Below are 72,089 nucleotides of genomic sequence, written 5' to 3' on the forward strand. Positions count from 1 at the left end.
CGCATGATTTAACCAGCCTAGCCAAACCCTGAAAAAAATGGGCAATTGTTGTGATGACCACCGGTGGGCCCACTTATGCCCTAGCCGGAAGAACACCACACCACACTCCCCAGCGCCGTCAAACTCCAACTCAAAGTAGGGTGGCCGCGCTGTTTTGGGAGAGGCTCGAACGAGCAAGACTGTTCAGGGCAGTCTTAAAGCCATCGCAACCGTCCAACTTCGTCAGCATGGTTGGATGGATTGGATCATCCCATGAATGATCAGGGAAGCACTAACGCACACGTTGGCGGGCCCACTTCTTCTCACCCGATCGGTTTTCTCACAGCGAGGCGATGGAGCAATGAAACTATTGATCAAACCATGGCAAGTGTGATGCTTCTAAGGGTCGCAGAATTACACTAGTTTCTTAAATCGATCACAACCATCCAACTTAGCCAACCTATTTGGATGGATTAGATCGCATTTAGGACCATCAGGAAGGTGCACATGCGTTCACCGTCAGCCCGACATGGGCCCCACGTGATCGATCTCTCCAAAAGAGGATCACGGCGTGCCAAACCACTTGGCCAAAGTCACGTGTGCATGACTGTTTCAAAACCCTAATTAGGGTTTGCGGCAATGCACGTCTGTCGTAGTTCGATTGTGACCATCCATCTTCGCCAGCCTAAACGGAGGGTGTAGATATAGACTCAAGAGGTCCCAAGGATGTCAACGTGATCACCGTGGGCCCACCTTTGCGTGTGACCGGCCGACCTATGCATATTAGGGCCCGACGCCTCGAAACGCACGCCCAAAGGTGGCATGCCGCACAACTTTTAAACCTTTGTGGCAATGTATTTCTATCGCAAATCGATCACGACCACTCATCTTTGCCGGTCAAATTGAGTGGCCCAGATTGAATCTTTGTAGGACCGACAGGTATAGGCATGCACGCCGGCGGACCGTCTCCACGCATGCCTGATCGGTCCCACCAAAATTAGCGCCCATTCTTAGATTCGGTCAAGCCAAAGAGGTGATGCTGCGCACCTCTAAAAAACCCTAAAATCCATCAAAGGCAGCAAATATGTGTCGTAAATTATATTGTTCGTCCAACTTTTCCAGATTGGTCGGGCAGTTTGGATTAAAAGTAAGGCGATCAATGAAGCGCCTCAATGATTACCGTCCACCACTCTGTCACAAGGAGTGATCGACCAGATGATGGCCCGCATACGCAGCCTCCAAAGGATCACTCGAAGATGGTTGGACGTGATGTCATTTTAAGACGCTTAATCTGTGACTTACTCGATCAAGCTTTAAAACAGCGATGCTTTATGCATATCGATTGTTTTGAGCTGCTTGCATTAAAACGATGAATTACATGCATCGAGCATACACGATATTTCATGAATATCAAATCCTTAAATAACTCAGTTATTTAACTTAATATCACCGTATGTTATTTCCTGTGACGGGTCCCACGACCTGACCCACTCATTCGAGACATCAAACATGTCACAAACTGGGGGATACTTACTGGGGTATTGGTCTGGCGGTTTAAAGCGTGCGGCGTGCAACGTGCCCATTACAAGAACGTGTCAGGGAATATGGACGGTTAACGATGATAAGGAAAGTGAAGTCAATTTCTTCAATACCCAATCCCATTTGGTTGTTTTCAAAATGGTCGGTCTTAGGACTTCCCAAACAATTTCAAATCTCGGTCGAAGTTCCTCCAATGAAGATACCTCTCTTCCCAACGGTGTATCTGATGGTGTAACCGGAAGAATCCCAACATTGATCGAGTTAGCACGGGTGCAGGAGATTCCCACGAAGAACATGGACCTAATCAAAGAAACAATAAACGGCATACTCAATCTCCTCATCAAGATGACATCAGATATGAGCGTTTATCCTATCACGGAGATTTCTACACTGGGGACTGATCCTCGCAACGATCCTCCTCAAGTCAATAGTTTCACTATGAACCAGAGGCCGCTGGATCAGGAAGCGGATTCTCTAGTGGAAAGTTTATGCGAACTTTTACACCTCTGGAAGAATCAGCGGGCGGAGACGTTTGCTGCAATCAACCAGATAGCCCTGGACGTGCATTTAACTCCTTTGCGTCTAGAAGCCTCAAAAACACCAGAGATGTCTTTGAATGATGTTACATTTACGGAAGAAGACATGATGGCAGAAAAAGGTCACAACCGGGCCCTACACATTACTTCACGCATCAAGGATTCAGAGTTCAAGAGGTCCCTCCTCGACATAGGAGCGTCTTTGAATGTGATTACTATCAAGACACTCAATACGGCCAAGGTTCTCCCAAGCAAGATCGTGCGATAGCCTACCACAATGACATACTTTGAAGGAAACCAAACCAACACGTACGGGTATGTCAATCTGAATCTATCTGTAGGGCTCGTCCAATCAAAGGTAAAATTCAAAGTCATAGAAAAGGAGCCGGACTACCATATGATACTGGGGAGACCATGGATTCATGACAATCAGATCGTCCCCTCGACGTATCACCCATTCCTGAAGACTATGCTGAATAAAAAAGTCGTTCATATTCCTGCATCATTGTCTCCTTATGCACCAATATGTGGAGTAGAATTGTTTTAACCAAGAGAAGCTCCATGCGAAGAATCATACAAAGTTCATTGCATCCCACTCCCCACGTGGGCGTTAATCCAGGAGGAGGACCGACTTGCATCATCGAAGGCTGAGCCTCATGATACTCGTGGAAGCATATATATCACCAACATGCAATGAAACCTTCAGCCTTCTGTAAGTAATTTCACTGAAGCAGCAAGAGGAAAGCCACCGAGATACAACATCATGCGCCGCTAAACATCACCAAGGCTGCTGCCGCTCCACCATTAGGACGGGAGACCAGAGGATCCAGAGGAATCCTTACCAAATCACAAAGACGTGGATTCTAGGGGGAATAACCAAAGTAAGCTACACTTAGGGACTGAAGCCTCCTTCAGGTTTAGAAGTTTAAACGCAGTCACCGCCTTACCAATAAATGCAATAAATACACATCTTCCACGAGAAAATAAGCTCAGGATAATTACACATGGTGACTTTTGTCACGCTGCTTACTCACGGGAGATCCTGATACACCCAATTCCCAATCATGCGCGAAGGACATGCCTAGCGGAGACAGAGCTAAGTAACTATCCTTAAACTAAGTGTTTTATATCTATTAGGCATATTCAATAAATTTTAAATAACTTGGTGTTGAGACGTGCTAATTCCTCAACACCACTATTATGTTGCCAGGCATACTGCCTCAACACGTTTTCCTCTTAGTGTTGAGACGTGCAAATTCCTCAACACTCACCACTGTGTTGCCAGGCATACTGCCTCAACACATCCTCTTTTAGGTGTTGAGACTTGCAAATTCCTCAACACCACTATTGTGTTTTTAGGCATACTTCCTCCACACGTGTTCCTCTTAGTTTTGAGACGAGCAAACTCATCAACACTCACCACTGTATTTCCAGGCATACTATCTCAACACACCCTCTTATAGGTGTTGAGATGTGCAAATTCCTCAACACCACTATTGTGTTGCCAGGCATACTGCCTCAACACGTTTTTCTCTTAGTGTTGAGACGAGAAAACTCCTCAACACTCACCACTGTGTTGCCAAGCATACTGCCTCAACACATCCTCTTCTAGGTGTTGAGACGTGCAAATTCCTCAACACCACTATTGTGTTTCCAGGCATACTGCCTCAACACGTTTTCCTCTTAGTGTTGAGACGAGCAAACTCCTCAACACTCACCACTGTGTTTCCAGGCATACTGCCTCAACACACCCTCTTCTAGGTGTTGAGACGTGCAAATTCCTCAACACCACTATTGTGTTTCCAGGCGTACTTCCTCAACACGTTTTTCTCATAGTGTTGAGACGAGCAAACTCCTCAACACTCACCACTGTGTTGCCAGGCGTACTGCCTCAACACACCTTCTTCTAGGTGTTGAGACGTGCAAATTCCTCAACACCACTATTGTGTTGCCAGGCATACATCCTCAACACATTTTCCTCTTAGTGTTGAGATGAGTAAACTCCTCAACACTCACCACTGTGTTGCCAGGAATACTGCCTCGACACACCCTCTTCTAGGTGTTGAGACGTGCAAATTACTCAACACCACTATTGTGTTGCCAGGCATACTTCCTCAAAACGTTTTCCTCTTAGTGTTGAGACGAGAAAACTCCTCAACACTCACCACTGTGTTGCCAGGCATACTGCCTCAACACCAATATTGTGTTGCCAGGCATACTGCCTCAACACGTTTTCCTCTTAGTGTTGAGACGAGCAAACTCCTCAACACTCACCATTTTGTTGCCAGGAATACTGCCTCAACACACCCTCTTCTAGGTGTTGAGACGTGAAAATTCATCAACACCACTATTGTGTTGCCAGGCCTACTGCCTCAACACGTTTTACTCTTAGTGTTGAGATGAGCAAACTCCTAAACACTCACCACTGTGTTGCCAGGCATACTGCCTCAACACACCCTCTTCTAGGTGTTGAGACGTGCAAATTCCTCAACACCACTATTGTGTTTCCAGGCATACTGCCTCAACACGTTTTCCTCTTAGTGTTGATACGCGCAAACTCCTCAACACTCACCATTGTGTTTCCAGGAATGCTGCCTCAACACATCCTGTCTCTTAGTGTTGAGACGAGCAAACTCCTCAATACTCACAGTTGCCAGGCATACTACCTCAAGACACCCTCCTCTTGGTGTCGAGACGTGTAAATTCCTCAACACCACTATTGTGTTGCCAGGCATGCTGCCTCAACACATCCTTTGTCTTAGTGTTGAGACGAGCAAACTCCTCAACACTCACTGTTTCTAGGCGTACTGCCTCAACACACCCTCCTCTTGGTGTTGAGACGTGCAAATTCCTCAACACCAATATTGTGTTGCCAGGGATGGCCTCAACACATCTTTTTTCTTAGTGTGAGACGAGAAAACTTCGCAACACTGTGTTTCCAGGCATACTGCCTCAACACACCCTCCTCTTGGTGTTGAGACGTGCAAATTCCTCAACACCACTATTGTGTTGCCATGCATGCTGCCTCAACATATCCTTTATCTTAGTGTTGAGACGAGCAAACTCCTCAACACTCACCACTGTGTTGCCACGCATGCTGCCTCAACACATCCTTTCTCTTAGCGTTGGGACGTGCGAATTCCTCAACACTCACCACTGTGTTTCCAGGCATGCTGCCTCAACACATCCTTTCTCTTAGCGTTGGGACGTGAAAATTCCTCAACACTAACCACTGTGTTGCCAGGCATGCTGCCTCAACACATCCTTTCTCTTAGCGTTGGGACGTGCAAATTCCTTAACACTCATTAGTCGAGGCTCCACTACATCATATTAGTATTCTCGGCCTCAACATACCATAAGGGTGATTGCTTTGCATCGACGTTTCATTAAACATGTCCTTCTCAAAGGCCAAGCCGACCCATCTCTCCTAGTAATATCTAACTTTTTTTCATAAAGTTTTACCTTTATTTGTCACCATATAGTGTTTACCCCGCAATAGTGTAACCATTACGTGCTAAGAAGGGGACTTAATGTTGATGGTGGTTTTTAATTGAAGGTTAAAATTGTAAAACCAAATTTAATGCGCTGACATCCTGAAAAGGGTAAAGCCGTTTGATGATGAGTGCTGAAAACCTCTTCACTTTATTTATTCGAAGCAATTCAATAAATACACAAGATTCACCCAGAATGGTGTGTGCAACAGCAATCCCAAATATTCTGTGAATTTTATTAGCATTATTAATTAATGCATGATTTTCCTAGTATTTTCCGTGTCGTTCTCAGCCGAACTCTCTTTATTGACATGACATGACATGGCGACTGAGTGTTCACTCTCATCAGAGTAACATGAATCTCCATGCCAATATTGAGACATGCACTAAATACCCACACAGGCTGCATCACTCTCTGACAAAGACAGTTTCGAATAGACACGCTTTTAATTAAAGACAACTCGATCGAACGTATTTAATTTCCTTAAGGAAAATCTAGACTGCCCATGTCAGTCTCAGAAATGATCACGACCGCACAAGTTGGCCGCATGATTTAACCAGCCTAGCCAAACCCTGGAAAAAATGGGAAACTATTGTGATGACCACCTGGCGGGCCCACTTATGCCCTAGCCGGTCGAACACCACACTCTCCAGCGTCGTCGAACGCCAACTCAAAGTAGGGTGGCCGTGCTGTTTTGGGAGAGGCTCGAACGAGCAAGACTGTTCAGGGCAGTCTTAAAGCCATCGCAACCATCCAACTTCGCCAGCATGGTTGGACGGATTATATCATCCCATGAATGATCAGGGAAGCGCTAACGCACATGTTGGCGGGCCCACTTCTCCTTTACCCGATCGGTTTTCTCACAGCGAGGCGATGGAGCAATGAAATGATTGCTCAAACCATGGAAAGCGTGATGCTTATAAGGGTTGCGAAATTCCACTAGTGTCTTAAATCGATCACAACCATCCAACTTAGCCAGCCTATTTGGATGGCTTAGATCGCATTTAGGACAATCAGGAAGGTGCACATGCGTTCACCGTCAGCCCGACATGGGCCCCACGTGATTGATCTCTCCAAAGGAGGATCACGGCGTGGAAAACTACTTGGACAAAGTCACGTGTGCGTGACTGTTTCAAAACCCTAATTACGGTTTGCGGCAATGCACGTCTGTCGTAGTTCGATCGTGACCATCCATCTTCACCAGCCTAAACGGAGGGTGTATATATAGACTCAAGAGGTCTCAAGGATGTCAACGTGATCACCGTGGGCCCACCTTTGCGTGTGACCGGCTGGCCTATGAAGATTAGGGCCCGGCGCCACGAAACGCACGCCAAAAGGTGGCATGCCACACGGCTTTTAAACCTTTGTGACAATGTATTTATATCGCAAATCGATCACGACCACTCATCTTTGCCGGTCAAATTGAGTGTCCTAGATTGAATCTTTGTGGGACCAAGAGGTATAGGCATACACTCCGGTGGACCGTCTCCACGCATTCCTGATCGATCCCACCAAAATTAGCTCACATGCTAGATTCGGTCAAGCCAAAGAGGGGATGTTGCGCACCTCTAAAAAACCCTAAAATCCATCAACGGCAGCAAATATGTGTTGTACATCATCTCGTCCGTCCAACTTTGCCAGCTTGGTCGGGCAGCTTGGATTAAAAGTTAGGCGATCAATGAAGCGCCTCAATGATTACCGTCCACCACTCTGTCACAAGGAGTGATCGACCAGATGATGGCTCTCCTATGCGGCCTCCAAACGATCACTCGAAGATGGTTGGACGTGCTGTTATTTTAAGACGCTTAATCCGTGACTTACTCGACCAAGCTTTAAAACAACGATGTTTTATGCATATCGATTGTTTTGAGCTGATTGCTTTAAAACGATGCATTACATGCATCGAGCATACACGATATTTCATGAATATAAAATCCTTAAATAACTAAGTCATTTAACCTAATAGCACCGTATGTTATTTCCTGCGGCGGGTCCCACGACCTGACCCACTCATTCGAGACATCAAACATGTCACAAATTGGGGGATACTTACTTGGGTATTGGTCTGGCGGTTTACAGCGTGCGGCGTGCAATGCGCCCATTACAAGAACGTGTCAGGGAAGATGGACGGTTAACGATGATGAGGAAAGTGGGCAGAGGCGTGATCGTGTGACAATCACTGATGAGCACGAAAGTGCGACACATTTTCACCCATAAATACATTAGCTGGGACTCATTTTATCACCAATAAACTTATTTGTAGGTGTTTTTGTGAAATAAGCTCTTTTGGAGAAAGTTGCACGAAAAGTGGTTTTTGTACCCCGGAGGACACGTGTTATTCGGACTCTCACCGTTGGATAAGGGGCACCTCAATTACTTGGGTGAGTCTATTAAATCTTAACAGGGTTGGTATGATTGATGGAATTCATAAACTTTGGCGGGGTTTGCTAGAATCATGGATCTGAAGCAACACAGTTTTGGCGGGAAATTTGTTCTTCACGGACCAGAATTAGGGTATGAGAATTCGAAGCTTTGTAGTGAGATTTAATGGCTATACTTGTTTGGGATAACTACATTAGGTGAAACATGGCCGGTAAGGGTCTTAGAATCAATCCAGGTTGGCTGGATAGTTGGATCCAAAGAAAACAGGGTTCACGGGTTTGACTGTATCTGCGTGTATTTGTGGAAGTGATTTGGCTGAAATTTAATCGGATTTTTGATCGGAATTGGTTGCAGAATGACCTGTTTCATTCAAACAGGGAAGGTATGTGTGTTGGAATTGATCAAATATGGTTGCAACTGGAGATTGGTTGAAACAGTGAAAGAATATTCTCGAGAGATATTTTTGGTATTTTGTTGAGATATTCTTGGTGGTAGCATGTGGATGGATGCAGTTCAATTCATTCAAGAGTCGTGTATCAAAGTAATTGGAACATGTCAATACCAGCAGAGCGCGTGAGGAGATAAAAAAAAAGGAAGAAAATACCCGTACCTTGCATGGAGAATAATCAAAAATATTTTGCATTTACTCGAGAGATTTGGAGTCGCTATGGGTATAAATAAGTTGATGGGAATCCTAGAAGGATATAGAGTGATTGGGGGAGGCTACAGAGTCGAGAGAATTGCTGCAGATTTCTCTGCAGCAGCAGCAGAAAAACAGTGAAGAACGAAGAACATTGACCCACACAAGCAGTCGTTTATGCTACATTGAATACGACAGTCGCAAGACAGTCTTTATATGCTACAGTGGTAACGACCCACAGCCGAGGGTCATAGTTCTCTGGTTTGTAACAAATATAACTGTTACCAACCCGATTTTGATTCATCATTTGTAAACACCCTTTGAGCAATAATAATGATTTTTGAGCGTGTTTCCAACAACATGATGAGCTAGACCCCATCACTGGGACAACGGAGGAAGCCGGACTTCATACTTGGGTGAATTTGTTTTATTTTCTATTTGACTTTTGCACTTAATTAAAATAGAATTATGATTTGAAAAAATTAGTTATTATTTTATTAGATGGGGCATGCTTGCTTATATGTTTGATGTCCCATGCTTACGATTTATAATTAATGTTTGGAGAATTTACCTAGGCAAGAATAAGAGTCGATGTTGTTTTATTTGTCGAGCGATAATTGTTTGAGAATGAACAATTGAACCTATTTATATGAGTTTGGCCGAATCCTAGACCCAGTAATTCTCTATTTTATTCCTTTAAAATTAATCTTAACAAGTCTTAGAGTTCGAATCTTTACTACTACAACAACCACAATCAAAAATATTATCATTTTGGCGCTGCCGACGCAGATTTGTTTTTAGATTAATTTTTAGGTTTATTTTTTATTATTATTATTATTTGTACAGTATTTTCATTTTATTTTAGATTATTTTTTTTCCTTTTTATATGTTTCTTTTTGTATTTCTTTTCAGGGAGTTTTTGAGGATGATGACTTCTTCCGAGGAGACGTCACCTAAGATGACATTGGCAGAATATAAGCGTAGAAATTCAAATCAGCATGCATCCTCATCTGAGATGACGCTTGGTGAATACATGCAGAGGCAACGGTATGGAGTTTTTGATCCACATGTGGTAAGTGAAGAATCTCCTTTAGAGATATACGAGAAGTATTATAAACACACACCACCTAGTTTGGAACAAAGATTGAGAGTTCTTGAATGTCAAAGATTATTTGCTGATGATGATGATGAATCATGTAGTGACTCTCTGTCCCATACTGAATATATAGATGACCCTGTGAATGATTGTGTAGATGATTCGTCTAATTTATTAGAAGAACCTATCTCGCAAGATCTTTCACCCAACTTAGAGGTTGTTTCTAGTTCCCTAGACTTCCAAAAGTTACCTAATTTAGGGTTAGAATTATGTGCTTCAAAAATTTTGTTGGAATACTTTGCATCCAAATACCCAGAGGACGTCCCTGTTTCTAATACCGTGCATGAGCCAATTGACAATTTCCCAGTCCCAATAGTATCCCCATATTTTGTTCTTTACGCACTTCCTTGTGCAGTAAAAACTTGGTTTAGGGGTAAATCTTTGTTTTTGATAGTTTCAGTGTCTCCGCATCGTTATAACATAAGTGTGAAGCTGTCATTTACAAATGTTGTATTTTGGGTCGATCCCCAAATTTTCAGGTTGTTAATTTTTAGGGATCCTTTTTTGTACATTCTAGTAGGTGTATTTTATTTTATTTTTATTTTTATATTTTCGTTTACTTTTTTTTTCATCTTATGGATTTCCCATCTTAAATTTTGCATTGGATGACTCAATTACATTGAGGACAATGTAATGTTTAAGTGTGGGAGAGTGATTAACGTTTTACTTTTCTTTTTCAGGAATTTCCTTGCATGTTATGACCAGCTGTGTAGCAGGTCTCCAAAAAAAAAATGATCAGCTGTGTAGCGGGTCTATATAAAAAAAATGATTGTTAGGGTTATGACCAGCTGTGTAGCGGGTCTTTTCTTTGTTCTTGCATTATATGACCAGCTGTGTAGCGGGTCTTAAAAAAAAATTATGACCAGTTGTATAGCGGGTCTCTCTATGTCTCTTATTATATGACCAGTTGTGTAGCGGGTCAGTTTTCTGTTTTGCTCGAGGACTAGCAAAATGTAAGTGTGGGGGAATTTGATGAGCACGAAAGTGCGACACATTTTCACCCATAAATACATTAGCTAGGACTCATTTTATCACTAATAAACTTGTTTGTAGGTGTTTTTGTGAAATAAGCTCTTTTGGAGAAAGTTGCTCGAAAAAGTGGTTTTTGTACCCCGGAGGACACGTGTTATTCGGACTTTCACCGTTGGTTAAGGGGCACCTCAATTACTAAGGGGCGCCCAAGGTTACCCCAAAAGGCATCTGCTATTCGCACCCCAGTTCAGGATAGGGGCACTTCATCTTCAACAATTCAAATTTTGAGTTTTGGCGGGAAATTTTGAACTTCACAGAACAGAATTAAGGTTTGTGTTTGTGGTGTGAATAATGAGATTCAATCGCTGAAACTTCTTGGGTGAGTCTGTTAAAGCTTAACAGGGTTGGTATGACTGATGGAATTCATAAACTTTGGATTGGTTTGCTAGAATCGTGGATCTGAAGCAACACAGTTTTGGCGGGAAAGTTGTTCTTCACGGACCTGAATTAGGGTATGAGAATTCGAAGCTTTGTAGTGAGATTTAATGGCTATACTTGTTTGGGATAACTCCATTAGGTGAAACATGGCCGGTAATGGTCTTAGAATCAATCCAGGTTGGATGGATAGTTGGATCCAAAGAAAACAGGGTTCACGGGTTTGATTGTATCTGCGTGTATTTGTGGAAGTGATTTGGCTGAAATTTAATCGGATTTTTTGGTCGGAATTGGTTGCAGAATGACCTGTTTCATTCAAACAGGGAAGGTATGTGTGTTGGAATTGATCAAATATGGCTGCAACTGGAGATTGGTTGAAACAGTGAAAGAATATTCTCGAGAGATATTTTTGGTATTTTGTTGAGATATTCTTGGTGGTAGCATGTGGCTGGATGCAGTTCAATTCATTCAAGAGTCGTGTATCAAAGTAATTGATACATGTCAATACCAGCAGAGCGCGTGAGGAGATAAAAAAAGGAAGAAAATACCCGTACCTTTCATGGAGAATAATCCAAAATATTTTGCATTTACTCGAGAGATTTGGAGTCGCTATGGGTATAAATAAGTTGCTGGGTATCCTAGAAGGATATAGAGTGATTGGGGGAGGCTACAGAGTCGAGAGAATTGCTGCAGATAAAAACAGTGAAGAACGAAGAACATTGACCCACACAAGCAGTCGTTTATGCTACATTGAATACGACAGTCGCAAGACAGTCTTATATGCTACAATGGTAACGACCCACAGCCGAGGGTCGTAGTTCTCTGGTTTGTAACAATTATAATTGTTACAAACCCGGTTTTGAATTATTTCTCCCTTTTCATCATTTGTGAACACCCTTTGAGAAATAATAATGATTTTTGAGCGTGTTTCCAACAACATGATGAGCTAGACCCCATCACTGGGACAACAGAGGAAGCCGGACTTCATACTTGGGTGAATTTGTTTTATTTTCTATTTGAATTTTGCACTTAATTAAAATAGAATTTTGGTTTGAAAAAATTAGTTATTATTTTATTAGATGGGTCATGCTTGCTTAGATATTTGATGTCCCATGCTTACGATTTATAATTAATGTTTAGAGAATCTACCTTGGCAAGAATAAGAGTCGATGTTGTTTTATTTGTCGAGCGATAATTGTTTGAGAATGAACAATTGAACCTATTGATATGAGTTTGGCCGAATCCTAGACCCAATAACTCTCTATTTTATTCCTTTAAAATTAATCTTAACAAGTCTTAGAGTTAGAATCTTTACTACTACAACAACCACAATCAAAAATATTATCAATCACCTACAAGACCCCACTACTCCATTACTCAACTTCCTACACTTCCTAAGAGATGAGGATTACGCTCAAATGACTTGTATAAATAGGTTCTTCGACCTATTCTCAAACAACAACAGAAAACCAAGTGTTGTTAACTACCTATCCAGAAAACACCCATAACTGATAGCTTATATTATGCAAGACAGTTCAACATTCTGGTACAAGTCATAAACAGACAACACCTTCACAATCTCAACACCTTCTTCGCTTCCCTCCCTAAGATCAACCCCATCTCCTTCACCTTGTGACCGGATTGAATCTCGAACGGCCATTTCTTGGTTTAGTCCAGAGTCTTACAGATTGATTTCTCGAACCTAAAAGCGCTCCCGCGCAGTGCATTTGTTTAGGGTTTGAACTCTTTTCTCATCAACACACCCCAAATTACCAAAAAAAACAGAATCAGTTTTTACCCATAAACAACTATATACTTGATTTCTAGTCTACTTATAGTTATGTCTCAGATTAGGATAGAAGTGTGTAGTTGAGCTTTAGACTTCACGGCGTTCACTAATTGAAGAAGAAAATCTACTGAAGAGCTTGGAGGAACTTCATCAACAAAAGGTATGTGGAGACGAAAACTTATGTATCGCTCATAAATCTATTCTATTCTATCTTCTAAACAGACTAAGCCGTATATCTATATAGACTTTTACATTATACACATTTGATATTTCGAGCCGAGTTTATCTCGCTTATTTATTTCTCAAAATATGTGTTGGAATATTTTAGCTTTAGCTAAGTTCATTGTATACTTGACGAGTTTTTGGAAACAATTTATTTGTTGGAAACTAAATATTAAGTCAAAGATGATCATGTGAAAATTACCTTGAACATCTTACATGATTTGTGTGAGACAGTCATTTGATGTTAACTTGGGAAGTTTCGTATTGATCGATTAATGATGTGATTTGTAGATAGTGGTAAAAGTGGTTTGATTCTCAAACTTGTGAAGGATATTAATTAGACTTAAATTCTAATACTAAAATAGAAAACTCACTAAAAATTATAGAAAACTCAATCAAAGATGATATCAATACTAAAAGAAACACTGAGGCTAAGATTCCACTATTTTCCAAGTTCAAAGTGATTAAACCAATACTTATATTTATGCAATTTTCTTGTTTAATTTGATTCTAAAATATTGCAACAAGTAGATTTCCAAAGTAATAATTGAAAATACCAAGTATGAGGCATCAAAAGTCTTAAAACTAAGCATACTCCATCAAAATAGATCACAATAACTCAAATAAAAATCATATTCAATAATAGTTCAAGGCAAATAATCATATAATTATTGCAAATAAAAAGATAAAATAGAATATACCACTTTTTGTTGGAAAAATAGCTTCCTCTATCGCCTTAGCAATGGGGTTTAACACCTCATATTAATAATGATCTCAAAATGTGTGTTTGTTGCTCAAAAGATGATTAAAAGAGTGAAAGGTAATAACACAGACTGTTTGCAACAGTGTATTGGTGTTGCAAAACAGCTGTTACAATGGAACTGTTACAGAAAAACTGTTACTTTGTCGCTGATTTTAAGACCCTAAAATAAGATTGCCCTGAACAACTTAATGTTCTTCAGCTGTTAATCAACGACACTGTTCTGCGACTGTCTACCGAGCGTCAATGTTCTTCGCGTTCTTCTTCTTCAGCAGCAGCAGCAGCAGAAACAGAGTTTGGTAAAGCTCTGATTTCTTCTTCTCTGGCTCTCCTTAGGTTCCCAAACTCTCTACACCTCTTCTATATGACCCAAGACATCTATTTATATCAAAAATACCGATTAAATCTCTCCCAAATCTTCCAAAATCTCTTTCCTTCTCTTCATGGCCAAGTTGCGACAATTTCTTGTTTTAGGATTTCTACGCGTTTCTGAGCTTTCCTTTTTATTCTAAGCTCTTCCTTAGATAGATACAAATCTTTGGGAAGGTTTACAGCGCTTTAATCTCTTTAAAATTCCCTAAAACAGGTCACACACGTGACTTTCCATATTTTCTTGTTGTGAGAAAAATCCGTCGATTGAGCCCATTCTAATCGATTTAAACTCCCATATCATATTCCTAGACCCATAAGGAGTCTATCCTATGAAAATCAGAGGTTTAATCGACCTCAAACTTCTTCAAATCACGATTGCCAAAACTGCTCTTTAACTGCACTTTTTTCCCGCCAAAAAATCTTCTTCTTTTTTAATGTTGAAGATGGTTGCCCCTTATCCAGAGTAGGGATGCGATTAGCAACTGCCTGGAAATGGGATGCCCTTTAGTAAGTAGGACTCTCCTTATCCAAAGTGAGAGTCCTCTGGGTGCTTTCCGAATAGCAAATGTCCTCCAGTTGGTCAGATGGTCTGGTCTCTTTTTCTTCTTCTTTTTTTTTTTTTTTTTTTTTTTTGTATCTCAATCACTCTAATTCACCCTAGCATTGGCAACAACTTGAATCGTGAGACCCACCTAATCATTTAGAGAAACATAGTTTAAAAACAAAACAAAATAAAAACAGAAGTGAAAAGGACTCAACGAGATATGGTGAAATTATCATGTTATTTTTAACACCTGAGATCTGTGCTTTTATGAATAGACTCTTTATATGTTTCCATCTAGTCAGATTGGTTCCTCAACTCCTACAACCAAAATGCTTCCATCCACTTAGATTGGTTAGTGCCATCCTTAATAGGGATAAATTTCTAGGCTCTGGAGTTTATTTATTGCAACGAAAAGGTAACAAAAAGTTATACCCCACCCAAAACTTAAATCTAACATTGTCCTCAATGTTTCTAATCAAAGAAAAGTACCAAAAATATAAGTAACATGAGGAAATAGTAAAGAGAGAAGTCGGAAAGATAGTACCTGGGTGAAGTGTAACCAAAAACCTACAAAAATATTATACAACATACAAAATCGCCTTGATGGTCAATCAAGGTAAACAGGGTCCTCCATAGGGACCTCCTCAACATCACCTGTAGGAAAAGGCTCTAAAAAGGGCTTCAATCGCTGACCGTTAACCTTCGAAGAACTACTACCATCTGGTGTCTCAATCTCAACAGCGCCATGAGGAAAAACAGTACGGACCACAAAAGGACCGGTCCACCGAGAGCGCAACTTCCCGGGGAATAGATGCAAACGAGTGTCATACAGAAGAACTTTTTGACCTGGAGAAAATGACTTTCGTAAAATATTCCTATCATGCACAAGTTTCATTTTGTTCTTATACTCCTTAGCACTATCGTATGCATCTCTACGAATCTCGTCCAACTCATTGAGCTGGAGCTTTCTTTGAGCTCCTGCCTTGTCAAGTGAAAAGTTTAAGTTCTTAATAGCCCAATAGGCTCGATGCTCTAACTCAACAGGCAGGTGACATGCCTTGCCAAACACTAAACGATAAGGTGACATTCCAATGGGTGTCTTAAACGCAGTACGGTAAGCCCATAAGGCATCAGTAAGCCTCGACGACCAGTCTTTCCTATTTGGATTAACTGTTTTCTCTAGAATACGTTTAATTTCCCTATTGGAAACCTCTACCTGACCACTAGTCTGAGGGTGATATGGGGTTGCTACTTTATGGGTAATACCGTATTGTTTCATTAAAAGAAAACGGTCTATTACAAAAGTGTGAACCTCCATCACTAATTATAGCTCGCGGCGTACCAAAACGTGTAAGTATATTCTCTTTCAAAAACTGGACTACGACCCTGTGGTCATTCGTTCTACACGGAACCGCCTCAACCCACTTAGACACATAGTCTACAGCGACAAGTATGTAAAGATAACCAAACGAAATAGGAAATGGACCCATAAAATCAATGCCCCACACATCAAAGACCTCAATCACTAAAATAGGGTTCAAAGGCATCATATTTTACGGGAAATCCAAATGTTCCTAACTTCTGGCAACGCTCACAAGAAACACAATGACTATGGGAATCTTTAAACAACGAAGGCCAGTAAAATCCACACTGCAAAATCTTAGCAGCTCTTCTTAGCACTAAAATGACCCCCACATGCATGTTCATGACAAAAGGAGATAATACTAGACTGGTCACTCTCAGATACACATCTCCTAATAATCTGGTCCGGACAATACTTAAACAGATAAGGATCGTCCCAAAAGAAATGCTTAACCTCGGCTAAAAACCTAGAACGATCTTGCTTACCCCAATGTTGAGGGGTTCGACCAGTAACAAGATAATTCACTATATTTGCATACCAAGGTGATTGGGAAACAGAGAAAATTGTTCATCAGGAAAGCTATCCCTTATAGGAAGGGAATCACTAGGGGAACTAACAACTAGCCTAGACAAGTGATCTGCTACTACATTTTCTGCACCCTTTTTCTCTAATGTCTGGGGAAAATTCCTGTAACAATAGGATCCATCTAATCAATCTAGGTTTGGTATCCTTCTTAGATAAAAGGTATTTCAAAGCAGCATGATCTGTATAGATTATGATCTTAGAACCTAATAGGTAGGACCTAAACTTATCCAAGGCAAACACGATGGCTAAAAGTTCCTTCTCGGTAGTTGTGTAGTTCATTTGGGCATCATTCAGAGTTTTGCTAGCATAATAAATCACATGAAGTAATTTGTTTTCTCGTTGTCCTAAAACGACGCCTATAGCATAATCTGAAGAATCACACATAATCTCAAAGGGTAGGTTCCAGTTAGGTGCCTGGACTATCGGGGCAGTAGTGAGTAAAGTTTTAAGCTTCTCAAAAGCCTCTAAACAAGCATCATCAAAGACAAACTTAACATCTTTTGCAAGCAAATTGCAAAGAGGTCTAGAAATCAAGCTAAAATCCTTAATGAATCGACGGTAAAAACCTGCATGCCCTAGGAATGACCTAATATCTTTTACGGTTTTTGGGACCTGTAAAGTCTTAATAAGGTCAACTTTGGCTTTGTCTACCTCTATACCCTTTGAAGAGACGATGTGCCCTAATACAATTCCTGATTTAACCATGAAATGGCATTTTTCCCAATTAAGCACTAAATTTTTTTCCTTACACCTAGTCAACACTAATGTCAAATGATGCAAGCACTCATCGAAAGATGAACCAAACACTGAAAAATCATCCATAAAGACCTCTAAGAACCGTTCTACCATATCAGAAAATATGCTCATCATACAACGCTGAAAAGTTGCAGGGGCATTACATAGCCCGAAAGGCATGCGTCTATACGCAAAGGTACCAAAGGGACAGGTAAAAGTGGTTTTCTCTTGGTCTTCTGGGGCAATAACGATCTGATTATAACCGGAGTAGCCATCTAAGAAGCAATAGTGACTATGTCCAGCTAATCGCTCTAGCATTTGGTCGATAAAAGGAAGGGGAAAGTGATCCTTCCTTGTGACCTTGTTCAATTTCCTATAGTCAATACACACACGCCATCCCGTGGTCACTCGGGTTGGGATTAATTCATTATCATTCTGGACTACAGTGATACCTGATTTCTTGGGGACAACCTGAACAGGGCTGACCCACTTACTGTCTGAAATTGGGTAAATAATACCCGCATCTAACAACTTAAGCACCTCTTTTCGAACTACCTCTTTCATGTTAGGGTTCAGTCGACGTTGCATCTCCCTAGAAGGTTTGGAGTCTTCCTCTAAATGAATCTGATGCATACACACAGTAGGACTTATACCCTTAATGTCTGCTATAGTCCACCCTAAAGCTTCCTTATTGTCTTGAAGTACATTTACTAGCCTACTTTCCTGATCACTATCCAAATTGGAAGCTACAATCACAGGTAAAGTCTCAGATGGGCCTAAAAACACATACTTTAGAGTATCGGGTAGTGGTTTAAGGTCCAACTTTGGGGGCTCTTCTAAAGAAGGAATTAGGGTAGTCTCAGAAACTGGTAACGGTTCGAACCTAGCTTTCCATCTATCAGTGTCTAACACAGGGGTAGAATCTAATAGAGCATTCACCTGTTCAATAGTGCTATCGTCGTCAAAATCTAAACCAAAATGGGATAGACAACTTTCTAATGGGTCTTCAGACAAGATGTTTGGTAATGACTCCTGAACTAAGGCTTCTATCATGTTCACCTCCTCAACACATGTGTCATCTAGCTCATGAGGTTGCTTACTGACATTAAAAATGTTCATCTCCATAGTCATATTACCAAAAGATAAACTCATCACACCATTTCGACAGTTAATGATCGCATTAGACGTAGCTAAAAATGGGCGACCTAAAATCACAGGTATCTGGTTCTCTGGAGGGACAGGTTGGGTATCTAGGACCACGAAATCCACTGGATAAATAAACTTGTCGACCTCAATAAGAACATCCTCGATAACACCTCGAGGGATTTTAACAGACCTATCAGCTAACTGCAGTGTCATCTGAGTAGGTTTCATTTCACCAAGTCCTAGCTGTAAGTATACATGGAATGGCAGTAAGTTCACACTGGCTCCTAAGTCAAGTAAAGCTTTTTCTACCCGGAAGTTACCTATTGTGCAAGCAATGGTAGGAGAACCTGGGTCTTTGTACTTTGGAGTTGTGGTGTTCTGAATGATTGAACTTACGTGACTAGCTAAAAAGGCTTTCTTATGGACGCTAAGTTTTCGCTTTCGCGTACACATATCCTTAAGGAACTTGGCATAAGCAGGAATTTGCCTAATTGCATCTAATAAGGGAAGGTTTATGGTAACTTGCTTAAAAACCTCCACTATGTCATTAAAGTTCGATTCCTTCTTTGTTGGTACTAATAGCTGAGGAAATGGGGCTCTAGGCCTAAAATCAGACCTTTCAGGAACCGAATTCACATCATCAGAAACTTTATCAGTCTCTTCAGCTACTGGTCCTGAGAGGTGAGATCCTGAGGGGTGAACTACAGTATGTTCACTATCGGGCATGGTTACCTTATTGTCTACAACTCTACCACTTCTAAGGGTTCTAACAGCATTCAATTGATTCGATGGTTTTGCACCTAATTCATGAACTCCTCTAGGGTTGGGTTGTGTTTGACTAGGAAACTTACCTTTTTCTCTCAAAGAATCACTTATCAGACCAACCTGGGTTTTTAACTCGGAAATAGCCTGACTATTTTCTTGTCCTATCCTGTTACTAGCTTGTAGACTCTGTTCTACGGATAACTGGAATTTTGCAGTTTGCTGAGTTAACAAGGCGAGAGATTCCTCTAAACTTAGGATTTTCTTATCTGACTGATTCTGAAACTGAGCTAGTCCTGAAGGATTCTTAGTATAGCCAAAACCTGGGGGAGCATTAGAATTACTAAACTGACCTTGACTTTGGCCCTTAGACCACGAAAGGTTCGGATGGTTTCTCCAACCAGGATTATAGGTTTCTGAATATGGGTCAATCTTTTGACGGTTATCAAATCTAGTGTTATTATAAAGAGCATTGGCCTGCTCTTCAATATTCTGGCCTTCCCAAAAAGGCTCCACTCTACCACTAGTCTGGCCCACTTCTAAGGCTTCTAACCTTTTTGCTATAGCAACAATTTTGGCATCTGATTCATAGCCTCCTTCTACCCTATTAACGTTTCCTCTACTTAAAAGAATTGTTTTCTGGGGTGCCCTACTATTTTCCCATTGCTGGGTTTTTTCGGCGATTTCATTAAAAAATTCCATCGCCGCATCAACAGTTTGGTTTTCAAATCCACCAGTGCATAGAGACTCAACCATGGTCGTTGTGGAATAATCTAAACCCTCATAAAGGATCTGAACTAGCCTAACCTTTTCTAAACCATGATGAGGACACTGGGATAATAAATCATTGAACCTTTCCAAATACCTATATAAAGATTCTCCCTCTTGTTGTGAAAATGTGCATATTTGCGTCCTAATAGACGATGTTTTGTGCCTAGGGAAAAACTTATTGAAAAAGGCAGATGTAAGTTGTTCATATGTCTCAATTGACTCGGAGTCCAAACTATACAGCCACGACTTGGCCTTATCTTTCAGGGAAAATGGGAATAACCTAAGTTTCAAAGCATCATCATCTAAGCCTCTAATTCTTAGAGTACTACAAATTTCCTCAAAATCCCTAACATGGTAATAAGGGTTTTCATTTTCTTTCCCTAAAAAGATTGGGAGCATCTGTAAGGTCCCAGGTTTCAGTTCATAGGGTGCCTCCGTTTCAGCTAACTTAATACACGAAGGACGGGTAGTCCTAGTTGGATTCAACAAAGCTTTCAAAGTTGCCATTTCTGGCGCTATCGGAGCAACATGGATTCTCTCCTCAGTCAAAGAACGTTCAAAAACAGACTCTTCAAAAGCCGGACTTTCTAGATTAAGGTAATCGAGACGCTTCGAACTACTAGGTTTCTCTTTAACAAATCTACCTAGTGCGTCTCTTTTACGTTCAGGCATACAATAGAATTTTCTAAATTGGAAGGGTAAGCAAACACAGATCAAGGCCGACTCAACCAAATCAAACCTATTGATTTCTAGCAAACAAAAAGCATGATGGCTCCACTTAGATTGTTTCTAGACCAGCTTCTAATCCTTCGAACGGGAATTCGTTACAATTTAAGCAAACCCCTCTGGAATCAATCCGAGTTAACGTAAGTTGAATAGAGGCGAGGGAAGCTCGGTGGAGCTTTGATACCCAAGGCCTCACCGGTATTACAAGGCGGCGCAGTCACGCATTCAACTTACAGAAACCGTCAAGAACTTCGAAGTATGCTTAAAAGAGTAACCAATATTTTTCGAATGACTTTCCTGTTAAGCTCGTTACCCTATCGGTCTCGTTCTAGTCAAAATTTTAGGCTTAGGTTCGCGTAGGTTACGTGTTCCTAAAGCGGGCAAGAAGAGAACGGTGATGAAATCCGAACCCTTATCTTGTATGGCCAGGCCTTGCCCTTTACTAGAAAAATAAATGTCCGTATTCAGTCCTCAACATATATGCATACGAAGGAGTCCAGTAACTCGCTGACAGGGGATTCGCGAGTGTTTAGAATCTTACCTCCCGTTCCAGACGGGGGATGAATCGGTTGTAGTCGACTCGGGCCACTGACTCCGATGTCTAGTGTACGAACCCAAAGTGCAGAGACAATATCGTAATTGTCCTCCTTCTCTGCAAACAGTTTATGTTTAAAGTACCCTTCCGTAGGGTAATAAAAAAAATAATGTCCCAAAGTCCAAAAGTCCAAAAAAATAAAGAAAAATTAAAAAAATAATAAACCCTAATACATTTTTTTTTAAATAAAATAAACAAACCCTAAACTAAAATTGTCTAAAATAAAATTGTTTTCTTTTCTATTCTTTTTGCTTTAATCTTTAGCTCCAAGTCTTTATGAAATCACCAAACTCCTTGGCTCAATTTTCTCAATGATCCAGAACCTGTAGACACAAGATAAATACCCAAAAACATAAAAAAGGACAAAAATAATAAAAATAAAAAAATAAAATAAAATAAATCTAAAACCTTAAAAACAAGTCCCCGGCAGCGGCGCCAAAAATTGATGTGATTTGTAGATAGTGGTAAAAGTGATTCGATTCTCAGACTTGTGAAGGATATTAATTAGACTTAAATTCTAATACTAAAATAGAAAACTCACTAAAAATTATAGCAAACTCAATCAAAGATGATATCAATACTAAAAGAAACACTGAGGCTAAGATTCCATTATTTTCCAAGTTCAAAGTGATTAAACCAATACTTATATTTATGAGATTTTCTTGTTTAATTTGATTCTAAAATATTGCAACAAGTAGATTTTCAAAAGTAATAATTGTAAATACCAAGTATGAAGCATCAAAAGTCTTAAAACTAAGCATACTCCATCAAAATAGATCACAATCACTCAAATAAAAATCATATTCAATAATAGTTCAAGGCAAATAATCATATAATTATTGAAAATAAAAAGATAAAATAGAATATACCACTTTTTGTTGGAAAAATAGCTTCCTCTATCGCCTTAGCAATGGGGTTTACCTCCTCATATTAATCATGATCTCAAAATGTGTTTTTGTTGCTCAAAAGATGATTAAAAGAGTGAAAAGTAATAACACAGACTGTTTGCAACAGTGTATTGGTGTTGCAAAACAGCTGTTACAATGGAACTGTTACAGAAAAACTGTTGCTTTGTCGCTGATTTTAAGACCCTAAAATATGACTGCCCTGAACAGCTTAATGTTCTTCAGCTCTTAATCAACGACATTGTTCTGCGACTGTCTACCGAGCGTCAATGTTCTTCGCGTTCTTCTTCTTCAGCAGCAGCAGCAGCAGCAGAAACAGAGTTTGGTAAAGCTCTGATTTCTTCTTCTCTGGCTCTCCTTAGGTTCCCAAACTCTCGACACCTCTTCTATATGACCCAAGACGTCTATTTATATCAAAAATACCGATTAAATCTCTCCCAAATCTTCCAAAATCTCTTTCCTTCTCTTCACGGCCAAGTTGCGACAATTTCTTGTTTTAGGATTTCTACGCATTTCTGAGCTTTCCTTTTTATTCTAAACTCTTCCTTAGATAGATACAAATCTTTGGGAAGGTTTACAGCGATTTAATCTCTCTAAAATTCCCTAAAACGGGTCACACACGTGACTTTCCATATTTTCTTGTTGTGAGAAAAATCCGTCGATTGAGCCCATTCTAATCGATTTAAACACACATATCAGATTCCTAAACCCATAAGGAGTCTATCCTATGAAAATCAGAGGTTTAATCGACCTCAAACTCCTTTAAATCACGATTGCCAAAACTGCTCTTTAACTGCACTTTTTTCCCGCCAAAATCCTTTTTTTTAATGTTGAAGATGGTTTCCCCTTATCCAGAGTAGGGATGCGATTAGCTACTGCCTGGAAATGGGATGCCCCTTAGTAATTAGGTTACCCCTTATCCAAAGTGAGAGTCCGAATAGCAAATGTCCTCCGGGTGCTTTCCGACAACTTTTCGAGCCAATTTTTTTCAAAAGTGTTTATTAGCCAAAAATACCTACAAATAAATAAAACACCATAATAAGTACAAAAATGAGCCATAACAATATATAGAATCGAGACAAATCGGACACAAAAATGTGTCTATCAATTAATCACTTTAAAATTGCTTGAAGCTAGTGGTATGTGTAAGATTACCATTATTGTCTTCTAAGAATGTTTCAATGATTAAATGAGAGTTTAGAACGACTACCAAAGCCTGGATATATCACAGTATGTATACTTTGTATGTGCACTGTGGAAGTCTAGTTAAGGTCCGGAACTATTGTTTACAAACCTTGTTTGCGAACGAGTTTACCTGTGAAAAGGTCCGGAACTATTGTTCGCGTACCATGTTTGCGAACGGATAAACAAATCCAAAGTCCGGAAACTCAGTTTGCGAACACAGTGGCCAAGTTCTAAAATCGGTAAAGTGTGATTTTCATACTCATGAACACAGGTTCGTTTGCGAACTCAAATCCCTGGAAATTTAATGATTAAGTTATGTGAACTAGTTTTACAAGCAGTTGCATTATGTTCATGAATTGGTTCTTGTATAAGTACTTTGTACAATTAGAACCCAAACCGATTTTGTTTCAAATGATTCATATATGTTTCTATGAGATGATGAACATTTGAACAACTCTCTTGAAACACTTTTAGATTCAATTGATTATCTATCATGATTGATTGGTCATCATATTTGATCTAGAAGTGTTAGATGAATATGCCTAAACTGTAAATATTAATATGGATAACTTCGATTAACTATTATTGAGCCAACAAGGTATACATGTTTGCTTACGTTTTATCCATATATATATATATATATATATATATATATATATATATAGGTATATTTTATTTGTGTATATCAAGCTAATACTATCTAACGGTGGAGATTGATTGCGTAGTTTCTAAGCATACTTGGCTTGAATCTTAAATCAGGAGTTCATCTAAAGGTGAAAATCAATTGCTTTGTTACTAAGCTTTCTTAGCTTGATTGTAAGTAACCCTGCTTTGAAAGACTATATAAAGGAAAACTCTAGTAGCTGGGAAACCTAATCCCGACACGCTCGTATGTCCTAGTTGTAAACTAGATTTGATTCTCATTTAACCTAGGTTTTTCCAACACCATTATTAGATTAACGAATTGAATACTTCATTTGGGATTCGTGAAGCCAGATCCAACTATTTTCTTTGTAGTTGGATATTCTGATCTTACTTGTTCTATCATATTGAATTTTATCTTCTCTTAGATTTAATCGAGAATTATCTCTGATAGGTAAGATATAAAAAGTAATCACAACAGTTCTTCGTCTCGAATCTTGTGATTCCGCAGAAACTTCTTCTGTTAATCAGTTAGGTTATTTTGAGGTGACTGATATTTCTAGGATGCTCTTCGAGAGTACAAAACCGGATTATTAGTTGGTTCATGTTCACCTTGATCTTTGTATCAAAATACGGAAAAAAATAAATAAAGGATAGACATATCTGTATGAGACATATTTTTTTTATAAGTCTTCGAATTTGGGTCGTAGAAACTCTTAGTTTTGGGTGAGATCAGCTAAGGGAATCAAGTGAGCAGAGTCTTGCTGGGATTCAAGAGGCATAAGGAACGCGACTGTACCTTAATCGGTGTGAGACTTGGTTAGGGATCAACTACATTCCGGTCTGAAGTTAACTTGTAGTAGGATCGAGTCTGTAGAAGCTTAATACAGTGTGGTGTTCAAATCTGGACTAGGTCGCGAGGTTTTTCTGCATTTGCGGTTTCCTTGTGAACAAAATTTTTGGTGTCTCTGTTATTTCTTTTCCGCGTTATATTTGTTTATATAATTGAAATATCACAGGTTGTGCGTAGTCCAATCAGTTGATAAATCCGACCCTGATTGTTGGATAGAACTTGATTGACACTCTCCCATTGGTCTTTGGTACTATCCGAGTTATTCTTATATCAATCAGTCTATTTCTATCTAGTTGATTTACTGATTGTATTGAGAAAGAGATAAAGCTCTTTGATATCTTTCTTGATTGAGTCTCACTTTTAAGTTGGTGTTCTCTGAATTATATTAGAGTTTAGTCCATACATATTTCCGAACGAAATATTGGTGTGGTTGTTATACCCCGCATTTTCAACAAAGGGTAACGAGTATGGGAATCCAATGAGTTTATAAGATGTCACTCGTATGTAACCCGAAACCAAACGGATTTTTAGGAATATGTCCGCGTCTAATTCATCTCCGAACGAATCAGGTGTCCAGCCCAATAAAATTGGGTCAGATCGGGTTGGGTTAGATGGGTTTGCTCATCCCTAAATTCTCGCGCTACAAGATTTTGTTTTGGCAAGAGACCATGCCAAAGGGTTCACTGACTTGGCAATATGTTATAAGAGTCGGATACTCTATGAACGATTTTTGGGGACCATGACTTTTTTGAGGGGACCATGACTTGATTAGGCCACCTTCCCTATGGTATAAGGGGTGACCTAAAAGGTTGAGATGACTAAGTTACCCTTTTATTAATTAAATAAATATTTATTTATTTTTATTTTATTTATTTTTTTCAAATTTTTTAAATATCTTTTTTAATTTTTTTTTTTTTTTTGTATGTGGTTCGGTTAGGGGAAAAATAATAAATCTAGTCGAACTTGAAGTTCGGCTAAGAGAAAATATCAAAAAAAGTTTTTTTAGATAGGAGTTCGGTTAAGTAAAAAAATTCTAAAACTTTTGCGAACCCATCGAATTGAAAGTTCGGTTTGCATTTTTATGAATATAACCGAATCCTGTTTAGTGTATTTTCATATAGGAGTTCGGGTAAGTAAAAATTTTCTAAAAAAATTGCGAATAGACCGATCTCAAAGTTCGGTTAAATACAAAATTTCTAAAACTTTTGCGAACGCACCGAACTATGAATTCGGTTTGCAAGGAAATTTTTCGCTCTAACCGATGTGTTCTTGGTGTTCTATGTTCAGGGAGTCCGGTTAGAAAACTAGGGTTTTTTTAAACCACTTCTAACTGAACAATACTCTGTAACTAACATTTCAACCCTAATTTGATGATTTCTAATCAATTTTTTCAATCAAAAACAAATTAAAAGCAATGGGTTTGTGGGAAAATACCTTAGAATTTGCATATCACTAAAGGGTTTGCGAGAAAAATACATGTGAATTTGTACTTATAGAACCAAAGCTAATTAAAAAACAAGAAAAAAAAAATTTAAACCAAAGTTTAAAAAATTTAAAATTTTGAAGAAAAAATTGAAAAAGGAAATAATTTTTTTTTTTTTTTCTAATGAGATATTATATTATCGATAATATAAATATTAAATTTTTATAAATTAATCATTATACAAAGCTTTTGGTTGGTAACCTAGCAACAAGCTGGGCTCCAACACCTTTTTATAAATAAAAATAATATAATATAAGGGCATTTTGGTCACTAACCAAAATATATGGACAAGGGGTGACTTCACTTTACTTCTAAATGTCCTCCTAAAATTGAAATCATGGTCCCCTCAGAAAAAACCATGGTCCCAAAAAAAAAAATAGTTCTTTCTTTATCATTTGTGGGCCAAATGTTAGTTTGGTTTGATACTATGGGCTCTATTTCTTGAATTTTAAACGGTAAGTTTGTTGCAGCCGGGAGTATGAGAAGGTGTGAATATATCTAGAGCTCAAATTTTCAATATTTGCTTAGATGAATTAGATGTCAATGTTGGTCTGTTTATAGTAGCACAAGGAACAATTTGACCGCATAAATGTCTGCCATCATAAGGTTTTGGTTGCTATACAGAGAGAGAGATGCGACTAATAGTAGTGTGGAAAATGTTTTTGATTGCTATCCAGAGAGAGAGAGAGAGATGTGACTAATAGTAGTGTGGAAAATGTTTTCTACTTCTCTTCTTTGATTCTTAGAAATGACGTTTGGATTAACATGAAAAGACGCAGTGGGAATTAGCTGTGGATAGACAAGAATTCTCAACACATGCTGATGATTTTCTTAGTAGGTAAAGAGATCACCAGTATAGCATGTCCATTACCGCTACCATATTTAGAGCTTTCATTTATTATTTTTCTCACATCGCGCTATAGATTTTCGAAGTCACCCATACGCTTATGCAAGATATACACAGTTAATTTTGGGGTTAACTATTCACAGGTTTATTTTGTATGTATTTTACACATACGCATACATTTTAGTGCGCTGCTGCTGACACATATATAATTCTGCATGGGTTAGGTGATCATAACAGTGAAGAGGATGATGCAGGCAAAAATGTAGTCCATGACGTACCATGTGTTAAATATTATCAACTTGGTGAATCTATTTGTCCTTAGGATAAAGAGTAGTTGTCGAATCACTCTACGCCAAGTGGAAAAAGGAGAGGAGAGAGATGGATTTGTAAATCTATGGTTCCACATGGATGCACTAGTACATGTATTTTGATCTGAAGCCAATCACAAGGCAGCAAAATATAATGCTGAATCAGAATATACGCTCCTGTTAGTCTAAGGACCACTGAGTAAGAGCGGGAAGAAGACATACACCACATGAAAAGCTTCTATTAGTTTCTGACCTAGAGTTTCTTATAATCATGCAACAAAGTAAATTAAGTGGATAGATTGGATGTGAACATTTTTCATTACTGAAGAAAGTAAGATGGCAAATTTGAGAATTTTTTAAGCCACCCTCCAAATGTATCTTGCCTATATATAGACTTGGCTACTTAGTGATCTACCATCATCACTTTTGCAATAAATATATACTTGCAAAAACACTGGCTAGATAATACTCATTTCATTACGTACCTTCTTCATTCTGCTAGATCTCTCTCTCTTTGTTATCTCTAGCTATCTAGCTTGATGCGAAGAGTACCAAGAGATCCATTGGTAGTAGGGAGGGTAGTAGGGGATGTATTAGACCCCTTTGAAAGATCAGTATCGATTAGGATATCATATACTTCAAAGGACGTCACTAATGGTTGTGAATTTAAACCTTCTGCTGTTGTTACTCAACCTAGAGTTGAGATTGGGGGTGATGACATGAGGACCTTTTACACTCTGGTAACTCTATATATATAATGGTGTTACTCTCTATCTCTTTCTCTGTTCATGTTGGAGCTTCATGAATCGTAAACAAGTACTGTGTGGTTACATATGTGCATAAATTAACCATGCATGCACATATACAGACCTGCTTTCTAGTTTGAATCTCATGATTTCTTTCTGTTTCTGCTTTTGCTTTTTGTTGAATTAATTAGTCTTTAGTTTTACGAGGTGTATGATCAAACACTAACTACATGAATATATGTACTTTTAACTGCAGGTAATGGTAGACCCTGATGCACCTAGCCCTAGCGATCCAAATTTAAGAGAATATTTGCACTGGTACGTTCAACTGATGATCTCCCATAGTCTCATCCCATGCATGTGTCCATGGTAGACTTTAAAATGGGAAAATAATTGTTTCGAAAAGAGAGCTTATCTAGTCAGTGGTACTAGTTACTTGGTCATGTCCTAAGCAAGCAAACTTGAAAAATCGTTGAGGTGTGCGTGTCTCTTGAGCAGTTGAGGTTGCATCACTTTAATGAGTACACTGACTACAAATAGTGAGCCAGTGATCAAACAACTTGTTTCACCTTTTGCCGGTATATCCATATTTCAAATACCCGAGTTTGAATCATACCAGTACCAAAAGTCCCTTGCTGATGTTTTTTTCTTTTTCTTTTTTGATTTCTTGAGTTTTCAAATTTTATCTATTTTTATTTTACATTAAAAAAAAAATGTTTCCACTGATACTTGCAGAATCACATCTTATGTTTTTTACTTGGCATTTTGTTTGAGTCTCATGATGATTTGTTTGGATTTTAGGTTGGTTACTGATATCCCAGGAACAACAGGAGCAACATATGGTATGTCAAAACAAATCCATTACAATCTAAACTTCTTCAATATTCCAAAAGGGAAAAGAGATGTATCTTTTTAAATTTGTCTAGGCTGGCAGTGCATAAACACACAACCAGTGACCTAATTGCACTTTCTTTTTTCTTTTTATCTTTTCACTTTTCTCTTTCCCTTTCTCTTTTGGTCTTTTCCGAAAAAGAAATAGCCTTCAACAAAAGTCGCACAAATTCCTGTGTGTTTAGTAGGATTTAATTCCATGATATTATTGATCTTTCGTGTTTTCCGTCGTTTGAGCAAATTTGTCTCCATGAAATCTCATAGAAAATCTCTAAAAAAACCGTTAACAGCTGTTTTAAACTTAATTTCATGGAATATAATTTTTCTGAAATTGTTGCTTTTCTCTGCAATTAAACACAACCTTAATTCTCAGAGTTGAATTCAGTGCAGTAAGTTGTCTGGATCAAGGTTGGGAACAGAGCCAGATAATTTCACTTGCTAATTGATTTTTAAAGTTTATTTGTTTGTATATAATTTTACTAAAATATCTTATAAACAATTTTATTTTCATTATTTTACCTCTATGCATGATGTTTTCTTTAACCTCCTTTTCCCTTCATTTCGTGCTCCCCCACTTATTCGGTGTTGTTTTTTTAGAAACTTAGTGGTTAAAAAAATATATCAAATAGTATATTTATACAGTTATTCATCATGTTTATCCAAATTAATCCAAGCTTGAAAAAAGTGTAGAACGCCAAGTCTAATTGTTTCCAAGTTGGGGTCATTCGCACTTTTTCCAAGACAGTTCTAAGGTTTCATTAAAAGATACTAGTTTGGTATCCAAACTAAAGCCCTCTGGATTGTTTACAGCGTCGTTCTGAATTGCACTCAATCTTGTGGTTGATTTTTGTTCCGAAGTCTCATTGTCCGTTCTGACTATGGGCCAACATTGAATTCAATTTGGAATGGGTGCTTTGGAATCCATTTTACCTTCTAACATTATTCTTCTATGATCAATTCCAAAGACTGAGGTGTCATGGTAGTTGGAAGATAAAAAATTTCCACCATTAAAACTTGCTCTAAGTCATTTTCATCATGTTGGTAGGAACAAACTGATACTTCAATACACTTTTTTTCTTCTATAATGAAAAGACAGATGTGTTAAAAAGAAAGAAAACTACATTTGTAGATTAAGACTCCGGCCCAATCCGAGTTCATGTAATACGAATGCCACAATAGAATTACAAGCACATTCAATGTTTTAAGAAGATAGGAAAAAGAAAAAAGTGCTTTGTTTTCTTTTGTTTTTACATGAGAAAAGTGATATATATGGTCCTCAACTCTGCCTCCTCAAACTTTGATGAATCAATCTATCGAATATACTTTTAGTAGGAAGAATCAACAAAGTCGCAACTTGCAACAGAAGCTATTAAATTCCAACTCCAACCCGCTGATGCTAGATTGACCGGAGATTTTATCCCAAGCAAAATCCCCCATGAAGGAGTCCACTTTAGCTGAGTAGTAGGTCCGTTTTCCGGTTTCAGTGTGCTCACACAGATTTCAGTGAGTACTATACAATATTCCAACAGACAGACAGACAGACAGACTACAAGGTTTCAGTCTGGTTGCGTGTTTCAAATTAAGTGTACCCGTACGACATATTGATCCGATTCATCATCATCATGATATATAGATTTGATGTGATTTAGTCCTTGGATTCATTTCCATCACCTAGTCATTTTTACTGCCCTTGCTGGCTTTAAATGGAGTAGGGGGATACCCAAATTGTCGTATTTGGGCATAAGTTACCTCCAGCCGGAGACACACCTAGTCCTTAGACAAGTGGGGACAATCGACTCCCCTGCAATATTTAGGTGTTCAATTATCCCTAGTTCATCTATTATGGTCTTATGACTCTTACCGTTGTGTTCTCATCTAAATCTGACAGCGTTGTGCATATTCTTTTATAGGACAAGAAATCGTGACATACGAAGCACCTAGACCAACTGCGGGGATTCACCGATTTGTTTACGTATTATTCCGTCAACTTGGTCGTCAAACTGTATATGCACCAGGCTGGCGTCAAAATTTCAACACGCGAGATTTTGCTGAAATTCACAATCTCGGCCTGCCTGTTGCTGCTGTATACTTCAACTGCCAGAGGGAGAGTGGCTCCGGAGGCAGAAGAAGAGCATGAAACAAAGTAAGATATCTTAACATCTTACCAAGAAGATTAAGAATGACACTAGTATCTTATATATCACTGTATATATAGATTGATCAAAATATATGAGGAGTGGTTTATATGAAGGGGAATATAAATCTATCCATATAGACAAAAATAAAGTAGCACTCTGTTAATAGCTACTACTATCGATGGCTGTCGATATATGAACAACTGCTTAACGCGGTTCGTTACTATCGTTAGTACATCTCATCACAAGGTTATGGAATTCAGCTCTGTAAGTTGTGTTCTCATAGTTGGTATGGTTCTTTATTTTGCTCTATATCGTTATTAGCAAATCGTCTGTTTGTGGAGGATTTGGTGTTCATCAACATTAAAGTGTCTTTTGATTGTGTTTGTAATACAGTTTGCCCCTTATTTTGGTATATATTTGATGGAGCCAGATGATCTTTTTGTCTCATCCTTGGAATTTGTCTAGTACACATTCAACAACAACAAAAAATTGTGTTAAACTGAGGCACAGTGGACAAAATAGAAGGTTAATTTTCTAATCCCTGTATTCACATTTCTATGCTAAAAAAGAGAGGCGAGACTACTGAATCCAACCCTAACTTTGATCAGCTTCAAGCTAGTCTAGCTTTAGTTCTGGTTCTGAACGCAAGACTCTGGATTTAGGATACACCGACACTCAATGCTCATAAATTCGGGTACACCATTCCAAAATGAACAAAACAATCTACTTGAGGGCAAGAAAGAAAGCAACAAAAATAACTCAATATTACAATTACATGGATTGAGCAAACGATTTTTTCCATCAGAACGTTAAATAGAAGAACCCAATATAAATACCATAACTGACTTTTGGGTGTAAAGAAGATAAGGCACAGACAGCACAACCACCAAAGTGGTCATGCAACGGGATGATTCATCCACAAGAATCTGATTCCAATCTGAGCCCTTCATTCATTGATCTTAAACATTGAAATCTCGAACAAAACACAGAAAGTCTATATATATGAAATCAACCCAGACCTGGAGCAATCTGCCGAGAAATAAATTCAAACCAAAATGCACAATATGCAGACTGATCCCTCCTAGAGGCAAAGTGAAATAAAAATTCTCACTGCAAAACCCTTGTTTAAATCTCCGGAGCTGGGACTGGAGGCTTCTGCGTGAGAAGTGGTTTGAGTGCCTTGACAACAATACTCATGTTGGGACGGAACTCTGATTCATATTGTACACACAAAGCCGCCACAGCAGCCATCTGTAATTACAAAATATCAACACTATGTTAGTCCAGGATTCTGTTCACTACATGTTAGCTTTTGAGACCATCAGGCCGCACAATCTACTTATTATTACAGCACAAACATTCAAAATTCAGCATTTGGTTGTTTTTCACGAAATGGAAAATTAAACCTGGAATACAAATATCAAACTAGACATTCCTTATGTAACGAAGAGCATATATAAGGTTCATCAAATATCAATCCCAGGCTTAAGCTTATTAAAAATGGTGTATACACAATTTTACATCACATCCAAAATTAACATGCACAGAAGTAAATATTTCATATTTTATGGTGTTCGGGAAAAACAATTGTTGTAAGGCAACTGGATAAATAGTTACAAGTGTTCCCATGATGGACGCCTGATTCTGGAGTTAGTAGTTGAACAAGAAAATACCCAACCATCATCCCAACGAGTCAAGGTAGTGTACAAGTATATTGTGCATATTTTTTCTGTAGGTAGTAAGTATTATGCAAAATAACATCTAAATAGGAGGGTATCCTCCAATAAACACGAGCCCTACATTATGTGAAACCCCACACCTAGAGATACAGAATAGTGTAGAAGAGACCATACAGGAAATCCATTACATAAATATGAAAGCAACATGGTCAGAATATTTAACTAATCAAAGAGAGAGAGAGAAACCTTGGCAACTCCTTTAGGGGGATATTCTCCCTTTAGCTTTGGATCAACACACTGTTTAACCTTGTCCTCGCTTAGCCTTGGTGTGGCCTATACTCAAAAACCAAACAAAAGAAAACAACGTTAAAACTGATGGAATTGGCACTAGTTCAAATCATGTGCAAAAAATAACCATAAGATTATTTAGGACTTTCTCTGTCAGTTCGTGCTCTACATCTTCCAGCTTCATACTTTCCGAATTGATAAGTTTTAAGAAACAATGAAACTTCCCACTCCACTATATTAGATATTATGTGCTCATCCCTGGAGATTCCATCCTTGATGAGATCATTGCTAGTAGTAGTAGGAAAATAACTTCTCAATGGAAATCAATTTTGAGATTTAACTTGATGGTACTTTTTTTATTCCTGTCCTGGTCGAAATCATATTTGCAGAAACCTAGCTACCCGAGATCCCAATCTTGAGGTTTGATAACACCAAAACAATCTCAAATAGGTATACTGAATTAGTAATTATTTAGTTCTTCTAGCGAGCCATTTACACTCAGCAGAGAATGATCAGGACGACACAAGTGCAGCAAGACCGTAGTTTATCAATATAAAACACATGCAAAATCACTGCACATAAGTCATCGTTATCCACCATTCACAGAAGTCAGAACCCTAATGAAACTATCAAGCTCACCATATGGATAAGCCAGACTGCTGTGGGTTACTTTGAGTGCGCATTCAAGACGACAAACTTGGGATATATCAGAACCAACTAGTACTAACTGGTATGGGACCATAAGCGGGGCTTTAAACTGGATCAAACAAAAAGGGAATAAAAAAACTAGGAAGAAAAGGAAAAGGGAAAGAAAAAAGCTTACCCAGGTGACAAGACTCTGTTGCCCACGAGGCATAGTATGATCCACAGGTTTTCTGCCAGTAAGAAGCTCCAAGAGAACAACACCGAAACTATATACATCACTCTTTTGTGTCAATTGACCTGTCATGGCATACCTGCATCAGGTTATATGTACAGTGTCATCAACAACGACAAAGATATTTCAACAAACGCAGTCCACAGTGTATATGTAAATACTGGTAAACACTGATTTGGTTTTTCTGCAGTTACAAATTTACGGATTTCAATTTTTCTTACCACTGATTTCTTAACTTCTCAAAGTTCCAGTTACCTTTCTCAGCAAAACACTAAACAAAGAATATACCGAAGTAAAAATACTGCATTAAGAACTTGCATTTGGTAGTATGATGGTATTCCAAAGACTATATGTCTAAAAAGTAAACAACAAGAACAATGTCGGTTACAGTAGAATATGATTAGACGCAACCACAAATGAAGTTGGCCCTGAGAAGTTATTTTCCTATTCTGCACCAAGCTTCTAACACATGAAAAAAACCTTACATAAGAACCTAACGAGTTTGCACTGTTCTAGCTGGGATAGAAAAGATATATTCTGAAAGGAAAAATACAAATAAAGTATCTAGGACATTGGTACTGATGCTACAAAAGAAAAACTAGACAGTTATACAGAAATTAAACTATCAAAGAATATATTCATAGGCTGCATCTCTAAAATAAAAATAATAATAAGTACTGTACTAAATTTTCTATCTATGCACGAGATTGTATATGGCAAACCAACTTAAAGACTAACGATGAAAGACCAAGATTTCAGAAGCCTTACTCTGGTGCATGATAACCGAATGTTCCCAATACACGAGTAGAATGCAGACGAGCTGCCATGTCAGGAGCCTGATTTGAAAGGTTGAAGTCTGCAATTTTGGCCTTGAAGTCCTCAAATAGCAAAACGTTACTTGATCTGATGTCCCTATGTATTATTGAAGGTCGTTGCTTCTCATGTAAGAACTCTAATCCGCTTGCTGCATCAACAGCAATTCTCACACGCTGCATCCAGTCAAGCACAGGACCTGGTTGTGCACCTTGGACTCCTTTTCTACCTGCATATCCCAGGAATTCCAAGAAGACTAGTTATCAAAATGAGGAGAGAAAAGTTAACAACGAGGAGGTCACAACTATCAAGCGAAATGCAAAACAGTAACAAACATCCCCTTCATGATTCTTCCATCTAAACACTGTTAATAACAGCTGTGTCCACAATTAGGAGATCACAAATATTTTAAACACTGTTAACAACAGCTGTTTGATAGAGTGATGGGAACACACTAGAGCCTGTTTGTGTCATACCGTGCAAAATGTCGTGTAGAGATCCCATAGTTGCAAACTCATATGCTAAGACACGAAGACTGCCTTCCACACAATAGCCAAGCAACTCAACCAAATTCTCATGTTTAAGTTTTGAAACCATAGACACCTGAAAGTAAAAAACAATTCAATCAGACCATTGGAATGGAACTGATGCTAACAAATAACAGCAAAAGGAAAACCTATTTTCTTGCCACTATAAAACAGGCTTAAGAAGCTGTTGAAATCATGCTGTAGACTACATGCCATACTAGCCTACACACCTGTGTCAGAAACGTAACATTGGATTCGGGTTCAGATGCAACATCAAGCTTCTTTATAGCGACAGCACTTCCACTGTCCAAGGTTGCATAATATACTCTCCCATATGAACCCTCACCAATCAAAGACTTGGACCCAAAATTGTCGGTCTTTTCTTTTAGCTCATCTAAAGGCAAAGCAGGCACTTCAATAGGTGGTGGTGCTTTTACTTCGGTATTAGCTGTATTATTCTTGTTCCTTGTGTACGCTGAAACATCCAAATACACAAGTTTGAGAATACTTTAATAATATCACAATCCTACAAACATACTCCAGACTTCAGATAACCACTTGAATGCATTCAGTAATCTTTTGGAGAAAAGAAAAGAAAAAGGCAATCTCATTCAGATAGAAGGGTTGTTAAAACATTCATTTGGGCATTGAAGTCAGCTATCTTGCATCTGATAATGAATCACATGAAATCCATTATCAAATGAATAAAATAAGCAGGTAATTATCAGATAATTTGTCCATAAAAATACGACAAAATTAGGTTTCTGCCATAAAAATCAGTAATCTGACACAACAATTATAAAGATATATCCATAGATAGATACATACCATCATTATGGTCATCACTGTTTTTCAATGGTTCATCTTCATGTGGATTGTGTGATTCTTCAACTTGACAATTACAACACAACCAACGACGCATCTTTTCTCTTTTCTTTATTGAATGAAAACCAGGTGAATTCGCATTTCCCTGTCGATAATAACATCAAATCAAACAACAACCCACATGTCAAATCTCTCAACAATAACCAAATCCCACACTTATTTAAAAGATTTTTTAACTTTCTCGTGTGTGAATTCATTTCCCTTTATGTATAACATCAACAGCCCAACCCACATGTCAAATTTAATCAAATTTATAAAAACACTTTCCCGTGAGTGTAATAAATGCAGCTCAATAATAGAATCTCATAACCTACCAAATCCATCAACAAATCTCCCTATAATAATTACATGAAATCAAAACCTTAATAATCATAATAATTAATTAAGAGATAACCCCGAAAAGTACAGTTTCTAAATATTAATTAACCACACCAACAGAACAAAAAAAATACTACAAATTAAGCGATAATTCTCACCAATAAACCATGCTTTTGAACTTCTTCTTCCATTTTTAATCAAAAAAATTTCAAGAAGAGAGAAAAAAAATTCTGAGCTATGAAAATGTAAACCCTAGATCGAATAAATATATGTAGGATTTGTTTATTTTAAATCGAACACGATCAAAGAATATACTTGAAAATTAATTATAAAAAATAAAAATTCTTCAAAAAGACGAGAGAAGAAATGGATTTGATTACCTGGTTTTCTTTTTCTTTCTCTTAGGGTTTGTTTTTCTGTGATCGAAAAAACCGGGAAGACTGGTATAAAGGAGAGATAGAACAAATTATTGCCAGGTAAGACGCGTGGATGATTTCCATTTCACTTTCACTGCGAAATCATTATTCGTTAATATGCTGTCTCGTATTGTGAACAAGACGCGTGGATGATTGCGAAGCGGGTCCCGCGGGATAGAATGTGGTTACTGTGGATGAGTACGGGGGATTTGGGCACGTGGTGGGTTCTGGCTGCGGGACTATGGCTGGAAAAGTACAATGGAGCAATGATACGAACAGGCTGGATTGGTGGGTTGGCCGACAATGGATAGGAGGGCCCAGTAAATAAGAAAGGAATGGTCAGTTCATTGCTTTGGATTGACGACTAAGTCAACTGGTCTCCTCCACTTTCTTTAATTTTTGGTCGGTCTTGGGATTGGAATTGATGTTGTGGGAGAAGACTATCGATTTCGGCAACCAACGTATTTGACTCGCCCTTTTGGCCTTTTTAGTTTGAGTTTTCAAACGAAGGAGAGTATCTTTGCGATTATGGACGGTGTCCCGGACTCCCTCGGATGCTTAAATTTAAAGCAAAGCAAAATATGGTGACATGATGGGGGCACAAAAATTGGAAAAAAAAGGAAAATTTCATGGTAAAAAGTAACAATAAATTCAGAAGAGATCCTGACTGTCCGTTTTTATTTACTTGTGATAAAATTTTACGGTCGTTGGATTTAGGCATATAAACATTCTTTTTTTCCTCTCCAGCCTCCACGTTTCTCGGCTAGAGGTACCGAAATCCGAAACCCTTACTTGTTCCATTTCTCAAGGGAATATTTTGATCACATCGCTTTTGAAGAGTATTGAGATGTTCTCTTCAATATTAGCTACAGAAGAAAATCTGACATGAGCAGCTATCTGTTTGTGTGTCAGGTTATGTTTTGCAGTTTATATAACTCAGTTTTTGAATTATTAATAAGCATATCGTTATGAAATCACTTATTTCTCCAAGATCAATCTGTAGTAAAACTTAAATCAGATATGGGACATCTGAAAACAGGAGGGTGCTTCATCAAAAGGTGGGTAAAGGAAATTTCATGTAGCTCTGCCACTGCAGCCATCTATTCAGGCTCCTTTCTTCTTTGTAGCGTTCGCCTTTTTCACTTCCTAGGTGAGCATTCTGGGAGCAATAGCCATGGACATGAGTTCTTGGAAGAGCAGTTTACAGGCACAAGGTATGTGCACCTGAACAATGTCAGTCTTATTTTTGCAACCTCTGCACTCAAAGGTACCCTTTCTGAGATTTGCAATAGCTATCAATCCACAGTGCTCACAGACATGAACCCTGTATGCATCACTCTGGTCCATCAAACGTTCTTTCAGAAAGTTCGCAGCACCATGTGCAATCATACAATCTCGCTCCATCTCCCGAAATCGAAGACCTCCATCACGTGAGCGACCTTCAGCTGGCTGCCTCGTGAGGATCTGGACAGGGCCCCTGCCACGAGAATGAATCTTATCATCCACCATATGTTTTAGCCTCTGGTAGTAAGTCGGACCCAAGAATATCATGGAAGTTAGCTTCCTCCCAGTGTGTCCATTGTACATAGTCTCATAGCCTCGCATCTGATATCCACATTTGTGAAGGGCTTTGCTGATATTGTCCACTGTTACATCAGTGAAGGGAGTAGCATCTCCCTCCTTCCCCACGTGAGCTGCAACTTTTCCCATGATACATTCTATAAGCTGACCAATTGTCATCCGAGAAGGAATAGCATGTGGGTTCACTATAATGTCTGGGGTGATGCCTTCAACTGTCCATGGCATATCTTCTTGTGTGTATGTCATGCCAATAGTTCCTTTCTGACCATGCCTACTGCTGAACTTGTCTCCAATTTGAGGTATGCGAACAGATCTCATCCTTACTTTCACAAATCTCAAACCATTAGCATTAGTTGTCAACATGACCTGATCCACCATCCCACTTTCACTCTGCCTCATGATGGTACTGTGGTCACGGCGTGTGAGCCGAGATGTCATTCCTTGTTCAGCATCATCTTGTGCAACGGGACTGGTCTTTCCAATAATGGCATCTTCACCTGAGACTCTTGTACCAGGAGCTGCAAGACCATCATCATCCAATTTATCATATGATCCATGTCTCATTCCCGTAGTATTCTCCCTGCTTGGCCGCCCAAAATCCTCTTTAATAAGAGTTCCCACCTTTTTTTCCTCGTCTCTGTATGAACGGAAGAACAACGAAAGGAAGAAACCACGGTCAATTGATGATTGGTTCATGATAACAGAATCTTCTTGATTATACCCAGAATAACAGGCAATTGCAACAATGGCGTTAATGCCAGCTGGGAGCTGCCTGAAGTGCAAGTGTTCCATAGCACGAGTAGTGACAAGGGGCTTCTGTGGATAGTAGAGAACATAGGCCAAGGTATCCATCCGTAATTGATAGTTGGTCACATATATTCCCATTGCTTGCTTGCCCATGGCTGATTGGTATGTGTTACGTGGAGACTGGTTGTGGTCTGGGAATAGGATAATAGAAGCACAAACACCTAGTATCAGCGATGGATGAATCTCACAATGAGTGTAAGTATTAGAATACGCCTCCTTTGGATTGAGTCTTGCAGATACAAGATCATCTATTGTCATGGAAATCATAGTAGTTTCTTCTTCCTCTGTATCGACATATTCTATGTATCCTTTCTCGATAAGATCATGCCGGCCAATCTCCTCAGGAAACTCCCTTTGCTGCAATGCTTGAATATCTCTTTTCTTAATCAGAAGTCTCTGATTCTCTACAATAAACAGTGGGCGACTGCAGCGTCCATAATCAGTATACAGCCGCACTTCATTCAAACAAGCATCCCGGATGACTCCAACTTCCGTGTTGACGTCAATCCGTCTTCTCAACTGCCGTAGAGTAGTTACCAAAAGCTCGGGATTACGATGAATTCCAACCCAGCAGCCATTAACAAAGATCTTGGTAGATTGGTGAATGACTGCAGGAGAAATTTCCCCAAAATTTTCCACACCCCACTCGTCCAAAGTTTCCAGTATTGGGATTGCTAAGGATCCTACTGTTATGTAAGCCATAAGCGCGAGATTATTTACCGGTCCGCAGGCCTGTCCTTCTGGTGTCTCTGCTGGACACATTATTCCCCATTGTGAATTATGCAGCTGCCTTGGTTTTGCCAATTTCCCTTCACGCCCTATCGGTGAATTTAACCTCCGCAGGTGTGACAGAGTTGATGCATATGTTAAGCGATTGAGCACCTGTGAAACACCAGCTCTTGTACCAGCTGCATTTGTTTGCCCCCAGTTTCCAGTACCAAGTGAGTATTTCAGACCATTGGTAATTGTACTAGCTCTTATCCCAAAATGCAAATTACAATCTTTGCCATTATCAACACACCTCTGAGCATATCCCCTGACATCCCTTGTCAACTTCCTGAACAGACTTCGGAACAGGCCTCCAAGCAAAGGACCAGCAAGGTCCAGCCTCTTGTTTCCATAATGATCCCGATCATCCTCAGGCCTTCGTCCAAGTGCACAAAGCAAAAGCTGGTGAATGATATTACCCAAAATAGTATGCTTTCCTGGTTTCACAATACTCTCCAGTACCAACATGAGGAAGCATTTCCTTCTGGAGTATCTCCTTTGTATACTGGATCCTCTTTGCTCTTGTTGCACCAACAGTGGATCCTCTTTTACCAATGTAATCTAGCGCAACCTCTTGGTTTTGAAACACAAATGCTTCTTCCAAAGACGGCCGAAGTAGATCCACCATCTCGCTATCTTGAAAGTCATAGCATATGTGCTCCAGTATATCTTTATCAGCAACAAATCCTAATGCCCTGAACACAACAATTATCGGTATATCTGCGCGTATATAAGGAAGCGTAGCTCGAGTACACTGTCCAGGAGAACTCCCTTTCGCCTTTCCCCGAGAAACCATCCCCACAAACATACTGCTTGGTGGTCTACTATGTGACTCCGCCATCGAGCGCACTTCAGCAACATAAGCAAATTTGTTAGGCTGCTTCCTCTTGAATACATAGACATGATTAGTACTCATCTTCTCCTGAGCAATTAAAACCTTCTCACTCCCATTGATTATGAAATATACACCTTGATCATAAGGACATTCACCCAATTCCACCAAATCTTTCTCCGAATTCCCATACAACCTACAATACTTGGACCGCAGCATAATCGGTACCTTCCCAATGAATACCTTCGACAACTCTTCTGTTCCAGTAACTTCTTCACAAGCATGTCCTCTCTGTACAATCTCTTTGGTGACATCCACATAAAGAGGAAGCGAATAGGTTAAATTCCTCAAGCGTGCAGCTCTTGGAAACAATGTTGTTGTTTTTCCATCAGCTTTAGTCATAATAGGTTTACTCACATATATCTGACCGAACTTAATTTTGTAAACTGTCTCAACAAATTCAGATTGCTGTTGTTGTAGGGTTGTGTTTAGATTCAGAACGAATTTCAATATCTGGAGTCTCTGATACAATTTCTTGCATCGTTGTTTGGATGAATTCGTCGAAGGAGTCTAGTTGTTGTCTTACTAACCCCATCTCTTCGAAGTAGGCGTTGATCACAGGCCATACATCTTCTTGATTTATTTCTTGTTTCTCTTCATCTTCTTCCATGGGAACAGGAGCAGGAACAATTTCATATTCATCATCTTCTACATCCATGTTTAGTTTGGTTTGATTGATTACTAATTATTGTCCAGTTAATTTTTTTCAGTTTCAGGTTTTTTTTTTTGATTTTTTCGTTTTAGGTTTTGGTCCGTTTTTGAGAGAATCTCCGATCTGAGCAGAAAAGTTGTGAAGAAAAAGAAAAAAAAAACTGAGACCATCTATCAAGGGATATTTAACCTCGCGTTTTTAGGGGCCACCAGAAAGGATTTAGTGGCCATCAATTTATACCCAGCCAAAGACTCTAGTTAAGGGGTACCCTATATGATATTGAAGTTACATAAATGCCCTTCTGGTAAAACTGTATAAAAACCAAATCAAAACAAATTCTATTCATTTCAACTCTTCTTCTTCCAGTTTCATATTATCTTCCGATTGTGGAAGAAAAAAAAACTTTCCCTCGTTCTTGTGTTCAACCGAAACATCGCCGCGAATCGTAAAATCAAAACATCGTTGATTCGTTTATAAAACAATGGATAAGGGAAATGAAACCCACAGACCTAGAACCAAAAACGTTGCTCGGGGTATCGATCCAAAGATTGGGATTTTAGCAAGAAATAAAGAAATTGTTGCTGCAAATGAAGAAGAACGCGAAGAACGCGAAGAAGAAGCACCCGTCGATGTAGTCGGTGGTTGCGATTCCGATAGTCAAACACTTCGTCAACTTCAAATGGCCCCAATTAGGTAAGAATCTATCATTTTTGGGGTTTATTTCGCTTTAATTCGACGAATCGAGAAAAAAAATTCAAGGGTTTTCGGTTATTTATCCAGATTCTGGCGATATTCATGCTTATTTACTTCCGAATGTAGTCGTGTTCTTCATTTCTCAAGAACATCGACAATATTCGGGAGAAATATTTGATGGTTATCGGCCGAATATTGTTGGCCATATCTTCCTGGATACAAACTGGTAATAATCGGTAGTTTAATGAATTTTTTGGCTCCCGAATATGTTTAAGTAGACACACAGTATTCGGAAGTACGCTCACTACCGAATATATATATATATATATTGAAAAAATCTCAAAATTTCTGATATAGGAAAAATCCCATTTTGGGGCCAGTATTTATTCGGAAGACAATATAATGTTTTATACCTCCGATTGTGTAGGATAAAATTTTAGAGTTTCTGAACTCCAGTTGATGAATATTCGGTTGTAAACATGTTTAGTTATATTCCGATTGTTTTTCATTCGGGAAAAATATGTGTCTTCTTACTTCCGATTGGGTAAGGAAATAGCCTAGAAGCTTCCTTAGTTATATGTTATGCACAACTTCGACTCTTACTAAGGGGCTATCCAGATTTCACCAAAAAGCTGAATAGTACATTCCAATTTAGTGGGTGCTCAATAACAAATATACTTTCACAAGAAAAGTCATGGGTTTGACTATTTAAGGCAAATCCGCCGCCTCTTTTGAAAGGAGTAGTGGAGATTATTGCCGGATTTCGGGATGAAGGAAGAAAAAAACCTGAGTTTGACCTGAGAGTCTTTGAATCAACACATCAAGAGAAAGATATAAATGGCCGATGGATGATCAATTGTTCTACTACTGGACCATGTAAGCTAATATGAATTATGCTCATTTTCAAAAAAAAATTAAGGTCATATAGAGCGGGAAAAAAACACCTAATCGAATGGAATTCCATTACTTCAACAGATGTACTAGAAAAATATTACCCGGGTAATTGTGGTAAAAGGAACTGGGGTTGATCCTATAAGAAATCTCATACACCTGCATAATTGTTTATCTGGACTCACTTTCATAAATTGGGACGAAAAAAAACCTCATAAACAGTCTAATCAAACAACTTGGTAATGATCTGTGACTAGCTGTGTTCTCTGGGCAAACTTTGGAGGTGGACCATCTCTCAGCGGCAAGACATTCACAACCTGCAAAATAGTTATGTTCAAAGTTAATAAGCTGGATTCAGCAAACGAAGTAACTCAAACAGCATATGAGGAATAAATCATAAAAGCCAAGGATTGATGCAAAGACATAGGATATGGGGTTGTGCAGAACTCTAAAAACTTAAGCCCAGGTGTACGTAGTCAGAATGATTTCTTGAGAGAATTAAAACTACAGTTGTAATGTATTATTGAAGTAATTTGGGCAAGTCAAGTACTGTGAATCAAATTATCGGGATACTTAAATCTACTATTCTACTTGTAGCTAGGAACTTCACAAACCTTTAAGTCGCTGAATGTTTTTGCGGCAGTAAACCTTACAGAAATGGGAAAGAACACTGAAGCATCCACAGCAGGGACAACAAACTCCATCGATCCACTGTAAAGATATCAATAATACCAAATAAGAATTTCTAGTTTGCCATTGCTTTAATGAAGGAAGCCGAGTTGACGAAAAAAAATCAGTCACATTAACTGACCTGCGGTTAGAGTTGTCAATTAGAAGTATTGACCACTCCAACGTGGAACTCCTTGAGTTATACCTGCATTATTGAAAAGTACAAATTTCTAAGTCCAATGGCAGAAAGAACTTGCGACATTTTAGATGAAACATTAATTTGGCATGCGCACACTGCAGAAACATTAGCATACCTCTCAAAATAAGAAAAAATAAAAATAGAAAAACTTAATTTGTTGTCAACACTCTAACACGGCATTGCATGAGAAGGGCATAATAAATAAATAACAGAAAAGAACCAATTACCTCCAGTCACCATCAACCTGACTCACATTTGGTGTATCTCGAAGTGCAGGAAGGGGCACCGAGATCACAACATTGTGCAAATCAAACATAGTTGATGCCTCATATTCCATGCTAACATAACTGTCACCTCCAGAAACAGACGGCCAGCAGTTGACTGCAAACACAACATAGTTTAATAACATGTACCAGAACAAAAAATGACTTGACTACTAATGGTTTCCAGAATCAAAACTCACTGGTCAAGGGCACTAAAGACTCGTCAGTACTCTGCATTCTCCACCTCAAGAGACTAACACCCGCATCACCAGGTGGACAGATTGGAAAAGGTCTGTTTGGATCTTTCAGGCCTAGTATGTTTTCATTTGAAAATAACTCTTTGTTGATGTTCGGATGTGTTTTGAAATGGACGGCAGAGTTGGTTCCAGTCTCGATCTGAAATTAGATACAATATATATTGATGAAATAAATTAGTGAACAACTAATTCAAGTCGGACCCACCTAACCATATCATTAGCTAAAAAAATGCTAAGAAACCAACAGACATAGAAACCTGAAAAGTGAACTAACATGTTATGATGTTATATACATTACAGAGTATGAAGAATGTGCACATGAAATATCAAGTTCTAATGGTTTTGGGGAATAATAATACAGCTAACATCAACTTCCGTACCCTAAACCATATACACTCTATGTAAAGGACAACATCCATTACAGAAACAATAAAGAGATTCCCGAAGTTATAACCATGCACGAGAAAGACAGAGACAGTACCTGAGCTTGTATAAGTCCATCCTCCTGATTAAGTATTTGAAGCATAAGTGTACCTTGAACATCAAAGTTACTAACCCCACCTTCCCGCTTGAGTATCACATTGAGCTTCTCTTCAATATTTAATGTAATGGGATCAGTAGGTGGTGGTGCAGCTGATTTGGATACAGCACCACTTTGTTTCACATCCTCAACAATAACTTCACCTTCAGCCTTTAAAGATTCCAAGAATTTGTTTGTCCTTTGTGTTTTACCAAGCTGCATGCCACCTTTAGGAGGAGCAGTAGCAGATGCAGTAGGACGACCTGATTATGCAAATACAGAAAACATTGATCTGGCTTGCGAAAGAACTATAATCTTCCCAGAAACAGTAACAGGGAAATTGAAAAGAACTATTAAAGCAACAGTAGGTTGTAGAAGTCAAGCAGATGAATAGAATAGTAACCTTTCGGCTTATTAATAAAGGACTCCAAGTCGGGAGATGATCCAAATGGAGAACCACTTCCAATACCACCTCCACCACCAGATATACTCGAGTCCATGAAGCTACTCTCAATTCTCGATGATATTGACTGAATGGAACCAAGCCCTCCGGCCCCTCCTCTACCCCTCTCAAGCTGCATATGGACATGAAATATTATCACATTACTGCAAAACTAAAGGAATACAGTTGACTAACATGAAGAAGATTACATAAACATGACGAGCACAACAGATCTTAATATGGAGAGCCAATGTGTATATTGTACCTTGCTTTTGTCAATCTCACTAGCTTTACGCTTCATAACATCCTTGGTGTCATCGATCTTACTCTGCCTTAACAGCTTATGCAAGTTTTCTTCATGACTTTCCATCTCACAGTATTGTTTAACCTGTGAAAGAGTAACATTTTCTTTGTGCCCGAGACAGATTACTTCATCAAAAGCAAAAATCAACTCAAACCCTGACTGGCAAATTCCTTCTTCATCTACAGCGGGGCAATATTCGGGAACCTGAATAGAATTAAGGAAACAATTTGTGGAATCTTCATCACCTTCTCATCAAAAGGAAAATTATATAGTATGTTTACTGTTTTCTAAGAGCCTAAATGAAAAAAATAAAATAAAAAACATTGACACCCCTGCGCACATAGGCCGGACAAAAAGGATACGATTTTGGAAAGCAGTCGCAGAGTTTCCAAATCTTCCACTATGTTGCTCTGTTTGTTTGTTACAAGTAGCAAATAAAGAGCATCCATTGGTTGGTAGACATATCTGACATTTTCAGTCTCAACAAATGTGTGTTGTTTCCCTACACCAACCAACTTGGGAAATGCAGCAAGTAAACCTTCAATCCTTATACGAGTCATATCCACAAACTGCCTTGAGACAAGGACTGGAAGAAAAAAGAAAAAAAGACCTTCAATGTTAACAAGTGTAACTCAAATGGTGTCAGCCCATTATAGAATATTAGTTAACAGTTAGCTAGATAAAAGCAATCTCACCTTTACCAGATTTACTAACAATGGAAGCAGCAAGAACCACCTAATCACACAATAAAATAAAAAAAATGTAAATTTCAGCACAAAAAAAATGAACCATCTTTACCAGATTCACAAATAAAAAACTTCGAAATCAAATATTTGGTATGAATTTTCCTAGTCTCTTAACATTCACAAGATATTTTCAAGCTTTAATTTAGGATCAACCTCAATCAAACCACGCATACGAATGACATCAATAATAAAACAATCGTTGCTAATCTTTAACCAGCAATTACATGATTAAATTAATGATCATTATATTTTTCCAAGTAAACCACACAGAGAAGGAGATCAAATGATAAAAACCAATAAGCAGCCAAACATTACATTACATTACAACCAACTTGACATCACATTACATTCAATCACCAGATTGAGTCATATTCCAAGAACCAACATAATACATGACCTAAACCTATACAAATCAAGTGATCCTCATCATGGGGTAAGGTCCGTGAACAACACAAATAGAATTTCAAGTAGTTACCATAGTTTTCCTAAGTAATACTCCCTCCGTCCAAGTTTACTTGCCAAAATTGGATTTTGCAAAAACTTGAAAGAAATTCAAATTACTTCCACATACACCATCGATCTTCCAAATTGTTTGTTTAATATATAAATTTTGATATCCTAGTTTTTGTTTCTGTCTTGATAATTTGAAAATTTTAGTGGGAAATATGTCAATTTTTTGTTACAATTTTGCTAAAATAAAACACAATTTAGGCAAGTAAAGTTGGACGGAGGGAGTATATATTACATTGTTCGTAAACAACATATCCGCAGTTCGTATTCAGTTTCTCAACATTTATGCGTTCTATTTGTGTCAAAAATAACAATTTCAGAGAACAAAAAAAAATACAATTCTTCTCAAGTCCAGTGCAATGTCCTAGATTAAACTAAATAGATGAGTAAAAAAAAACCCATACCATTTTGAGTGTTCTTCAAATCCACCAATCACCTGTAAGATCTCCGATCTCAGTTTCACAAACCAAACCTAAACAAAAAAAAAAAAAAAACATGACATATTTTTTTAGGTTAGAATTACGAATCATAACAATTTGATTCCACCCTAAACCAAAATCAATAATTGACACTAGGGTTCGGAAAATTCAATCCTAATCACAACAAAACACCTAGACTTCACAAGTAAGCAACACTGAGATTTCGCACATTCTCCGTTAGATCTAAGGATTTCATTGAGAATTGAAAATTGGATCTAAGATTTTAATCTTTACCTTTAGTTGGAGATTGAATCGATAATTCTTTTTCTCCTCCTCCTCTTCGTTCGCAGAAAAAGGAAATGAAATTTGTAAACAGATTTTACTTTGCTTTGTAGAGAGACGGAAAGAGAGAGTAATAATTTTGTGTATTTTCCGTTCTGTTATTATAAACGGAGAGAGAGAAAGAGAGTGTTTGAGCTGCTTGATGGAAAATTGAGTGGACGATCGCGATCTCATATATTGGAAATCTTCCTTTCTTTTCTAAAAAAAAATAAATAATATTGGTCACTGAATAGAGCTGCACAGGACTCGTCCAACTTACCCGAACCCGTCCGTATCCGCTAAATTCGTGGGTTTTTAATCCGAACCCGTCCGTTGTGGGTGCGGGGTTATGAAAATAAAAACTCGTTATAGATGGGTTGGTAGTTGTTATTAGCTAAAACCCGCCCGCACCATTGATAAAACTAATCCTAGTTGTCCGTTATTGAAACCCCTAGTGGTACTAGTATATGAACTTAACAACGAACACTTATGTTTATGGTTTCATTTTTTAAGTAATTAACAACTTAAGAAGTATGTGCAAATTTTAAAACATGTGCGTGTGAATGATCATTGAATATAAAGCATGTATAAATATAAACACTACAGGTGAAAAACTTGCGGAAAATGTTGAACTACAATATGAAGCGGGTTTGAGCGGGTTTAAACCCGAACCTGCCCAACGCGTAGTGGGCGGGTCAAAAATTCGCCCGATATCTATGGGTGCGCAGGGTTGGTTATGAAAATAAAAACCCGCTATAGTTGGGTTGGTAGTTGGTATTAGCTAAAACCTGACCCGCCCGACCCATGTGCAGCTCTATTATTGGATAAAGAATATTACATTAACTAGTTGGAAGCCTAACAAGCTAAGCTACATTAATTGAACAGGTTACTGTGCTAGCCTACCAGCGAGCCTCATGGGTAACCTAGCCAAGGGAGCCGAAGTGGATGGGGGTTGAGATTGTGTCACAAGGGGAGCAAACTAACTCTACCTTCCATGTTAATTTCTGCAATATTATGACATTGGGGACTCGAACCTAGGACCTCCTGGAACGCATGAAACTTTGGCTAACGGGATGGACCAGCTGATCTAGGTACCCCTTATTAACATGGAAATCAAACCCCTTACCTATAACTTCGGAGTTCGACCTCTGGTCAATTGGGCTAATACTTATTGGTTATATATTGGAAGTTGGCTTCACTGTCCGCCACTACTCCATCAATTATCATTGCCTCCATATTTTTCATGGCTTCTAACGTGGGTATCAATTTATTGAGGAGGGTACCGAATCCCATATAAGACAAACTAGAAATTTAAATGTCTTATATGGACTTTGGTAAACTTCGCAGTATCCTGGCATCCCTCGTTAGCGATGTTGATACTTTTTGGTCTTTCTGCATTTCTTTTCTTTTTTTCCGTTTTTTTTTCACTTTCCAACGATTGTTTATGTAACATTTGAATCTCCATTGTTGATTTAATTCTAGGATTATGTAACGAAGATCGAGATTCTAAACACGTATGGTACTAGATTAATCGTTAATTAATCAACTAATCGAATTAACATGCCAACACACACTCTTAAAATAAGGGCTATAAGTAATCTCCAAATAAGTTATCTTATTCAGTTTGAAGGAGAGAACATGTAAGTGAAGAAGAAACGCGATATAAGGCATATAAGGTTGTTTTTATGATACAAATATAAATATAGATGGCCTATTGTCAGTCGTCCCACCTAAAAATGTGTTTATATTTGTTCTCGAATGGCTGAAAGTTTGTCATGTACTCTTGTTTTTCCTCCTAAACAATTGATAATCTGGTTTATATTTTCTCACATGGATAATTGTTCATGTTTAGTGTCACTATTAGTCATTTATTCGTATGAACGAGTTTGGGGTGAAAAAAGGGGCTGGTAGTGTCCATAATTGCGCAAAAGTAAAACAGGTTGGTATCCACTGCTAATTCATTTTAAAGAAGTGTGTTAGAGCATTGCTCGGTTGAACACAGCAACTGTTGGTATATTAAGGTTGGTTGTCATATTTTAGTATCAAAACTCAATTATGGTCGCTTGATTAAGAATGCTAGAGTCAATTAACTTCGTTTAGGTTAGACTAGAAAGTCTAGGGATGTTGAGACATACAAGTACTACCCCGAACTTAACTTATTTCCATTCCTATCGTTTCTTTCAAGTCGTTTAAGATCGAAAACATAACATGCGAAGTTATATATATATATATGTATATATATATATAAAAGCGGGGGTCTAACAACCACACCTAATATTTCGCTTAGAAATCTGCATTGACTAACTCCAATATACTTTCAAGAGAATCAACTAGACAATCAAACTTAATCTTAAAGACAGTATATCAAAGAGTTATATCTCAATTTCTCAACTCAATCCGCAATCAAACAAATAGGAATTTGCAATCCCGATTGAATAAGAAAAATAACTTGGACGGTATCACAAACCAATATCCAAGTGTCAATCAATTAAATCAACAACCCAAAGTCCGGATTCAAGAACTGATTGAACTTAACGCATAACCTGTAATATTTCTATTATATAACAAAATATAATGCGGAAAAAAATAACACAGACACCAGAAATTTTGTTAACGAGGAAACCACAAATGCAGAAAAATCTCGGGACCTAGTCCATATTTGAACACCACACTGTATTAAGACGCTACAGACACTAGCCTACTCCAAGTTAACTTCGGGCTGGAATGTAGTTCGTCCCTATCCAATCTCACAGTGATCAAGGTACAATTGTGCTCCTTATATCTCTGAATCCCAGCAGGACTCTACGCACTTGATTCCCTTAGCTGATCTCACCCACAACTAAGAGTTGCTACGACCCAAAGTCGAAAACTTGATAAACCAATCTGTCTCACACAGAAAAGTATATTGTATAGATAAATTTATCTCCCACAGATAAACCTATGAGTTTTGTTCCGTCTTTTGATAAATCAAGGTGAACATGAACCAATTGATATATCGGGCTTATATTCCCAAAGAAAAGCCTAAACATATCAATCATCTCATAATAATCTTAATCGTATGGTAGCGAAACAAGATATTGTGGAATCAAAAACGATGAGACGAAGATATTTGTGACTACTTTTTATCTTGCTTATATCTCGAGCAAATCTTAGAGAAGATAGTACTCAATCACGATAGAAAACAGCAAGATCAGAACACGCAACTACAGATAACATTGTTGGGTCTGGCTTCATAATCCCAATGAAGTCTTCAAGTCGTTAACCTACAGGGTTTCGTGAAAAACCTAAGGTTAAAGGAGAATCGACTCTAGTCGCAACTACTATGACGCAAGAGGTGTGGGGATTAGGTTTCACAGTTGCTAGAGTTCTCCTTTATATAGTCTTCAAATCAGGGTTTGCAATCAATGCTACCTTAGTAACAAAGCATTCAATATTCACCGTTAGATTAAAACATGATTAGACTCAATCTATTATCTTTCAACCATTAGTCTGAACTTAGCTTGTTAGATACAAATGAAAAGTGACTTCATTTAGGTATGAGATCCGTACCTAAACGTGTGCACCTTGTTGGCTCAACAATAGTTAACCGAATTTAGCCACATGAACACTTTCATAACAACCATATTCATCTTAACCATAACTAGTTCAAATGACTCAAATGAAACTAGTTCTAGTTAGAGTTGTTCAATTGTTTATATTCTCGTAGAAGTATACAAGACACAATTGAAGCAAAATAGATTTTGATTCACATGAATCAATTCATGAACATTATAGCCACTGTTTGCAAAAGATTGCATTCCTTATTATATAAATGTATTTATGAACAAACCGATTTTAGAACATAACCTACTCAAGTATGCAATCGTGTATGCATACCTAAGTAGTCGGACTTAGTTTGGGTTCGCCAGTATGCGAACGGGTACGCATACCTTCCAAACTCATCAGAAGTTCCCGGACCTAAACCTCACGCCAGTACGCGTACCGGTATGCGTACAAGGTTTCCAGACTTTCACTAAATCAACCAGTACACATACGGGTATGCATACTATGGTTTCCGGACTTGGATTACATATATGCAAGTACGCATACTATGCTTTATCCAATCATGGTTAAGTGTTCTAAACTCCATTTCAATCATTTAAACATTCTCAAGAGACGGGAATATCTGGCTCACGCAAACTATTAGCTTCAAAGAAATTTTCAAGTGATCGAATGATCAATACGAAACATTCTGAGTCTACATCAAATGACCGCCTCACACAAATCATGTAAGATGTTAACATGATCGTCTTTTGACTTTCGTCAAGAATATAAGATGAACTTGGTTAAAGCGAAAGCTTACCAACACATATTTCGAGAAATATATAAGCGAGTTAAACTCAGCTTGAAATATCAAATGTGTATAGTTGAAGTCTATATAGCTATACGACTTGTGTCTCAAATAGGAGGTAGAGTAGATAGACTGTTGAGTGATAGATGAGTTCAAGTCTCCACGTACCTTTTGTTGATGAAGTTCCACAAGCTCCCCTTAGTAGTTCTTCGTCTTCAATCGATGAATGCCGTGAAGTCTAATGCTCAACTATACTTTTTATCCTGATCCGAGACTTAGTTATAAGTAGACTAGAAATCAAGACTTATAGGTTTGGAAACTAAACTTGACAACAATCTTGAGATAGCAACGCTTGCGAGTTCGACCGAGTAGTGCTCTAACAATCTCCTTGTTTGTCAATTTTAGTGACAAAACTATCAATACATATGAAATACAAAATAAATAAACTTTGTAGCTCTCAATCCAAATGCTTGATTTTCTTGGTTCTTCAACATTACTCGAAATCTTCGTCACTTCCAAGTACTCCAGTGATTCTGAATGTGTTCAACTCGGCATCATAGTTTTTGAAGATCTGTAGCTATAAAAATGAGAAAACAGTTGCTCTCAATCATTGTAATATAGTGTCATAGTATTATTACACAACATCAAATTCCAATTGTATCACAATTTCGATAACAATATTATGGTGATATGTATCACTCCCCCTTTGTCAATACTTCATCTCACATGAAAACCACTTCCCCTTACATAATGATCCATAAACCACATGTATTTGTAGTGTGAACTACACATTAATTCTCCCCCTTTTTGTCTATAAAATTGGCAAAGGTACGAAAACTAGTGGGATTCTAATGAAATTTCCATAGAGATACTTCATGACCAAAAGAGAACAACATATCAACTTTGTCTCGACGATTTCACATAGCCGAAACTAGTGTATTCATCAAGGATTTTATAAAGATACAAGAAAACTCCTACAATATTCCACAGCCGCACTCCCCACAAAGATTTGGCAATTAACCACAAGTTCAATCAAGAACTCTCCCCCATAAAATGTCATTCCCAAAAGAACAACAAGAGTGACCTTACTTTTACAAGAAAAGAAGGATTTCTTTGGACATTAACAAATCACATGAAACATGAATTTGTATCCAAAATAATCAATTAAATTAACCACAAGAGAACCCATGATTAATTTAATCGAAAATACTTACATACGAGAACTTATGGAGCCTCACAGTATTTACACAAAGATATGGATCATGGAAAGACCAATACTGCGGAATATTCAAAGATTCATTCTATTTTTCATCAATATTTGCATAAAGATATATAATAGACATAATCTTTGTAAACAAATGTTCATCCTATCTTCCATCAATATTTGAATAATGACATAATAGGCTTAACTTTTGTTTGTCAAAAGTTCATTCAATTTTTATCAATATTTGCATAATGACAAATAAAAGACTTAACTTTTGACATATATGGGACAATCACGGTTCACAGACGCAAACACACATATCCTATAACAAGTTGCAATATATAAAACCATAAGGATTAATACTACAAAATCATCTTCAAAAAAACTTTAGAATTTAAATAAATAAATCTAAAAACATTTCAAGATGAAAATCGTTGGAAATATCTATGTGTACTCACAATATTGGCTATTCCAAACCCTAGTTATCCTTCTTAAAACACAAGAATAAATTCTCATACGAAGTTTCCTAGATAAAATAGAGCTTTCTCAGAGCATCTACTGAGAATTCCTTCTCATTATTGAAAAAACCATTGATTATGGGATCGTTCAATTCCTCCAAATCTTCAGAAATATCAGTTAACTCACTAAGTTCTCTTTTTAGTCTACACAAGGTGTTCTTTGTTAGAGACAACATAGGTTCATAGTGAGCTATCTTTTCTAAAGATAAAATGATTTGAGATTTTAAATCATTTCTTTTGTTGATGAAACCCTTCACCATACCTCTAAAGTTGTTATCAAAATGACAAACAGATAATAGGCAGTTAGAGGAAAAACCTTCTTCATCATTTGTAGATCTCTCCTTCTTCTTTCTTGAAGAAATGATTCCTTCACAAAGATACATATTAACTGCTTCAACTGCATCCCTTTTTGTGGTACTTCTAATTACAGGAGCCATAACACTCGTCTGAATCTGGTTCTTTTAGACTTTTTCTTGTCTTCAGGAGTACCATGTTGATTATCCAAGGCCAGATTCATTCTTTGCATGTAATTTTGAAGTTTGGCAATCCTTTTGTTGTTCCTCTTGAATTTCCAACACTTATTTTGGACATGATTTGCATTTCCGAAAAACGAACAAATCAAGGAAGATTTATTGTCTTGCTTACTTGCCTCATGTTTATCACAACATTCATCATAAATTATTCCAAAACCGGCTGGAACAAAAGAGTTATTGTGCTCACAGTTTTGCTTTTGAACCCTAAACTATTTGTGTTTCCAAAAGACTTCTGACCGAATAGCATTGCTGAGATTTTATCAGAGCTTCCAGACAACCTTTGCATGTCACACTTGAGAGTATTAATCTCTTTGCCCTTTAGAGACAGGGTCCTAGTGAATTCATCATTCAAACAATCTATCTCAAGATTTTTCACCTGAAGTGATGATTCAAGTTTCTCCAACATCGGCTTTAGTTGGAGATTTTCTTGGTGAATTTCTTCACACTTCCAAGAATTCAAAAATCTCAGTGTCAGAGTCAAACTCTGAATCAAAATTTGAGTAGGAAGAATTTTCTGTTGTGAGAGATGAAAATTCATTGCACACATTTGAAGTATGCAAGATATTGACAATCTGAGATGATTTTTTTTTATTGAATCATCTGAAGCATTAACCAGAGAGGGACCTTTCTGACATCTTTTTCTTCTTTTTATAATATCCTTGATCTTTTGTGTAATCAGTGATTTATCAAAATCAACATGATTGGAACAACATTTATCAGCCTAAGACAAGTTAAAAGATTCGCTTGTGTTGGTCACAACATTGAACGCAGATGTTCTGACTTTGTTCTGATCAAGATCAAATATTTTTAACTTTCCAACAAGAGTATTTCTGGAAAGCGTATCAAGGTTATTTCCTTCAACGATGGCATGTTTCTTAGAATCGTATCTAGATGGCAATGATCTGAGAATTTTTATCACAATGTCCTTTCCAGGAGTAGTCTTATGTTATATTTTTGAAAGTGGTAGTAAAAGTTCGTTGCTCGGACTTGTAAAGATTAAAAATAAAAATATATACAAAAAATATTAACAATATGGGCAAGAGTACTGGGACTAATGATTCGGCCAATCTTCATAAAATAGGGCTCAATGAATTATTCTCGACAATAATCGCTCAAAACATAAGTTATATGGACTCTTATTTTGCCAAAGTAGATTCTCAAAAAATTGATTGTAAATGTTAAGAATGGAACATCAAATCACCTAAGCTAAGCATGACCCATCTAATCAAATAACACCCAATTTAATCAAATCATATTTCAATTAATTTTTAATGCAAAAGTCTTAAAAAGAATTAATTACATTACCCATGTATGAAGCTCGGTCTCCTCCGTCATCCCAGTGTTGGGTTTAGCTCATCATGATAAAAACACGCTCAAAATATTTATTTATTGCTCAAATGGTGTTTACAATGAACAGAAAAGGAGAAAATGGTGTAAAACTGTAATCTGCGACCCACAGAAAGCGTCACAAATGAACGATAAAAGAGAAGTGCTATTGTCGATGTGGTTCTAAGACCCACACCTACGACCCACGCCTGTGAGTCTTTCTCACTGTTGATAAACCACTGCCCTTGCGAGTCCGTTCTTCATGTTCTTCATCTTCATCACGAACAGCAGCAACAGCAGAGAGAATTCGTGATTCTTCCTCTGCAGCTTCCTCTCTTCTCCTCCCAACTCTCGACGCCCTTTATTCTAACCCAAGAGTTATATTTATACACCTTTGGACCAAGAATAACTTCTCATTAATCCAAAAAATCTTCCCATTACTCGGCAGTGAATGAAAATATTCCCAAGAAATTTTCTTTCCATCAGACTTGTGAAGAAAACAGTTTTTAGATTTAAATTTAAACAGGCAAATAAAAAGAGTTGTTCAAAGTTATAGAGAAAAACACCAAGACTAGGATTCCACCAATGACCATTTTAATAGTAAACTCTAAATAGTTCTTATGCAATTTTATCTTTAAAATCAATTCTAATATTTGCCTCAAATAAGTTTTTGAAGTAATAATTGTAATTAAAAAGTATAAAACATCAAAAGTTACTAAAACCCAGCATGCTTCATCAAGTCAATTCACAATTACTCAATAAAAACTATTAATTCAATTTTAATTCATGCAAATAATCAAATAATAATATTGCAAATAAATGTAAAAATTAGAATTATACCAATAAATTTTGTGCCAATGGCTTCCTCCATCGTCTCGGCTAATGGGTTTAGCTCCTCATCCCAAAAACACACTCACAAGATAAATTCATGGCTAAAATAGGTGGTTTTATTGATGATTATATGATGAAATAGGAATTAGCAACGCTGTAGAAGTGTTACAGCGTCACTGTTACAAATGGTGTAAGTGCTGAGAAGAAACGATAGAACTAAAGTGCTGTAAATAGCGACACAGGGTGTAAGCTGCTGGAAAGAACGATACAAGCCGTGTGCTGTAAACAGCGACAGCGTGTTCTGGTTTTAAGACTGATGAAGAACGACTGCCTTAGCAGGTCTGTTCTTCCTCTTCTTCTTCCTCCTTGAACAGCAGCAGCAGCAGCAACAATCAATGGTATCTTCCTCGTTTCGGCTCTGAACTCTCTCCTATTTGTCTCTAAACTTTTCTAACCTTTCTTTGATGTAAACCAACACTTATATAGCCCAACAGATCCATAAATCTAGACTAAATCCGAGAGTATTTCTTTTTTTTCTTCTCGAGCAGTTGAGAGAATAATCTCTTTTCTGTTGCTTTGTACGCGTCCTATGGCCAGTTATTACGCTCCAAAATTCTCTTAAGACTTGAACAAGACTAGGTACATCTTTATCCAGCGTAAAACTCTCCCAAAATTCTTCACAAAATCTTTGAAAATAAACCGAAAGAGTACGTATCCTGTTGAACTTTGATTCACTTCTCCCGGCCATTCTAGCCCAATTAAGCCCATGAAATCATCCATACTAGAATTGTATATCCATATCACGTCCATCCCATGAGAATCAGTGATTGAATCTCATTAAAACTCGTCCGAAAATCCAACCCTAAATCTGTCTGGTGAAAGAAAATTTTCCCGCCAAAATTTTCTTTTGAATTTGAGAAGTTGACCTCCCCTTATCTGTGGCTGGTCTCCCTTTAGCAGATGCCTGGAAATGGGTCACCCCTTAGTAATTAGGTTACCCCTTATCCAAAATCAAGGGTCCGTATAGCAAGTGTCCTCTGGGGCATTTTCCGCACTTTTTTCGGGGTTCCTCCGGGGTATTTCTGGGGTACTTCCAGTACACTTCTGGGGCGCTTCCGGTACTCTATCAACGGAGGTCCAAACGCCGCATTTTCAGCCAATTTCGCCGCAAAACTTTATTCTTCTAAAAACACCTACAAATAAATAAAATATCCAAATAAGTACAATATCGAGCACTAACAATATATATAATTGAGATAAATTAGACACATAAATGTGTCTATCATTTAACCTCTCCAAATCTTCATAGGATGTATTCAAATCAAACAGGATAACTTCTTACCCATTTGGTCACGTAACTTCCATATAAACAAGAAAATGCCGAGAATAACTCAACTTCCCTGTTTTCGCATCCCACGATTATCCAACCCAATCTAACTCAATTTGAACACCCATACCAGCTCTGTCTATGCCCTAGGAACAAACCCAATCAATTTGGGTCGTTGAGTCTCCTTTAATCCCGTCCAAACTGCCAACCCTAAATCTGCCGGTTGATAACAATTTTTCCCGCCAATTTTGGTTTTTGAATTTGGGAAGAAGATGTCCTCCCCCCTAACCAGAACTGGGGTGCGAATAGCAGCTTCCTTGGGGTGACCTGGAGTGCCCCTTAGTAATTAGGTTACCCCTTATCCAAAAGCGAGAGTCCGAATAACACTTGTCCTCCGGGTGACAAAATCAACTTTTCGAGCCGAATTTTCCAAAAATGTTTATTTCCTAAAAATACATAAAAACACAATATTAGTACAAAAATAGAGTTCCAACAATACAAACATTGAGGACAAAATAGACACATAAATGCGTCTATCATCTTACCCAATGCAAAAGATGCAATAACAATTTCAGACACTTTGTGATTAAACTCATCAAATGAATCTTCATCTTCCATACGAAGGTTTTCCAAGTCATAATTTATGTTTGAAGCCGAGCTTCTTTTTCACAGGTATTCCTTTCAAATATGGTTTCTAAGATATCCCAAGCATCATTAGACCGAGTGCACATAGTCATATGGTGCTGAAGATATGGGGTAATGGCATGGATGATTGCATTCAATCCGTCAGAATTTTGCTTTGAAGCAAGAATCTCGACATCATTATAATCGCCGGTATCCTTTGCAATAGAGACACCGTCTACTGTAACCATTGGGGGATAGTAGCCATTAACAACATAAACCCATGATTCAAAATCACGCACTTGAATAAAAGCAAGCATAGAAATTTTCCACCATAAGTAATTCGAGGCATCGAAGACTGGCGGTACGTTTATAGAGATAGCACTTCTGTCCATAGAGTAAGATCGCTACAAACACAGACTTATAAGGTCTTGACTGTGTTTTCCTGCTATGATACCAATTGAAAAGGCGGGGGTCTAACAACCACACCCAATATTTCGCTTAGCAATCTGTATGGACTAACTCCAATATACTTTCAAGAGAATCAACTAGACAGTCAGACTCAATCTTAAGAAAAGTATATCAAAGAATATCTCAATTTCTCAATTCAATCCACAATCAAACAAATAGGAATTTGCGAGCCCGATTGAATAAGAAAAATAACTTGGACGGTATCACAAACCAATATCCAAGTGTCAATCAATTCAATCAACAACCCAAAGGCCGGATTCAAGAACTGATTGAACTTAACGCACAACCTGTGATATTTCTATCATATAACAAAATATAATGCAGAAAAGAAATAACACAGACACAAGAAATTTTGTTAACGAGGAAACCGCAATGCAAAAAACCCCGGGACCTAGTCCAGATTTGAACACCACACTGTATTAAGCCGCTACAGACACTATCTTACTCCAAGTTAACTTCAGACTGGAATGTAGTTGAGCCCTAACCAATCTCACACTGATAAAGGTACAGTTGCACTCCTTACGTCTCTGAATCCTAGCAGGACTCTACGCACTTGATTTCCTAAGCTGATCTCACCCACAACTAAGAGTTGCTACGACCTAAAGTCGAAGACTTGATAAAACAATATGTCTCACATAGAAAAGTCTATTGTATTGATAAATCTGTCTCCCACAGATAAACCTATGAGTTTTGTTCCGTCTTTTGATAAATCAATGTGTACATGAACCAATTAATATACCAGACTTATATTCCCGATGAACAACCTAGAAATATCAATTACCTTACAATAATCTTAATCATATGGTAGTGAAACAAGATATTGTGGAATCACAAACGATGAGACGAAGATGTTTGTGACTACTTTTTATCTTTCCTATCAGAGATTAAATCTCGAGAAAATCTTAGAGAAGATAGTCGTGACGATAGTCGTGAAAATAACTTTGATGACGTTTCAATCTTGAAAATAGCTTTGATGACGATAGTCGTGAATAACGATTGTTATAACAATATAGAAGAATGTTTCAATGATTGAAATATAGAGTTGAGATTACCATCTATGGATATAAGCATATATAGTGTGTTCGCGTATTAGTGTATAAATCCATGTACCGAAAGCCAAGTGCGTGCATACGTGTGCATGCGGTATTGATGAAGGAGACAGGTTGAGTACGCGTACCCACGGAAGTTTTCATGCCGAAAATTTCTGCTGGAGTTTGTAAGTTTGCAAACTAGTAAACCGGTCACCTTAGGTACGCGTACCCACAGAAGTTTTTGAACCGAAAATTTCTGCTGAGTTTGTAAACTCAAATCCGATAGCTAAGGTACGCATACTCAAGCTGGTGATATCTCAAATCGATAGTTCATGAACTTAAAACGATAAATTATAAGGAGCGCAATCTTTGCAAACCGTGGCTATATTGTTGATGAATTGATTCGAGTGACTCAAACTAATTTGTTTCAATTGTATCCATGAATAAAGACCTTAGCAATTGAACAACTCTTCAATTAGTTCTTATGAGTCATTTGAACTAGTTATGAGAAAGATGAATACGGTTAATTTGAAAGTGCTCATATGGATAACCATTGGTTAACTATTTGTGAACCAACTAAGTGTACACGCTTAGGTACGTTTACTCAAACCTAAATGAATGCATTTCATTTGTGTGTGTGACAAGCTAAGTTTCGATCTAACGGTTGAAAGATATTAGCTTGGTTAAATCAGGTTTTTCATCTAACAGTGAATATTGCTTTGTTACCAAGGTAACTTAGATTTCAAACCCTGATTTGAAAACTATATAAAGGAGATATCTAGCATCTGGAAAAACTAATCCCCACACCTCCTGTGTGATACTAGTTGGTTTGCTAGAGTCGATTCTTCTTTAACCTTATGTTTCTTCTCGAGACCCTGTAGGTTAACGACTGAAAGACTTTATTTGGATTGTGAAGCCAGACGAAACTACTTTTCTTGTAGTTGAGCGATATGATCTTGCCATTTTCTATCGTACGAGTTCAATTGAATAATTGTCTTGAGATTATATCTCCGATAGGGAAAGATAAAAAGAAATCACAAACATCTTCGTTTCATCGTTTGTGATTCCACAATATCTAGTTTCGCTACCATATGATTTACATTATTGTGAGGTGATTGATAATACAAGGATGTTCTTCAGAATATAAGACTAGTTTATTAATTAGTTCTTGTTCACCTTGATTTATCAAAAGAAAGAACAAAAACTCTTGGTTATTTCTGTGGGAGACGGATTTATTCAATTTTATAGACTTTTCTGTGTGAGACAGATTTGTTTATCAAGTATATCAACTGTTAGTTGCGGGTGAGATCAGCTAAGGGAATCAAGTGCGTAGTATCCTGCTGGGATCAGAGACGTAAGGAGCGCAACTGTACCTTGAATAATTGTAAGATTAATTAGGGTTCAACTACAGTCCAGACCAAAGTTAGTTTGTAGTATGCTAGTGTCTGTAGCGGCTTAATACAATATGGTGTTCAATCTGGACTAGGCCCCGGGGTTTTTCTGCATTTGCGGTTTCCTCGTTAACAAAATTCTGGTGTCTGTGTTATTTCTTTTCCGCATTATATTTTGTTATATAATCGAAATATCACAGGTTGTGTGTTGAGATCAATCAATTAGAATATCCAACCTTTGGTTGTTGATTTAAATTGATTGACACTTGGATATTGGTCTTTGGTACAATCTAAGTTATCTCTCTAGTATTTGATAAAGACTCGCAGATTTCTATTTGCTTAAGTGTAGATCAAATCGAGAGATCGAGATATTAACTATTTAATATACTTTTATCTAGATTGAGTCTGACTGTCTAGTTGATTTTCTGGAAAGTATATTGGAGTTAGTCTACACAGATTGCTAATTGAAATATTGGGTGTAGTTGTTGTACCCCCGCTTTTCCAATTGGTGTCGGAGCAGGAAAACACGTTAAAGACCTTATAAGTCTGTGTTTGTAGCGATCTGATTATGGACGAGTTTATCTCTAATAACGTACCAGTTCAGAAACTACCAGATGATTCTAAAAGCTTGGATTCACCTGAGAGAATTGTCACATCTAAGTCAATATCTAAACATTCTCTTGATGTAAAAACTGTTGATTGGGAAACTCTCCTAGAAGAAAAGTTGGATGAACTTTCTGATGAAGGTGATTCAGATATTGATAGAGATGCTGATGAGGAGGTCTCAGAGTATGTTAAGTTTTTGGATTCGTGGAATATGAAGAAAATTACAACTTCTCATGTCTCACCTCTTCTGACTCCTTTCTGTCGAGAAAACAAGAAATTGAGAAGATGTTACGCAAGTGTTTATTTTTCGAATCGTTCTAACGAATCGATCCTCAAGGATTCCGAGGAAAACCTACGTATGAAGTCACTTGAATGTGATAATCTTTATCAAAAGTACTTTTTGTTGGAAGAGAAACTTTCAGAATCTTAAGCAAGGTTTAACTCTCAATAAATTAGTTTTGATGACAGAGAAAGTGCTTGTCTCGCTCGAGATAAACGCCTTGAGTCTGATTTAGCTGTTGTTCATGATAAAATCAAGATGTTGGAAGATGACTTGAAAAAGTTCAATACTAGTTCAAGCAAATTAACCACTATGCTAGGAGCAAATAAAAATCATCGTGATACACGAGGATTGGGATATAAGGGAATAGATGCTCCAAGTATTAGGAAAGAGGTAAAAAAATTCAAGGCTAGTGATTCTTTTCAACAAAAGATTTCCGCTGATGGCAAAAGTGAAACACCTTCACCGGAAATTAAGGTTTGAAAGACCAAAGTATATCAACCTCCAAAGTCAGCACATACAAATCGAGGTAAGAACATTCCTTATGTTTGCCACTATTGCGGAAATAAAGGTCACCTAGAAAGGAGATGGTGTTTCCGTATAAGGAATGAGAAACTTCATGATGTTCTTTTTTGGGCATCACAAGAAGTTGTGAAACAAAGATCATATGTTAAGGCTAATCCCCTTAATGCTACAGGTTGTAACTGTCCAACATTTAGGCAAAAGAATCAGTGCTGTGATAAACATATTTTTGCCTATAAACGTCATACGAATCCTTTTCACAATCGTAATGGTTATCAAAAGGATAACTTCTTAAAGACGAAGACAAGATCGATGTTCCCAGTTGGAGAAAGACTAACTTGCAAAAAAATAGTAAATCCAATCCTCTTTCGAGAAATCTTGAAGAGAGTAACGAGAAGAAGGTTCCGGTTGTTTATAAACACACTCATAAGTGGGTTCCAAAGAAAGTCAATGACACTTTGAGTGTGAAAAGGAATGATCTCCCAGAAAATTCCATGACTATGGAGAAGGCAGTATCCATGATGATGGAACTTAAAGAATTCTTTGGAAAGATGGATTTGGATGTGAAAGGTTCTAAAAGTGATATCTTTCATGATAATCCAAAAGTCACTTGTGGTGAGAAAGATATTGTTCACCTCAACACAACTTGAGTGTGTTTTAAGTGCATCCTCACCAAGGAATTCCCTGATATGTATACGGTGAGGGAAGCACGAAAATCGGGGCACAAAGATTATGTTTGGTAAGGATGTAGAATTCAATCGAATTCATCTAAAAAGGTATGTATATAAACTTGAGAAAGATTTGTGCTTTTATTTGCTTAGAGAACTTATAATGATTCACGTACCTTTGTTATCGTTCTTTTCTACCTAACTTGATCTGTGTTTAAGGTTCTTAAATGTTTAGGTTTGAAAATAATAGTTCGGGATGTTTGGACTACATGGTACACATACCAAGTGTGTATAGCATAATTTAAAATCAAAATCCAGGGACTTAAGTACTCATACTTCTCCAGGTCATGAAAATTCGTTTGCAAACCCGTATGCATACTTGCATGTAGACGTCGATATTCGGTAAACTTGTTTTGGCCGTATCTTCTTCGTTCGAACTCGGAATGACCTCATTCTTTTTGAGTTCTCTTCTTATTTGAATTATCTTCAAAATGGAGATGAGAAACCTTGAATTTGGATGAGTTAAGATTGGTATTTGTCCTGTCTCTTGTTTTTGAGTGTTTTGCTCCGTTTCGTCGCACTTGTTTCACTTCTCTTGGACTTGGGCACTTGGATTCTTGGAGTAAAACTCTTCTAAGATAATTTGAATCTTTTACAAGAATATCTTTGGTGAATAACAAAGAAGGAAGTTCAAGAATGGGCAGTAGTACGCATTACTTTGGGATTCTTGAATGTTCACAACCATCTTTTGTGAACTATGGTGCATGGTTGTTAATGACTTTGTATGTTCCTATTTGTTAAGAAAATCTTTTTATACGCCTTTGGTAGCTATTCTTGGTATAAATCCGGGCGAAAAAGATTGATTCTACCCTCCAAGGACAAATCATCTTATATGTGCATTACGAATTTGTCTTGATGCCTAGGAAACTTCTTATGAGAATTTGTTATTATTTTTGAGAAGGATTACTAGAGTTTGGAATTGCCTTTATTGTGATTGCACATAGATACTTCCAATGTTTTCATCTTCATTTTTTTAGATTTATTTGTTTAAATTCTAAAGTCGGTTTGGGAGATGATTTTGCAGTATTAATCTTTATGGTTTTATATATTGCAACATGTTATGGGATATGTGTGTTTGCGTCTGTGAACTATTATTGTCCCATACGATGTCAAAAGTTATCTCGTTTATATGTCAATATGCAAGTATTGATACAAGATCGATGAAATTTTGACAAACAAAAGTAGAGCCTATTATGTCACTTATTGATGGAAGATAGGTTAAAATCTTTTGTTTACAAGGATTATGTCTATAGTATGTCATTGTGCATATAGTGATGAAAAATATAATGAATCCTTGTATATTCCGCAGTATTGTTCTTCCCTGATCCATATTTTATGTATATATTGTGCGGCTCCATAAGTCTTTTGTGTGAGCATTTCCAACTAAACTAATCATAGATTCGTTTGTGATTATTTTCGTTGTGTATTCCGATTAAATTAATCATGGTTTCTCTTGTGATTAGTTTGATTGAGTATTTTTGGATACAAAATCATTTCCTTATGGTTTTTTTTTTTGGTGTCCAAAGAAATCCTTCTTTTCTCGTAAAAGTAAGGTCCCTCTTGTTGTTCTTTCGGGAATGACATCAAATGGGGGAGAGTTCTTTTGAATATTTGAGGATTTATTTTGTATCTTTATAAACTCCGTGATGAATGCATTTATCTTCGGCTTTATGATTGCATCAAAACAAAGTTGATATGTACTTTTATTTGGTCTTGAAGTGTCTCCATGAGAATTTCATTAGGATCCCGTTTTCGTACCTTTGCCAATTTTATTGAAAAAAATGGGGAGAATTAATATGTAGTTCACACTACAAATACATATGATTTACGTGTTTTACGGATCATTATGTAAGGGGGAGTGGCTTTCGTGTTGAGACGAAGTATTGACTAAGGGAGAGTGATACATATCACCACAGTATTGTTGTCGAAGTTGTAATATGAGAACTTTGATGATGTGTAATAATACTATGACACTGTATAACATTGATCGAGAGCATTTTTTTTCTCATTGTTATGGCTACGGAACTTCAACAATGATGATGCTAAACTTACAACCTTTGGAATCATTGGAGTACTTGGAAGTGACGAAGGCTTCGAGTAATGTTGAATCACCAAGGAGATCAAGCATGTGGACGAGAAGCTAAAAAGTTTTTTTTATCTATTTTGTAATCCATATGTATTGATAGTTTTGCCACTAAAATTGACAAAGGGGGGAGATTGTTAGACCATTGCTCGGTCGAACTCGCATGCGTTGCTATCTCAAGAATGTTTGTCAATATTAGTGATCAAAACTATATGTCTTGATTTCTAGTTTACTTATGACTAAGTCTTGGTCTAGGATATTCAAGTACAGTTGAAGCTCTAGACTCCATGGCGATCATCTTACGAAGACGAAGAACTACTCGAAGAACCCGTGGAACTTCATCCGACTAAAAGGTATGTGGAGACTTGAACTTATCTATCAGTCAAAAGTCTATTCTGTCTCCTACTCTTGAGACAAAGTCGTTTAAGTATGATAGTTTTCATACATACACATTTGCTATTTCGAGCCGAGTTTACTCGCCTATCTTTTTCTCGAAATATGTGTTGGTAAGCTTTCGCTTTAACCATTTTCATCTTTACCCGTGACGAAAGTCATGATGACGTTTCAATCTTGAAAATAGATTTGATGACGATAGTCGTGAATAATGATTGTTATAACATTATAGAAAAATGTTTCAATGATTGAAATGTAGAGTTGATATTACCATATATGGATATAAGCATATATAGTGTGTTCGCACATTAGTGTATAAATCCATGTACCGGAAGCCAAGTGCGTGCATATGTGTGCATGCGGTATTGGTGAAGGAGACAGGTTGAGTACGCGTACCCGTACGCGTACCCACAGAAGTTTTCATACCGAAAATTTCTGCTGGAGGTTGTAGGTTTGCAAACCAGTAAAACAACCACCTTAGGTATGTGTACGCGTACCCACGAAAGTTTTCGAAATGAAAACTCCAGCTGAGTTTGTAAACTCAAATCCGGTAGCTAAGGTACGCATACCCGTACGCGTACTCAAGCTGGTGATATCTCAAATCGGTAGTTCATGAACTTAAAACAATAAATTATAAGGAATGCAATCTTTGCAAACCGTGGCTATATTGTTCATGAATTGATTCAAGTAAATCAAACCGATTTTGTTTCAATTGTGTCTATGAATAAAGACCTAAGCAATTGAACAACTCTTCAACTAGTTCTTATGAGCCATTTGAACTAGTTATGAGAAATATGAATACGGTTAATATGAAAGTGCTCATATGGCTAACCATTGTTAACTATTTGTGAACCAACTAAGTGTACACGTTTAGGTACGGTTACTCAAACCTAAATGAATGCATTTCATTTGTGTGTGTGACAGGCTAAGTTTCGATCTAACGGTTCAAAGATATTAGCTTGTTTGAATCAGGTTTTTCATCTAACGGTGAATATTGAATGCTTTGTTACCAAGGTAACTTAGATTGCAAACCCTGATTTAAAAACTATATAAAGGAGACATCTATCATCTGGAAAAACTAATCCCCACACCTCCTGTGTGATACTAGTTGGTTTTCTAGAGTTGTTTCTCCTTTAACCTTAGGTTTCTTCTCGAAACCCTGTAGGTGAACGACTGAAAGACTTTATTGGGATTGTGAAGCCAGAAGAAACTACTTTTCTTGTAGTTGACTGATCTGATCTTTCCATTTCTATCGTACGAGTTCAATCGAATAATTGGCTTGAGATTATATCTCCGATAGGGGAAGATTAAAAAAAATCACAAACATATTTGTCTCATCGTTTGTGATTCCACAATATCTAGTTTCGCTACCATACGATTTAGATTATTGTGAGGTGATTGATAATACTAGGCTGTTCTTCGGGAATATAAGACCAGTTTATCAATTAGTTCCTGTTCACCTTGATTCATCAAAAGACGGAAAAAAACTCTTGGGTATTTCTGTGGGAGACAAATTTATTCAATTCTATAGACTTTTCTGTATGAGACAGATTTGTTTATCAAGTTTTCGACTTTGGGTCGTATCAACTCTTAGTTGTGGGTAAGATCAGCTAAGGGAATCAAGTGTGTAGTATCCAGCTGGGATCAGAGACGCAAGGAGCGCAACTGTACCTTGAATCAGTGTGAGATTGATTAGTGTTCAACTACAGTCCAGACCGAAGTTAGTTTGCAGTATGCTAGTGTCTGTAGCGGCTTAATACAATGTGGTGTTCAATATGGACTAGGTCCCAGGGTTTTTCTGCATTTGCGGTTTCCTCGTTGACAAAATTCTGGTCTCTGTGTTATTTCTTTTCCGCATTATATTTTGTTATATAATTGAAATATCACAGGTTGTGCGTTGAGATCAATCAATTAGAATATCCAACCTTTGGTTGTTGATTTAAATTGATTGACACTTGGATAATGGTCTTTGGTACCATCCAAGTTATCTCTCTAGTTTTTGATAAAGACTCGCAGATTTCTATTTGCTTGAGTATAGATCAAATCGAGAGATCGAGATATTAACTCTTTCATATACTTTTATCTGGATTGAGTCTGACTGTCTAGTTGATTCTTTAGAAAGTATATTGGAGTTAGTCCATACATATTTCTAATCGAAATATTGGGTGTGGTTGTTGTACCACCGCTTTTTCAATGGTATTCTCTTTTGGTCATGAAGTATCTCTGTGAAAATTTCATGAGGATCCCACTAGTTTTCGTACCTTTTCCAATTTATATTGACAAAAAGGAGAAGAATTAATGTGTAGTGTGATACTACAAATACATATGGTTTACGGATCATTATGTAAGGGGGAGTGGTTTTCATGTTGATATGAAGTATTGACTAAGGGGGAGTGATACATATCACCATAGTATTGTTGTCAAAGTTGTGATACAATTAAACTTTGATGTTGTGTAATAATACTATGACACTGTATAAAAATGATTGAGAGCATTTGTTTTCTCATTGTTATCGCTACGGATCTTCAACAACTATGATGCTGAACTTACAAACTTTAGGATCATGGAGTACTTGGAAGTGACGAAGATTTCGAGTCGTGTTGAAGATGCCAAGGAGATCAAGCATTTGGATGAGAAGCTACAATTTTTATTTATTTTGTAATCTATATCTATTGATAGTTTTGTCACTAAAATTGACAAAGGGGGAGATTGTTAGAGCATTGCTCGGTCGAACTCGCATGCGTTGCTATCTCAAGCATGTTTGTCAATGTTAGTGATCAAAACTATAATTCTTGAATTCTATCCTATTTATAGATGTCCCGGACTAGGACATAGATTGTGTAGTTGAGTTTAGTTTTCACGGCGTTCATCATTTGAAGACGAAGACCTATTAAGGGGAGCTTGTGGAACTTCTTCGACAAAAGGTATGTGGAGACTTGAACTCATCTATCACTTGGCAAGTTTATTTCTACTCTATCTCCTATTTTGAGACATAAGTCGTGTTACGATATAGTTTTCTATATACACATTTGAGACCTCGAGCTGAGTATATCTCGCTTACATATTTCTCGAAATATGTGTTGGTAAGTTTTCACTTCGACCAACTTCATCTTATATCATGAGAAAATTTCCGGGTAACATCTTATATGGTTTGTGTGATACAATCATTTGATGTAGGCTTGGAATGTTTCGATAATGATTATTTCAATATCTTGAAAATTGCTTTGATGCTAATAGTGTGTGAAAACGGCTATTGTCTTCCTCTAAGAATGTTTCAATGATTTAAATAAAGAGTTTAGAATCTTGTAACCATATTTGAATATAAGCATAGTGTGTTAGCACAGTAGTGTATAAGTCCAAAACCAGGAACCAAAAGTATGCATACTTGTGTGTATACAAAATGGTTGAAGGAGACTAGGTAAGTATGCGTACCCGTACGCATACTGGCGGAAGTTCATGTCCGTGAATTTCTGCTGAGTTTGAAAACCAAAGCAAACTCATCCTGTTACCTAAAGTACGCGTACCCGCAAGCATACTAATGGAAAGTTCACGTCCATGAATTTCTGCCGAGTTTGAAAAGCAAACCAAACTCAAATCCGGTTACTTAAGTACGCATACCCGTACGCATACTTAAGTGGTTACTTTCTAAAATCGGTTGTGTACATGAACCTAAATATTTATTAATAAGGAATGCAATATTTGCAAACCGTGGCTATAATGTTCATGTATTGATTCGAGTTAATCAAATCGATTTTGATTCAATTGTGTTCTTGTATAATTCTATGAGAATATAACAATTGAAAAACTCTTTAACTAGTTTCATTTGAGTCATTTGAACTAGTTATGGTTAAGATGAATAAAATTGAGTAATCATATGGATAACCTCGGTTAACTATTTGTGAACCAACATGGTGTACACGTTTAGGTACAACTACATAAACCTAAATGAGGGTACATTTCATTTGTTTGTAACAATCTAAGTTCGATCTAACGGTTGAAAGATATTAGCTTGGCTGAATCAGGTTTTTCATCTAACGGTGAATATTGAATGCTTTGTTACCAAGGTAACTTGGATTACAAACCCTGATTTGAAAACTATATAAAGGAGAACTCTAGCAACTGGGAAAACTAATACCCACACCTCCTTTATGTTACTAGTTGCATGAGTAGAGTCGATTCTCCTATAACCTTAGGCTTCTTCTCGAGACCCTGTAGGTTAACGACTTGAATATTTCATTGGGATTGTGAAGCCAGACCCAACTATTTTCTTTATAGTTGCGTGATCTGATCTTGCTGTTTCTATTGTGATTGATTGCACTCGTAAGATTGGATTGAGATTAATTTCTCCGATAGGAAAGATAGAAAAGTAGTCACAAACATCTTCGTCTCATTGTTTGTGATTCCACAATATCTTGTTTCGCTAGTCTATTAAGATTATTGTGAGGTCATTGATAATACTAGACTGTTCTTTGGGAATATAAGTTCGGTTTATCAATTCGTTCATGTTCATCTTGATTTATGAAAAAACAAACCAAAAACTCTTGGGTATTTCTGTGGGAGGCAGATTTATTCAATCATATAGACATTTCTGTGTGAGACAGATTTGTCTATCAAGTCTTCGACTTTGGGTCGTAGCAACTCTTAGATGTGGGTGAGATCAACTAAGGGAATCAAGTGCGTAGTATCCTGCTGGGATCAGAGACGTAAGGAGCGCAACTGTACCTTGAATCAGTGTGAGATTGATTAGGGTTCAACTACAGTCCAGTCCGAAGTTAATTTGTAGTAGGCTATAGTCTGTAGCGGCTTAATACAGTGTGGTGTTCAATCTGGACTAGGTCCCGGGGGTTTTCTGCATTTGCGGTTTCCTCGTTAACAAAATTCTGGTGTCTGTGTTATTTCTTTTCCGCATTATATTTTGTTATATAATTGAAATATTACAGGTTGTGCGTTGAGATCAACCAATTAGAATATCCAACCTTTGGTTGTTGATTTACATTGATTGACACTTGAACATTGGTGCCGTTCAAGTTACTCCTCTTATATTTAATCGGGCTCGCAGATTTCTATTTGCTGATTGCGGATTGAATTAAGAGTCAGAGATATTAAACTCTTTGATATACTTTACTATAGATTGAGTCTGACTGTCTAGTTGATTCTCTAGAAAGTGTATTGGAGTAAGTTCTATGAGATTTCCAAACGAATTGTTGGGTGTGGTTGTTAGACCTCCGCATTTTCATCTTTCGATTCCAACAGAAAGGTATTCAAGGAGATTGCAGAATTAGGAAGACCCATGCATATTACATGCGGAAGTTTCTAACAATTAACATAATTACAATAATGTGGAAGTGTTAGGAGAGTGTCTTATCTGTTTACTTCATAAGATTTTGATAAGTTTACATATGGTAAATGTAGGAATATATGAAGTGAATGAATTGCGGACGAAACACTTCACAATTACGAATGAGTATATTGTCGAAACAAGTGCTTTTAGCATAACATACGACTTCCAAAATGATTAACTCTTTTCAGTACTGGCGATTCCTTAGTTTATCATGGCCCAAATCGTAAGAGAGGTACTTGGAACAGGCATTATAAACGGTGCCGAAAAATATATGAGTAGCCTAATACTCCCTCCGTCCCACTATTAAGTGACATAGT

The 72,089-nt window shown here is 37.6% G+C and overlaps 3 protein-coding genes and 2 pseudogenes across 4 annotated transcripts; 2 read left to right on the top strand and 3 right to left on the bottom strand.

Moving 5' to 3' along the window:
* Window positions 1–20,223: 20,223 nt before the first annotated feature.
* On the top strand, window positions 20,224–20,323 carry LOC113284851 (annotated as a pseudogene).
* Window positions 20,324–28,015: 7,692 nt separating this feature from the next.
* Window positions 28,016–31,946, top strand: LOC113284055 (protein HEADING DATE 3A-like). Its single transcript, XM_026533453.1, has 4 exons — window positions 28,016–28,464; window positions 28,727–28,788; window positions 29,272–29,312; window positions 31,272–31,946. Exons 1-4 carry the CDS (start codon window positions 28,264–28,266, stop codon window positions 31,496–31,498), a joined length of 531 nt encoding a protein of 176 aa, XP_026389238.1. The 5' UTR covers window positions 28,016–28,263; the 3' UTR covers window positions 31,499–31,946.
* Window positions 31,947–32,209: 263 nt separating this feature from the next.
* On the bottom strand, window positions 32,210–37,380 carry LOC113284053 (PTI1-like tyrosine-protein kinase 3). Of its 2 annotated transcripts, none has more exons than XM_026533452.1 (8): window positions 37,267–37,380; window positions 36,512–36,653; window positions 35,914–36,158; window positions 35,633–35,759; window positions 35,112–35,385; window positions 34,290–34,422; window positions 33,425–33,511; window positions 32,210–32,750 (listed from the first exon to the last, which is right to left on the bottom strand). In XM_026533452.1, the coding sequence occupies exons 2-8, from the start codon at window positions 36,603–36,605 to the stop codon at window positions 32,625–32,627; spliced, it is 1,086 nt and encodes a 361-aa protein (XP_026389237.1). In that variant the 5' UTR covers window positions 36,606–36,653; window positions 37,267–37,380; the 3' UTR covers window positions 32,210–32,624. The 2 variants fall into 2 exon arrangements, with proteins under 2 accessions (XP_026389237.1, XP_026389235.1); XM_026533450.1 differs by lacking the exon at window positions 37,267–37,380 and adding an exon at window positions 37,045–37,186.
* Window positions 37,381–38,375: 995 nt separating this feature from the next.
* Window positions 38,376–42,061, bottom strand: LOC113278362 (annotated as a pseudogene).
* Window positions 42,062–43,595: 1,534 nt separating this feature from the next.
* LOC113284058 (coatomer subunit delta-2-like) lies at window positions 43,596–48,383 on the bottom strand. The gene is made up of 12 exons (XM_026533455.1): window positions 48,210–48,383; window positions 47,901–47,968; window positions 46,936–46,975; window positions 46,603–46,826; window positions 46,202–46,444; window positions 45,898–46,069; window positions 45,456–45,757; window positions 44,918–45,113; window positions 44,682–44,835; window positions 44,398–44,460; window positions 44,201–44,297; window positions 43,596–43,903 (listed from the first exon to the last, which is right to left on the bottom strand). Exons 2-12 carry the CDS (start codon window positions 47,901–47,903, stop codon window positions 43,814–43,816), a joined length of 1,584 nt encoding a protein of 527 aa, XP_026389240.1. The 5' UTR covers window positions 47,904–47,968; window positions 48,210–48,383; the 3' UTR covers window positions 43,596–43,813.
* Window positions 48,384–72,089: the final 23,706 nt, after the last annotated feature.

Source organism: Papaver somniferum, chromosome 5 (genome assembly GCF_003573695.1).
Source record: "Papaver somniferum cultivar HN1 chromosome 5, ASM357369v1, whole genome shotgun sequence".
In the NCBI taxonomy this organism is placed as follows: Eukaryota; Viridiplantae; Streptophyta; class Magnoliopsida; order Ranunculales; family Papaveraceae; genus Papaver; species Papaver somniferum.

Excerpts from the sequence above, each read along its gene's own strand:
- LOC113284055 (XM_026533453.1), top strand. The coding sequence starts at position 28,264 with ATGCGAAGAGTACCAAGAGATCCATTGGTAGTAGGGAGGGTAGTAGGG. Across the intron at positions 28,465-28,726 it reads TGAGGACCTTTTACACTCTG|GTAATGGTAGACCCTGATGC; the intron begins GTAACTCTATAT and ends TTTTAACTGCAG. Across the intron at positions 29,313-31,271 it reads AACAACAGGAGCAACATATG|GACAAGAAATCGTGACATAC; the intron begins GTATGTCAAAAC and ends ATTCTTTTATAG.
- LOC113284053 (XM_026533450.1), bottom strand. The coding sequence starts at position 37,077 with ATGGAAGAAGAAGTTCAAAAGCATGGTTTATTG. Across the intron at positions 36,654-37,044 it reads TTCAAAAGCATGGTTTATTG|GGAAATGCGAATTCACCTGG; the intron begins GTGAGAATTATC and ends TATTATCGACAG. Across the intron at positions 32,751-33,424 it reads CCCCTAAAGGAGTTGCCAAG|ATGGCTGCTGTGGCGGCTTT; the intron begins GTTTCTCTCTCT and ends TTGTAATTACAG.
- LOC113284058 (XM_026533455.1), bottom strand. Across the intron at positions 46,827-46,935 it reads TGTTAGTAAATCTGGTAAAG|TCCTTGTCTCAAGGCAGTTT; the intron begins GTGAGATTGCTT and ends TTTTTCTTCCAG. Across the intron at positions 45,114-45,455 it reads ATGGACTTATACAAGCTCAG|ATCGAGACTGGAACCAACTC; the intron begins GTACTGTCTCTG and ends ATCTAATTTCAG.